At 48.0% G+C, this 60948-nt stretch overlaps 6 protein-coding genes, 5 non-coding genes and 2 pseudogenes across 11 annotated transcripts; 10 read left to right on the forward strand and 3 right to left on the reverse strand.

Annotated features, from left to right (window-relative positions):
- Nucleotides 1–7639: 7639 nt before the first annotated feature.
- Nucleotides 7640–9814, reverse strand: LOC149333929 (uncharacterized; annotated as a pseudogene).
- Nucleotides 9815–11183: 1369 nt separating this feature from the next.
- Nucleotides 11184–14575, forward strand: LOC149333930 (uncharacterized). Its single transcript, XM_089557819.1, has 5 exons — nt 11184–11336; nt 11555–11891; nt 11985–12142; nt 12528–12845; nt 14541–14575. The coding sequence occupies exons 1-5, from the start codon at nt 11306–11308 to the stop codon at nt 14573–14575; spliced, it is 879 nt and encodes a 292-aa protein (XP_089413945.1). The 5' UTR covers nt 11184–11305.
- On the reverse strand, nt 12473–13777 carry LOC149333931 (uncharacterized; the record flags this gene model as incomplete). Its single annotated transcript, XM_089555824.1, has 1 exon — nt 12473–13777. A coding segment is annotated over one exon (891 nt), but the record flags the coding sequence as incomplete, so codon positions are not given.
- A 626-nt stretch (nt 14576–15201) lies between the features above and the next one.
- On the reverse strand, nt 15202–18139 carry LOC149333932 (uncharacterized). Its single transcript, XM_089556142.1, has 4 exons — nt 18010–18139; nt 17631–17806; nt 17376–17535; nt 15202–16243 (listed from the first exon to the last, which is right to left on the reverse strand). The coding sequence occupies exons 1-4, from the start codon at nt 18042–18044 to the stop codon at nt 16171–16173; spliced, it is 444 nt and encodes a 147-aa protein (XP_089412268.1). The 5' UTR covers nt 18045–18139; the 3' UTR covers nt 15202–16170.
- Nucleotides 18140–30466: 12327 nt separating this feature from the next.
- Nucleotides 30467–30538, forward strand: TRNAD-GUC (transfer RNA aspartic acid (anticodon GUC)). The gene has a single exon. It is a non-coding gene; the product is annotated as a tRNA-Asp (tRNA).
- Nucleotides 30539–31128: 590 nt separating this feature from the next.
- LOC149333934 (uncharacterized) lies at nt 31129–32316 on the forward strand. The gene has a single exon (XM_089557820.1). It carries the CDS (start codon nt 31129–31131, stop codon nt 32314–32316), a length of 1188 nt encoding a protein of 395 aa, XP_089413946.1.
- A 194-nt stretch (nt 32317–32510) lies between these two features.
- Nucleotides 32511–35882, forward strand: LOC149333935 (uncharacterized; annotated as a pseudogene).
- Nucleotides 35883–45145: 9263 nt separating this feature from the next.
- Nucleotides 45146–45217, forward strand: TRNAD-GUC (transfer RNA aspartic acid (anticodon GUC)). Its single transcript has one exon. It is a non-coding gene; the product is annotated as a tRNA-Asp (tRNA).
- Nucleotides 45218–45757: 540 nt separating this feature from the next.
- TRNAD-GUC (transfer RNA aspartic acid (anticodon GUC)) lies at nt 45758–45829 on the forward strand. The gene has a single exon. It is a non-coding gene; the product is annotated as a tRNA-Asp (tRNA).
- Nucleotides 45830–46435: 606 nt separating this feature from the next.
- LOC149333938 (uncharacterized) lies at nt 46436–47614 on the forward strand. The gene has a single exon (XM_089557821.1). The coding sequence runs from the start codon at nt 46436–46438 to the stop codon at nt 47612–47614; it is 1179 nt and encodes a 392-aa protein (XP_089413947.1).
- Nucleotides 47615–51757: 4143 nt separating this feature from the next.
- Nucleotides 51758–56751, forward strand: LOC149333939 (uncharacterized). The gene is made up of 2 exons (XM_089557822.1): nt 51758–52836; nt 56740–56751. Exons 1-2 carry the CDS (start codon nt 51775–51777, stop codon nt 56749–56751), a joined length of 1074 nt encoding a protein of 357 aa, XP_089413948.1. The 5' UTR covers nt 51758–51774.
- Nucleotides 56752–56768: 17 nt separating this feature from the next.
- On the forward strand, nt 56769–56840 carry TRNAD-GUC (transfer RNA aspartic acid (anticodon GUC)). Its single transcript has one exon. It is a non-coding gene; the product is annotated as a tRNA-Asp (tRNA).
- Nucleotides 56841–56972: 132 nt separating this feature from the next.
- Nucleotides 56973–57044, forward strand: TRNAD-GUC (transfer RNA aspartic acid (anticodon GUC)). The gene has a single exon. It is a non-coding gene; the product is annotated as a tRNA-Asp (tRNA).
- The last annotated feature ends 3904 nt before the right edge of the window (nt 57045–60948 follow it).

Raw genomic sequence — 60948 nt, forward strand, 5'->3', positions numbered from 1 at the left:
GAATAGTACTGAACATGTCACCGCTTAAAGCTAATTGATTAGAAAAGCAGAAGAAAAAACAACCACTGCCGCCGGTGGGATCCGAACCCACGACCTCCGAATTACGCGTCCGGTGCTCTACCTCTGAGCTACGGCGACGGCTGTCAAATCTTCTGCTTTCGGGGGTATTTATGTTTACAAGTAACCTAACCTTGAGAGTGTTCATCAGCGCCACCCACGTTCATAAGCGGCGGACGTAGAACGTCCTGAGTAACCGCAGGTAGTGACGTAGAACGTCATCGAACGGAGAGGGTGGAAGCTGCGTGAGAACCCTCTTATGCTTCCTATGGAGTCAAGGCTGCCAGAACCGAGGCCCTCGCTAAGCAATTAAGCACACAAGAGAAGGGGAATGAGGGGCTCGTTACAAATATGAAAGAAGCCAACAGCCACAGAAACCAAGGGGCACAGGGGATTTTTTTTTTTAAATTAATTTATTTATTTTGTGGTGTTGATCAATTTAGAATAGTACTGAACATGTCATCGCTTAAAGCTAATTGATTAGAAAAGCAGAAGAAAAAACAACCACTGCCGCCGGTGGGATCCGAACCCACGACCTCCGAATTACGCGTCCGGTGCTCTACCTCTGACTTGGCTTCTTTCATATTTGTAACGAGCCCCTCATTCCCCTTCTCTTGTGTGCTTAATTGCTTAGCGAGGGCCTCGGTTCTGGCAGCCTTGACTCCATAGGAAGCATAAGAGGGTTCTCACGCAGCTTCCACCCTCTCCGTTCGATGACGTTCTACGTCACTACCTGCTGTTACTCAGGACGTTCTACGTCCGCCGCTTATGAACGTGGGTGGCGCTGATGAACACTCTCAAGGTTAGGTTACTTGTAAACATAAATACCCCCGAAAGCAGAAGATTTGACAGCCGTCGCCGTAGCTCAGAGGTAGAGCACCGGACGCGTAATTCGGAGGTCGTGGGTTCGGATCCCACCGGCGGCAGTGGTTGTTTTTTCTTCTGCTTTTCTAATCAATTAGCTTTAAGCGATGACATGTTCAGTACTATTCTAAATTGATCAACACCACAAAATCAATAAATTAATTAAAAAAAAAAATCCCCTGTGCCCCTTGGTTTCTGTGGCTGTTGGCTTCTTTCATATTTGTAACGAGCCCCTCATTCCCCTTCTCTTGTGTGCTTAATTGCTTAGCGAGGGCCTCGGTTCTGGCAGCCTTGACTCCATAGGAAGCATAAGAGGGTTCTCACGCAGCTTCCACCCTCTCCGTTCGATGACGTTCTACGTCACTACCTGCGGTTACTCAGGACGTTCTACGTCCGCCGCTTATGAACGTGGGTGGCGCTGATGAACACTCTCAAGGTTAGGTTACTTGTAAACATAAATACCCCCGAAAGCAGAAGATTTGACAGCCGTCGCCGTAGCTCAGAGGTAGAGCACCGGACGCGTAATTCGGAGGTCGTGGGTTCGGATCCCACCGGCGGCAGTGGTTGTTTTTTCTTCTGCTTTTCTAATCAATTAGCTTTAAGCGATGACATGTTCAGTACTATTCTAAATTGATCAACACCACAAAATCAATAAATTAATTTAAAAAAAAATCCCCTGTGCCCCTTGGTTTCTGTGGCTGTTGGCTTCTTTCATATTTGTAACGAGCCCCTCATTCCCCTTCTCTTGTGTGCTTAATTGCTTAGCGAGGGCCTCGGTTCTGGCAGCCTTGACTCCATAGGAAGCATAAGAGGGTTCTCACGCAGCTTCCACCCTCTCCGTTCGATGACGTTCTACGTCACTACCTGCGGTTACTCAGGACGTTCTACGTCCGCCGCTTATGAACGTGGGTGGCGCTGATGAACACTCTCAAGGTTAGGTTACTTGTAAACATAAATACCCCCGAAAGCAGAAGATTTGACAGCCGTCGCCGTAGCTCAGAGGTAGAGCACCGGACGCGTAATTCGGAGGTCGTGGGTTCGGATCCCACCGGCGGCAGTGGTTGTTTTTTCTTCTGCTTTTCTAATCAATTAGCTTTAAGCGATGACATGTTCAGTACTATTCTAAATTGATCAACACCACAAAATCAATAAATTAATTTAAAAAAAAAATCCCCTGTGCCCCTTGGTTTCTGTGGCTGTTGGCTTCTTTCATATTTGTAACGAGCCCCTCATTCCCCTTCTCTTGTGTGCTTAATTGCTTAGCGAGGGCCTCGGTTCTGGCAGCCTTGACTCCATAGGAAGCATAAGAGGGTTCTCACGCAGCTTCCACCCTCTCCGTTCGATGACGTTCTACGTCACTACCTGCGGTTACTCAGGACGTTCTACGTCCGCCGCTTATGAACGTGGGTGGCGCTGATGAACACTCTCAAGGTTAGGTTACTTGTAAACATAAATACCCCCGAAAGCAGAAGATTTGACAGCCGTCGCCGTAGCTCAGAGGTAGAGCACCGGACGCGTAATTCGGAGGTCGTGGGTTCGGATCCCACCGGCGGCAGTGGTTGTTTTTTCTTCTGCTTTTCTAATCAATTAGCTTTAAGCGATGACATGTTCAGTACTATTCTAAATTGATCAACACCACAAAATCAATAAATTAATTTAAAAAAAAATCCCCTGTGCCCCTTGGTTTCTGTGGCTGTTGGCTTCTTTCATATTTGTAACGAGCCCCTCATTCCCCTTCTCTTGTGTGCTTAATTGCTTAGCGAGGGCCTCGGTTCTGGCAGCCTTGACTCCATAGGAAGCATAAGAGGGTTCTCACGCAGCTTCCACCCTCTCCGTTCGATGACGTTCTACGTCACTACCTGCGGTTACTCAGGACGTTCTACGTCCGCCGCTTATGAACGTGGGTGGCGCTGATGAACACTCTCAAGGTTAGGTTACTTGTAAACATAAATACCCCCGAAAGCAGAAGATTTGACAGCCGTCGCCGTAGCTCAGAGGTAGAGCACCGGACGCGTAATTCGGAGGTCGTGGGTTCGGATCCCACCGGCGGCAGTGGTTGTTTTTTCTTCTGCTTTTCTAATCAATTAGCTTTAAGCGATGACATGTTCAGTACTATTCTAAATTGATCAACACCACAAAATCAATAAATTAATTTAAAAAAAAAATCCCCTGTGCCCCTTGGTTTCTGTGGCTGTTGGCTTCTTTCATATTTGTAACGAGCCCCTCATTCCCCTTCTCTTGTGTGCTTAATTGCTTAGCGAGGGCCTCGGTTCTGGCAGCCTTGACTCCATAGGAAGCATAAGAGGGTTCTCACGCAGCTTCCACCCTCTCCGTTCGATGACGTTCTACGTCACTACCTGCGGTTACTCAGGACGTTCTACGTCCGCCGCTTATGAACGTGGGTGGCGCTGATGAACACTCTCAAGGTTAGGTTACTTGTAAACATAAATACCCCCGAAAGCAGAAGATTTGACAGCCGTCGCCGTAGCTCAGAGGTAGAGCACCGGACGCGTAATTCGGAGGTCGTGGGTTCGGATCCCACCGGCGGCAGTGGTTGTTTTTTCTTCTGCTTTTCTAATCAATTAGCTTTAAGCGATGACATGTTCAGTACTATTCTAAATTGATCAACACCACAAAATCAATAAATTAATTTTTAAAAAAATCCCCTGTGCCCCTTGGTTTCTGTGGCTGTTGGCTTCTTTCATATTTGTAACGAGCCCCTCATTCCCCTTCTCTTGTGTGCTTAATTGCTTAGCGAGGGCCTCGGTTCTGGCAGCCTTGACTCCATAGGAAGCATAAGAGGGTTCTCACGCAGCTTCCACCCTCTCCGTTCGATGACGTTCTACGTCACTACCTGCGGTTACTCAGGACGTTCTACGTCCGCCGCTTATGAACGTGGGTGGCGCTGATGAACACTCTCAAGGTTAGGTTACTTGTAAACATAAATACCCCCGAAAGCAGAAGATTTGACAGCCGTCGCCGTAGCTCAGAGGTAGAGCACCGGACGCGTAATTCAGAGGTCGTGGGTTCGGATCCCACCGGCGGCAGTGGTTGTTTTTTCTTCTGCTTTTCTAATCAATTAGCTCTAAGCGATGACATGTTCAGTACTATTCTAAATTGATCAACACCACAAAATAAATAAATTAATTTAAAAAAAAATCCCCTGTGCCCCTTGGTTTCTGTGGCTGTTGGCTTCTTTCATATTTGTAACGAGCCCCTCATTCCCCTTCTCTGGAAATAGGTGGGTTAGCTAGGTCATGTAACCTTGTGTCACCACAACCTGCCCACTGGACTGTGCAAACTGCACACTGTGGCATTTAATGACAGGTCGAAAGAGGTTGCTTGGGAAGAGCAAATCGGTCGCACAAACCCCACTGGCAGCACCTGCCATCATAGGGCAGTGGCATACTGATTAACCACTGTATCACTGCACCGGAATGATATGGGGACTCCCAGGGATCTATGAATGCTAAGTCCAGAATAACCAATTCTGCATATATGGGCATTGACCATTAAATGTATTACGTCATACTTTTATGGCAGAGTTTAAATGTCCCCTCCAATTTTTTTTCCCCTTTACAAGAGGTATACAGCTGTGTGGAGAGTTTACACCATGCATTCTACCTTGAATCAGGCTTAAATTTTCAATAATAACCATAGCTGTCAGACCTGCATCAGTTTACTTAAAATATAAAAACACAAGGTTCAAACTTGAAATTTTGTTCTCTAATACGCTTTGAGACCGTCGCTCCCAACACTGCACCTTCTGTAATTACTCCAAAAGCCAGTGAACAAAAGAAGTATCTACTTGCAAGCATCTCTCTCCTGTGCACCAGATGGGTGAGCCAGGCCTTTCATGTTAATAGGCGGCCGTGGAGGTTCCGAAATAAATTCTGCATAGTCATTTTAACCTTCATCACTGCTTGTACCGCTATTTTCACTCATGTAGTCTCGCATGGGCCTTGGAGGCTGGCTTTCGAATTCTCTTGCTAGGCACTTCGCAGTCCGATGTGAGGTCAGACCACTCCTCTGCCCTTGCTGACCTTTTCCTGGCAACTTCATAACTGTCTGTAAGAGGTCAACACAAAACCAGCAATGATCAAAGTGTCTTGAAGCTGAACCTAGGCTATAACAGATGCTACCGGCTATAAGGAATCTTCAACCACAAAGAAATTTGTGACACGCACTATTGGGCAATAAACCTGGCACAGACTATGTTCATAACGTAAGCCACAGTTTGAGGGTCTGTAGTTTACTGGAACTTGTCAATAAAAAAAATTGCCAAGGGAACATCTAAACAAAGGTGTTGGTAGCCAGCACAGATTCAAGATTACCTTCATAATGAGGTAAGACCTCTTAATGCTTTTAGCCGCCGCTGAAATGTCGGCATACTGTGTCATTTCAGACAGTGATAATAACAGCTTTCATAAGCCACAAGTTTGCCTACAGCTTGCAGTCTCATGTCTCAAGATAACATAGCATTTTGTTGGCAGTTATAATGGTAATGATGCTGCTCTTAAAAATGGCTAAGATAATAGTGGAATCGTCGGAAGCTGCGCCTTTTCTTCTCTCAATGTTCCAACTTATTGCTCTTATTATAGAAATTTCGCTCTAGCGCAAGATCATTGCAGGGAAGGAATGCGTCGAAATACATACACATATAATAAATACTCAAAAATTCACAATTCATAAAACGTTTGCGGGCATTTTTCAGACAATAGGGAAGTATGGTAAACAATCTCATTGTAAAGGTTATTTCTTAATTTTTTTCAGAGAAAGCATTTAAAGGAGTATAGACACCCAACTTTTGGGAGCATGTTTTCTTGTTTTTAATGAAGCGTAAGGCATTATTATACACGGATTACCATGTGGAATTCTCCAATGACCGCTAAATTATTTATAATCTCATTTCTTTCTCATCCTGTTTCGGTTTCAATTTCAAGAGCCGAATGAGGACTGTGACATCAACGTGTACTTGCACGTCTACGTGAAGCATGAAAAAACTCCAATGTAATCGCTGCTTCCACGAGTGTGGAAGCAGGCAAAATTATGGAGTGCAATTGTGGAAAAAAAAAGAAATACATTTGATAGACACAACTGCACTCAGTCACTGGGGATAATCTACTGCATTTTAAGAGCTAACAGAAGTACAACCACAGGAGTTAAAAGAAAACATAACTGGCTTTTGCTGTATTTGCTCTAGTTTGTTTGTATTGGTTGCAGTCATAACTTTCCAAAACCAAGAACAAAGTTTCTTCCTTTTGTACCACTGCATATGTGCCATAACTGGACTCTGAGCGGAAAGTACTAACAGCATATACTATCCACCTACATGCTTAGTGCTACTGACAGCCACCAACCTGCACATGAACACAGTGCCACAAGGCCATCACCAGACAGGTGACGGCAGATAAGCATTAGCAGTGAAAAGTATATATATCCTGTACTATAACTTTACGCTATATTTTGATCGTGAAAGCTTCAACACCATTAACACAAGCATCAAAATTAATCCTCTATGTATTTATTTCACCAGATAAATGCCTCTGTGATAAAAACTAAGAGATTAGAATCAGAATTGTGAATTGCAACAGTGCCACATTCAGGACTGAGTTGTGATAATTAGCATTCCTCTTACCTGTGGTAGACAACACCCTGCCCATGAACTGCTCCCAGTCATCATTGGGTTCAATTCGGTTTTTGATGGCTGTAGTAACTTTAGCTGTGCTCTTGCATGGTGGCCAGTAGACTTTACCGTTTTGAAACCGTTGTGAGCGGACCACAGCTACTTCATCAGAGTGTAGAAAGTGCACCTCTGAAAACATCTAGAAAGTTAAAGTTGAAATAATTAGGAAAGATCTTACGTCTCCACATTTTTTTGTAGAAGGAAATGCATAAAAATTAAAGGTTTTTAAATACAAAAGGATAACAGTCAACACTCCAGAAATTTCCCTGATGACAAAAATTTGGAGAGGATTTACTTCATTATGAACACTGATTTTTTGGTAATCGAATATGTTAACCTCTCGTCGCTGCATTTGTTGATTTGACTTTATATATCTGTGTAATGAAAAACAGTGTGCAAGCACCTCCAAGGGAGCATAAATTTCTAGGCTAGCAGGTTAATAATGCACACTAGGTGGCCCCAAGATGCAGGACAAGAAATAGGAGGCACCACAGGTGTTGTACCTCCTATTTCATGTCCTGTGTCAGCTTTTGCTGGTTCCATCTTTGCACCTTCAAGAGAGCATGCTGCAGGCCAGTTTACGCAGTATAATGGGATGAATTCAGTGCGAAAATCAGACAAGGGGCACAAGACACATATTGCATTCACAAGCGCTCACTATATGTCTTCTTGTGTTCCTCATCTTGTTCTTGCGCTGAATTCATCCCATTGAAGCACCTTGCTTCCCCTAAAACTTCTCCCCATCGCCCCATCCCGAAACCCTGCTTTACGCCATCGCACTAGGAATTTCCTGGCACTCCCCTGGCAGTAATGCAGATTCAAAGTGATAAAAGAAGTAGCATCAGTAATAGCAGGTTCAACTGAAAAAGTTATTACACAACTTCATTTATCAAACAAAATTTTAATTTGACCTCATCAATACTAGCAGTGGAAATCTGAGAAGCCTTCAATTTCTGCAGGTGATGGTACCATATGATTGTGCAAGCCAGCTTTCCAATCACCAGTTTGATAAGAACATACTTAGGGCTTGAATTATCCCGTATGCAGAAGCGGTATTATTACAAACCCACTTCCACAAGGAAAGCGGCAGCATTTTGACCTAATTTGTTGGGCACTCCACACAGCATTCGCAGATGAAAATTCAGAAGCCTTGTAGATGCACAGTTCGGCCGTGTTTGCAACACCTGTATGGAAGTTTGCCAGCTGCTTGTAGAACTGGCCACAGATGTTTATGTCTCCATCATCTAACATAATGTTCGTAGCTATTATGACATTCCCATCATCCATCAGAAGACACGGATCGGGGATATTGATTTCCACAACCATGTTATGAAACACCATTTTAAGGAACTGCTCTCCCTGAAATTCTGGTGGCATCGGCCCTGAATCATGTGGTTTTTCTGGCAATGCTTGTGGATTACTTGCTGCCTTGGAAGACATGCCAGCCTGATCACGTCATTCAATCGTTTAACAACTTGCTGTAGTGGTCGGTTCAAAGATCGCAAAGCTCGTTTCAGCTGACCCAAGAAGCTCTCAAAGCGGAATGCAGAAAACGAATCAAGGTGCCCGAACTTGTGGACGTCAGCAGGAAGGTGGATCAGGGAGTGTACATTGTATACATACACACCTTCACCATATAGACGACCTGCATCAATGACAACTCTCTTAGCAGCTTTTCAGCGAATCGCAACTTTGTCTGGCAAAATCTTCGGCTTGAGAGAACAGACACTGCGATGCTTAGCTTCAGAAAATGCTTGTAGTAAGGTCTCTTCAGGTGACCTTTCAGAACCACGGGGCCAAAGTAGAAAAGGAAGTTGCGTAGCTCAGTTGCGTTCCATCTGTCAATTTCAGAAAGACTTCGAGGCTTCCGGACCATTTCTTGAGGGGTGTGCATCTGATGTGCCATGAGCATTTCTGAAACATCAGTCTGCATGCGTGAAGAAAGCTTAGATCTATGAGGCCGTCCCTGCACCCAGTAGTGTAAGAGCTTCCTAATAACTCCCAGGCACACTAAATGCATGTAGTCAAGGGGAAATCCACTGACCATGCCAAATTCAAAGTCTACCAAAGGAGACTGTCCACGATGGTGCTCTTCTTGGTCTTGGTTTCGAAATGCCTCGTCAGTTCGCAACTGACAGTCAACTTCTGGAAGAATAACTTTCCTGTAGCTTTCAGAGAAAGTTCCTTCTTGAACACATTTTTCACAGCTGAAGTATCCCCATGCCCCTTTATGCACTTCAAAAATGCCCTTGCTGGTGCGTCACAAATAAATGCACACAACTGAACAGTACATCTCTTGCCATTTTCCGTAACGCCATCTGCCAGCAAAGTATTAATCTCGGCAATGAAGTCTGCTAAATAAGCATGTAAGCTTTCTGGCTTTGTGTCACCAACAAATAGAGCTACAACGAAAGGCTCACGGCCACAACTTTCAGCAACAGATGCCAAAATGGACCAGAATTGCTTACTTGACCTTTTTGCTAATGGCAAGCCATCAATGTTGATTAAAAGTGAAATAGAATCCCCAGTGATGACTCCTGTGCTCATCATTTGTTTTAGTTTCGATTCAATAGCGAAATAATAGTAAGCACTAGAGGCCCCCATGCTTATCATGTTGCAATGTCTCGGTGTCATCATCAATGTTCTGGAGTCGCAAGGCAGCTCAGGGTGGTACTTCTTCAGTATTTTGAGCAGCATGCTGACATGTGACGCACATGCTTTGGTTTCACAGGCCCACCTAGCTAGCTCGCTTGACAGGGTGATTTCCTCTCCCCTTGAGCCTGCCCTCGAGTCAAAGTTGCTCGCAGAGTGTTCTCCGCTTTGACTGGCCTCTGACGCATCATGTACTCCTTTAATATTGCCTTTCAGTGGTCCCAAATGCTCCCTTGCTTCGCCACAATCATCGTATATTTCTCTATCCGACAGATTCACTTCAGCCGCCTCAGCACTAACGAAGAATTCTTCACCTGAGTCCGGCAACAAAATTTCCGTTACTTCGGAGTCAGAACTGCTGGCGGAGTGTTCTCCGCGATGACTGGCCTGTGACGTGCTGTGTCCTCTGTCACTGTTGCGTTGCGATGATTCTTCAATAGAACCATGAGGTGACTTCGCCAATATGTCTTCAAGACAGTCCCGAACAGTCTCGGCAATCCTTCTTCTCCTCTGTCGGTCTCCTACGTCGTGTGGCGGCCGTCTACTCAGCTTCATTTTTCGCGACCTTAGCCTATCCTTATTTCGGGCGAAGAGAAACGTATAGCTCCGTTTGTTTCGCTTATCACGGCATCACAATGAAAATGAAAGGAGTCACTCACCTCTCACGTTTGACCGTAACGTAGCAATGTCAAGGCAGCGCTCGCTTTGGCGTCTTTCGCATGCTTTCGTCGACGAAAACGCGGGGAACGCAAAAGTAAAACGCATTAAAAAAATGTGTCAGTGTTGCCAACTTTGGTGCATCTAGTGACTGCGTTGAGCCAGCGGTTGAGCCAAGCGAGCTTCTATAGGTGGTGTCCAACTTATGGCGGACATTGCGTCACGGCGAGGTTTCGTCACGTGATTTCTGACTTCCGGGTCTTCTCTGTCGCGGTGTTTGCATTGGTTTTGCCTGTGAACGTGAGCTTTCGAGCATATTTTTTTTATTTTAGACGTCCACAGCACCGAGAAAATGGTGTGTTGCGCTGCCCTAAACTGCAGCAACTCTGGCAAAGCAGGCTACAAGATGTTTAGAGTGCCATGGGACAGAGAGCGACGAAAACAGTGGGCCGTTGCTATCCGCCGGCAGACTGCTGACGGCAAACTGTGGATGCCCACCGACAACTCTCGGCTTTGCTCCGAGCATTTCGTCAGTGGTACATGTTTGAGACCCTTGCGTAAAAAATGCAGTCGGCTTGAGTGGGTTTTGCTCTTCTTTTTCCTTCAGGAGCACCAAGTGCTGACCCAGACGACATTGATTATGTGCCGCAGCTGTTTTCATATGACGACAACAGCAGCGCTCGGTCATTTCGCATCCTGAAAAGGTTCGTACGAATGCCTTCTTGTTCCTTCAGCGTTTAGAGATGTTATAGCATTGAAATATTTTTCTTTTTCCCTCAGTCATCAGCGGTACGCTCACGTAGCTGAGGTCCGATATCAGCGTGTGCCACCACTGCCGGCAGCTGTAGGAACGGCAACAGCAAGCGCTGCGGAGTCGGCTGCAGGCGGTGGCTCTGTGACACTGCCAGACGAGGCAGACGCATCAGGCGCCACGCTCGCGGACTTCGAGGCTGACTGTGATGCTGGAGGAAGGCTGGCCGATGCAGGCAAGCAGCCATGCACTTATTTGCAGCAACAAGTTAGTGTAATGGGTGCTAGTTAAAATTTTAAGTGAATCTCATTTTGTTGTCGAGATCTTAATTGAAAATGGTTGTTTCCTTTTTGTCATGTTGAAATCATCCGAGTTAGAGCACCCACATATGAACTATTCTTTTGACAGCTTTGAAAGCTTCTATGTTTCTCACACCTGTTGGATATTTTCTAGTTAGTGCTTTGATTTACATAATGATATTCTCTTCAATTTTAGGAACTCAGACAGAGGCTGCTGTCTGTATCAGCTGCAGCCAACTGGGCACTGAATGCGAGAAGCTGAGACGAAAAGTGTGTGACCTGAGCAAAGCGAACAGGCGGCTAAGGCAGCAAAAGGCCAGGGATGCAGATGTGGCTGCAATGACTGAAGCCAAAGTTGCATTTTACACTGGTATGTGTGTGGCTCCTTCCTCTAATATAACGCCTCTTTCTGCATTCCATTGTGACAACTTGGATTGGTGTAAAATGAGCCCCTATTCATTCAGCCATACGATATAGTGGTGCTCTTAGGCCAGAATATTATGTGGAAACACAACTCTCATTGCGGCTTCCAGCTGTTACCAGGATGTAGTACAGTTCACTGAAAGTCGTTTTCTTCTATCTTTCCAGGTCTGCCCAAAGCAATTTTTTTTACACTCCTGTCGTTTGTCGCAGCAGGCCTGCCTTCTAACCATACTGCATTGCCACAGGGAACGCAGTTGTTTTTGTTCCTGATGCATCTGAGGCAAGGTTTTTCTGTAAAGGACCTGGCGTACCGTTTTTTTGTGTCCCGTACCACAGTGACTGCCATTTTGAAGGTTTGGGTGGAGCCCATGAAGGCTTTGTGCAAGGAATTAATTAAATTCCCTGACCCAGCTGTTGCCCAGTCATGGCTGACTGCGAAGGACAGGAACTTTTTCCCGAAGCTGCGGTGCATCATCGACTGCACAGAAGTTGCAGTGTCAAGGTATGTCTGCATTATAAGCTCTGGTATATTTCTTCAGCACTGTATAGAAACGGATTTTCACGCCCAATACTGAAACTTTTTTTTTGCTTACAGACCATTCAACCTCAACACACAGCAGGAAGTGTGGACTAACTACAAGCAGGACTGCACACTAAAGTTCCTCGTATGTGTGAACCCACATGGTGCAGTTATGTTTGTGTCCCCTGTGTATGGAGGGAGAGTGACAGACAAGCAGATCACATTAGAAAGTGGTAAGTTTGTTTATTGCTTCTTTTCACTCTTCATGTTTTAATTTTAGCGTTATGAAAAGCCCCACTTTGAATAGTTGCAGTCGTTCACCTTTATTCATAAAGCACATAAACTTCAGATGAGGCGGATGAGATGAGCGGAAATTCAGATGAGGCGGAACAAAATCAATCCTCCAAAGTAGAGCCTTTGCATTCAAGATTGCTTACGAGCTGAGTATCGTAGTACAAATAAATTACAATTTACAATTATTTACAATTATTTACAATTAATACATTACAATTCTATTACAAATAAATACTTTCATCTAAAGCTGAAGTGTGATGAAGTGCATGCTTTTGAATTGGTGTAGTACTTAAATGAAGTTAGTTTCACATTTTCACTTTAAAGGTCTACTGGACATTCTTGGAGATGGTGACCAGGTGCTGGCTGACAGGGGTTTCCTCCTTCACGAAGAGTTTTTTGTTAGAGGAGTGCACCTCATCACACCCGCCTTCACGAAAGGAAAACAGCAGCTCCTGGAAATGGAGGTCGTTAAGTCCAGGCGTGTGTCCTCGTCAAGAATCATCGTTGAGAGGGCCATTGGCCACCTCAAGAAATGGAAGATGCTGCAGGGAACTGTAGCCTACAATCTCGTTCCAAAGTTCGAGGATTACCTCACTATTATTTGTGGGCTGACAAACATGGCCCCATCCCTGGCAGCAAAATGTAAGCGTTCATTTGCTTAGATTTGTACATTCATCTGGCTGCTAGAAACTGCGTAGCCTGGGTGGAATAATTTTGCCAAAAAAGCTTTCGAGAGCCTGGATGTGCGTATCCATGAAGCTCGCTTCTTTTTCCACCTTAATCAAAATGCCTCCCTTATCTATGTGCAGATAAAGGTAGCACAGACTACACTTTAAAAGATTGAAATGCAACTGTGCCTGAATCTGGCAATAGTATTTGTGAGTCACTTTCACAGTGCCTGCAGCATCCAAACAGAAGTCTACTTTAGCTTGCCCTTCTGTGATAAGGTCCTCTGGGTCCACATCTCTAAGACTGCACAAACATTTAACTTCAAGAAGTGATGGTGCGTGGCACTCACACTGAAAGACCCCATCTGGGCTACATCCAAGATATGGGTACTCAGGTGGTATCATGAGTCCACACTCTTCTAGCCTAGCATCTATATGCTGCATTTTATACGGATTGAGGGCTCGTTCCTTTGCCAGCAGCTCAAATTCAATGCCGTACTGGATAGCTGGGCTGAAAATCTCTGTTGGATGCAGTAATCTATTGATAAGTGAAGTGCACTTCACCTGTTTAGAGCGGCATACCTCTTTAAAAATGGAAGCAGTAATTCTTCCTTTGCGATGGAGGCACCACAAAGCGCTCTTTCTCTGTTCTTTCGTAGCCACTTCAATCTGTAAAGCTGTGGGCATGGTGATTTTAAGATTTCTGATAGCTGCTTGGTAATTTTTGTCTACCTCTGGGTTCAAAGGTTTGAACTCGCAGAGTGGTCTGTTAACTGTAATCTCAAACTCTGCATCTTGCTCTTCTACTTCACTCTGGTTGGCCTCGTTGCACCCATTTTCTTTCTCATCAACAAGAGTGAAGTACCTTGCTGTTGGAGCAACCTGCGAAGTGAAATGTTTGTAGAATGATTAACACAAATCCCGAACGTGGGTGAGCCACAAAAAAACTGAATGGTTCGGCGATGAGAGATGAGCGGCTGAGTGGTTTCGAAGACGCAGTCTGTAGGGGTAGAAAGCTGGTTAGTAGTGGTAATGCAACAGTACAGCTTGTTTTAAAGTGGCTATATAAAACCTGACACTTATATAAACATTCAAGGAATAGTTTAGCTTGTCAAGATTTTCTCAGGGAACACATGATATGGAAGAGAAGGATGGTAAACTGAAATCCATAGGAAATGCTGAAACAAGCTCAGACCAAGCTCTTGCATTTAGCAGAAAAAGTGCATCAAGATGTCTATGCCCTGTACTCTATAATAGGAATTCCCATTTCAACGTCTTGAACATTAGGCTGTCTTACCATATTCTCTCCAAAAATGCTGCAGAAGTACACAGACAGCTTGTGTGGAACACTACTTTCACGAGGGTTTCCCACAAGCAGATAAACTCGATTAACTTGCCTTTCGCAGTTCTGCAATAAAATTGCCTACGTCAACAGCAGAGTCTGCTTTTGCTTGCTCTTCTTCGTGCTTTGGGTTGGTACCTGGCTTTTCGTGCCTCTTGTGGTGCCTGTACCGAAGATGAGCAGCAAGCTTCGGCTCCACCTGTGTCATTTAACAGGCTTAGCATTAAGATAATAATGCCAAGTGCAGTGCTTTCGTCTAGGCACAAGCGATGCAAATGCTGCACATTTCTGAATATTTATACATGCATGTATTTTTACCTTTTTCAGCCGAGGCACCAACCACTGGCATCGGACATCCGTAGGTGCCCTGGTGGGCTGCTTGTTCTCCTTTGACCACGCCTCCAATACAAAGCACACAGCAGCACAGTGGCTGCAGGCCCGCCCCTGTCTTGAGTGGAAGCAAGATTCGCACCACACATTCTAGTTTAGTTTATGGTTTAACATCCCAAAGAGACTGAGTGTATGAGGGACGCCGTAGTAGACATCTCCGGAAATTTCGGCTAGCTGGAATGCTTTAATGTGCGCCAACATCGACGGTACACGTGCACCTTGCGTTTTGCCTCCATCAAAAAGCAGCTGGGGTTGAACCCGCATCCTTGGGTTCAGTAGTTGAGCGCCGTAACCACTGAGGCACCTTGGCAAGGCGCACCACACACTCTAAATGAATAGCTGTGAGCACCATGATGGCGCTGTTAGCACCATGAGCATTGTTGCAGATGGCGAACCTGAACTAAACATGCACTGTTCAGAAATCAAGTATGGCAGTTAACCTTCACATCTGTGGCAGTTGCACACCAGAGGCATATTACATCCTAGAGCTGTGCAGACTCTGATGCATGTTTCAGTGCATGATTATGCTTGGTAAGTTTCATGCATGTTGCAGTAACTGCCACAGGTAGTGCTTGCAAGTTGTTTACTTCCACTTCTATCCTGAGACTCGCGCACCTAATGTTCACTCCACAACATACTATCCCAATATGCTAAAGTTCAGAAAGCAGGTTTATCTGGAAACCATCCGAGGACATGACCTTCACTGAGAAGGCACTAAAAGAGTTGCAGTTAGTTCTGTAACGTGTCTGCTGCTTCTTGTTTGTCCACTGTGCCTCAGGTCAGTGACGTAGAAGAAGTTAATGAAATTCTTTAACCCATGAGGTTGCTTGCCGCTGAAGGTGACATGTTGTACAAGAAGAGTTTCGCCTGGAGTTGGTGGCATCATCTCCTCTTTATTCAGTGAATGCAGATTGGATGACATTAGCCTTCGGCGACTGCCTTACAAGAGGAATCTCGAGAGTTCCGTTTGATATCGCATGACTATGCAGTTGTCACAATGTGTGCACCACAGCTGCTTGCACATTTTTGTCGAGTAAGTTTCAATACTTGCCGCATGGTGTGCAGTTCCTTCTCCATACAACAGTTTGTGGGCACTTCATAAAACCTGGTCTCCAACCTAAAATGTTAGTGGTACATTGCAAATTATGACTGTTCTTTTGAAGCTTGCATATAGATATAATTCTTCATTTTTGTTTTAAGCAGTGTGTGACTTATGGATAATCTGTGCTTTTGACTTGTGTAAAGCTGAAGACAGAAGCGGTAGGAAAGTGCGGCTTGTTATAGCGTGCATGTTAAGTTCAGACTGTTATCAAGTGTGTGGCTTGGCCGGATTTCATTGTAGAATTTTTCCATGGAGAACATTAGGGACTCTGAGTGAGGTGTTTGCAAGTGAAATGGTGCCTGTTTATTGCAGTGGTAGCATAAATTCAGCACAAGCAAGGGCTATAAAAAGCAGTTGATGTGGTGTTGTAGTCGGTGGCACAAGGCTGCCAGTGGTCTTCACTGTCTCCCATTCAAGGCCAAAATGACGCATGGACACCACCAGCTACTGCTCTGGTCCAGTTGTTCATGGCAGACACACGTCGTCGGTGCGTCCAGGATGAAGTGTGTTGCTCCCACTTCGGTCACCGCAACAAGGGCTGCGAGCCATCAGCACATAGTTATCATCCATACCTGTGTGTTGTTTATGGCATTAGGGGCAACCTGCTATTGAGAGGAGTGTGTGTATGAGTTGTGGATTTCATAAAGTGCCCATAACGAGCCACCTAGCTCCAATTTGAATTCTTTGAGATGCTTGTATTGCTCATTCTTTGTCAATGCCAATCCACCCAAAATAGCTTCTAGTCAACATTTTCAAGTTTCATAGTCTTGGCGCAAAAACTACTCTGAATACTTCTGGAGCTACCACTTTGTTTTCCAAGTTGTAGGGCCGATCACACACCTGCCTAGAGTGCTCCAATGATGCCTTAAGAAGGACACTTGCGTAATTTTCAAGTGATCTAGGTATTGAAACCTGGCCTTACTGCGCAGCTAATCTCCATAGATGTTTAACTTGCATCTTAAAAAGCTACACCGAGACTGCCAGGCAGCCAGCAGCTGCCAAAAATACACAACAGAGTTCCCTTCAAGCGCTGCTTAGAGGGAACTGTTTGTATGCAAGGTATTTTTATTTTCTGTGTCCCTGTAAGTATAATGCCAGCAACATGATCTGGATTGATGTTCCTTCTAGGGGCTTAAGCAATGTGTTTGCTGCTAAAGGGAGATTCTGAAGCCTATAAAATCTCATGCTGCTCATCTCAGGCAGTCTAGAAACTCTTCAGCTACCTGTGAATTGTTCTTTATTTGTACCAGAGGAACTCTCCTTTGCGTGCCTGAAGAACATACAGCAAAATTTCTGAGTGGCTTCTGTGACAAAGACTGAAATACCAACAAATGTGTGTGTGCCTTTTCACCCTTATTCTGCCAACAAAGCTATTTCAGCAATGCCTTGATGCAAATTAATACAGCCTTTCATCACACTGGGTGCAGGTGCATGATTTCCGGGGCATAATTCATGCATGTTGTACAAAACAGAGTACAGCCATGCTAAAAACAGCATACTTGTCACTGTTCCTCTGCGCAGCAGCCAAACTAAAATTCAACCGCTATCAAGCTATATTTATTTTTGACAATTTAGATACTCTATAAAATAAATGAAATCAGATGGGCGGGCTAAACTGTACTGAAAAATAAAGATCATGCATCTTGTACACGCTGTGAAGTCGCACTTACCCTGCCATGCATGTGCAAAATGCATCTTCAATTTCTCCATTCGTTGTACATGCCACCCAGCACTGGTACGAAAACCCAGATCTTTGGGAGGGGCTCACTGCACCGTTCAGAATCACATGGCCCAGTTTCGGGACGGCCACTAAAATTGTGTGCACCTTGCCTGCAGATGATGAGACACGAGTTACTTAGGGCAAGAAATCCTCGCAATTAACATCCAACGAAAGCTAATTTGTTAGAAAGAAAAAGCGCACTTACCTGCTTGTACATAAAGATAGCCTTCCAGCGACTTGTACGCCTTCAGCTCCTCGCCGTCGCAGCCTTTCTTGTCCACGAAGTATGCGACAATATTGTCGTACGTAACGCGCGGCCACAGCTGACGGCAATCCCAGTACTTAAGTTCCTTGAAGCGCGATGCCTCCAGAAAAGGTGCGCTGTAATGCAGTTCACAGCTACATGTAACAGCCGCACAAAGAACAACATGAAAACGTTCTAGCGAGTGACAAAGCAACGTAAACTGCAACGAGAACAGACGACGTGCATGCTCTAACGCTCGCACTTCCACAGCTTTATCACTGTTTAGTCACGAATATGCTACAGTAAATTTGGACGTAATATTCTTAAGGCGCTTACTGACCTTTCTGGCGGTCCTGTAGGGGTTTTCTGAGCCATCAAGACACGAAATATCGCTTCGTTATGCTGCACTTTTAGTACTGCGCCGCACACGCTCGCTTTTCCATAAGACCCGGAAGTCGGACTACCCAGCATGCCTTACGGCTCGTTAAAGTTGGACACCACCTATTTTTACTTCGTGACTAAACCTTTACATTCTTCAAAATAAAGTTCACTCTCATAATATAATTATAAACTGTCAACTAAAAACTGGAGTTTGTTGCAGTGAAGCGTGAAATATCTTGGTAGTAATAAAATAAAATTTTTACCAAACTAGCCTTAGCCTAGCCAAGCACATCCGTGTTCAGCCTAGTGAACCTACGCTACGAACGCTTGTTAGGGCCCACCCTTGTGCTGATTCTACCCTAAATGTTTCATTGTTCTTGAGTGCTTATTTGGTTATATTTGCGTAGTGATGCGATCCTGTGCTTTAAAAGGCCATCAGACCTGCTCGCCAGCGTTCTTCAATATAGTGTTTTGCGTGTTTTAATGTCTCCTGTGTTGTCGCGGCGAAGTGAGGTTCACCACGAAGACGCTTAGAAAATGAGCCCGGAAAGAATATTTTGTGATGTTGATGTCATTTTCGCAGCCTAGATTGGTTGAAATTGACTTTCAGTGCTCGGTCTGATACGTTGTGGCTAATGGCATGCGTTTTGTGCTGTGAATCTACTCATTTTGTGGCGTTTACTTTATTTATTTATACAAACTGTAATAGCATGGATAATGCACGAATTGGGTAAGTAAAGAAAAAAAAGCTATGGCTTTCGTTCGTTTACGCTCACGTGAAACAGTGGCTCTTTCCAAAGCCCCCTAACGACAAACCTAAGCTGACAACGCAAACCCTTGCAGTAGCAAATATTGGTATGTGTTGTGATGCAGTGCAGTGGTTCATATGGACAGAATACTAAACACTCAAAGAAAAAGAAAAGCAGCTCTTGAAAATGTGTTCTGTCACTTAGTTCTGTTTCACTGTATCAAACTAACTGCTTGAGATATAGTGGAGTTGGAAAAGAAGACAGTCATACTCTGTCATGAGATAAAATGTACTACCATTTGCTCGTCTGATCGAGACCTGCAGCGTAATTTGGCACTAATGGGTGGTTACAAAAGAAGTAAGGAGGTCATGTATGCACGGAACTGTTGTTCCAGTTATGTTGTCACGTCACATCTTTTCAGAACCTTAGACACTCTGCAAAGAGGAGAAAAAGTATGTAGTGGTTGGAACAAAATCTGCTTGAATATGTCGATGCGGGCATAAAAGGTTGAAATATTCGCCCTGGTTTAGGGCCACCACACACCTAATCTGTTGCTCGCCACCTGTTGCGAAGCTATGATTCTAGGGGCCTGTGGTTAAGCACATTGTGGCGTCACGATAGTGGAGGATACGGTGTTATATCGCAGCTGCGTTCCTGTGCAGTGGCATTATTCCAGCTGCAATGTATTTCTGTTGTCTGCTCCGGGAGCCAACTCGAGAACAGCTTTTCGCTGTCAATATTGCTGCGGCCACAAACCATGTGCATAAAAAGAGCAAAAGTACTACCAATCTTAATGTTCTGAAAAATATTTCTGTTGTGACAACTTGTCGCCACAAAACCGCTATTTCTAATATGAAAGTTGTAAAATTTGTCTGAAACAATGATATCACACTTAAATATATTTTTAACGAAAATTCTGCAAACTCGTTTGCAGGGAATTTCACATTTGTAGTGGACAATGGTTCAATTACGATCATGGCGGCAGCATTTCGATGGATGCGATGTACAAGAGGCCCTATTGTGTGATGCTAGTGCACACTCAAGAACGCCAGGTGGTCAAAATTCAACTAAAAGCCTCCACTGTGATGTTTTTCATAATTTGGGACATTAAGCACCGCTAGCCACACTCGGAGATAGCTCAGGAGAGTATGACCACTGTGTTCAAAGCACCAGTGCATCATACATGAATGCAGATCCAGGGAAAAATGCACGAGCATAGGAACCTGGAAAAGGTGCTTCCCAGTGCTGGCCTTATTGCCTTCTACTGCAGCAGTGATGAACGCAGTGGTGCTCTAAAGAGTTTGCCTCGCCCCTTTTTATATACTGTTAAATTGCCTGTAGACAGCATCTAAAAGGGTTAAATTACCATCTCAAACTGCATACACTCCCATCACCAGTAGGTTCCCTTTTCTTAGGAATGCAAGCTCAAATACAAGCTCCTCATCCAAGCTCGTGATTTCCGAAAATGCCCTTATTGTGATGGCTATCCCATGCACCTCTTGTAAATATATCCTCCTTACTATGGCTCAGACTGGTGGAGCTGAGGTTTGCATTACTCAGTTTCATTACTGCTACATTACTAGATGATGTTAAAAGGGTAGCTGAATCTGAAGGAAAACATATTGTTACCTAGGCTGCCCAATTCATCTTCTCAAGGAAAGCCTAAACAGGCGGCTTAATTCACTTAAGTGAACTAACTTTCTTCTCTCACTTTTTTACAGTTTGCAGTTTTTCTCTTGGGGTTTAAAGATCCTCATACGTTTGACCAACTGCTCGTTTGTAGTACTGTTGCATAAATGCAAAGCAGCACCCAATCAATCGTGTTTACGGGCTAGTTGCCTGATACCGTTAAGAGGTAAACTGAATAGTGCGAACGAAAAACAGACATGCGCGACAGGGCAGTCCTGTGTGTTTATCAGTTGCCCTGTAAAATTTGCCCTTAAATTAAAACTGTAGATTTTACCTTTAAAAGTAAAGCTATATGTTCATTTGTACTTGGTGTCAGTGAAATACAGAAAAGGTGACGTCATTCATTCATGTGTGGCATCAGACATGATCCAAATTTCTTAAAGTACACCCTTTTCCATAGGCTGCAGAGGCCTCGCAGCAGTCAGATTCATTTTCGTGCAAGGAATCACTTGTGGTGCCTCTTGAGTAGCAAATCTAAGTAATGGAGAGTCCTTTTCATCAACAAGTCTTTTGGCCCTCAGGTGTGCCACGGGGGCTTCCACTATATGGTCGAGAAGCAAACCCCCGTTGCGGAGTTACTTTTGGCAAAGACTGTGCCCGCAGTTCATGCCTGTTTGGCGAAAGCTGTTCTAAATTATAAACGTATCCATAGACAGCATCGAGGCATTTCGAATGAAAGCAAGTCGCGCTGCACTTTTCTTACCTAGCACATTTTTTATCAAGCTGTTTGCACATCCTTTGCATATCAGAATTGCACATCTGGTATGCTTGCTTTTGTCACATGTTGAAACAGTTCAAGGAAATAATGGTTAATTAATTACTTGAATTTTTGTTGTATTAGGAAGTTAGCGATAAATACAGTTGAGGTGTACATTAAAGGGGTGGAGACACCAAATTTTGAAGCTATAAAAAGCCTGCTATGGGATTCCTATGTATGCAAGGGCAGTCACTGCCAGGCGTTGGACGCAACAAACGTTTAAAAAATATTTTAATTCGGTTCCAAAGATTACCTAAATGCTCACTCTCACGACCTAGACCCATTCGCTAGCGCCATCAACCATGACGTCACAAGGGGTGTAGAAAAATAAAGTTTTAGTGACGTCATACCAAAATACAGTGACGTACGATGAGCGGGGCACAGCCGCGCGAGCGCAGTCGACGCACCAGCGAGCCGCGTTTGCTGCTAACCGCCACTCGCTCGGTTTGCGGCGCGCCGTTGCGAACAGCGTCGCAACGTCCGATTGCAGCTCGTTGCCTGCGTCCGGCCTGCTAGATGTCAACGGCGGGCCGCTCGCGGCAACAACGACGGGAAGCGGCAGCCAATGCGAGCGCGGAGAGCGGCAGCGTCGTGATGACATAGGGCGCACTCCTTGGAGCCGGGCGGCCTGCGCCAGTCTTCGTGCCGAACGCCGGCATCTGAAGAACGCGATAGTATTGTTTGTTCACGTTCATAGCAAACCCTGGGATATATGAATATCAAAAATGCATCGTTTGTGACGATCGTTGGCAAATACCGAGTTCCTGGTAGAAGTGATGACTGCGATGCAAGCAAATTTCATCCCATAGCCGGTTTTGTGCTGCTGCTACCTGGTGCGGTTCGCCTGCCGTCTGCTAGCTCTGTTGCTGAAGAAGTCGTGGAAATCGAGCATATCTTTTATTATGGGACGAGTTCACAGTAAAGGGGTACCGAGCGGAGCACGTTTCTGAGCGCTGGCCAGTCCCGAAGCTCCCTCAGCTGCGGAGTCGATATCGAAAGCAGCTAGGCCTAGCGACGACTAGGGCAGTCTGGGACCAGCGCGCAGGTCGTCGGCCGGCGTTGCCGCAGGCAGTGTCGCTGCCGAAAGATCCACTTGTAGCACAGATGCATGCTGTCGTATCTCGAATCTAGAAAGCATCCTTTCTGGTGGCATGGCTGTTTGTATTTTCTTGTGTGGACGTGAAGTACGCCGAGTCTGCCGGCCGGTAGGTCAGCCTGGATACCGTCTGCCGACGTCATAAAAGCGAGCTAAAGAGTGTTCTTGACGTAAATAATAAACCATTGGACAAGAAATGTGAAAAAAGTGTCATTTTTGAGGATCGCTGACCAATACTGAGCTGCTAGTAGAGGTAACAACTGTGATATGAGCAAATTTCTCACAACCGCGCCTAGCAGCTGCCGCTGGCGCGACGTCGGGGTCCGGCTCGCCTGGCGCCCGCTAGCTCCGCTGCCGAAGGCGTCGAGGAGATTGACCATACTATTATTTTATTGTGAGATGATTCTGTTAACACTACAGCTATTTGTGAAAAGTAGGCCTTTTATTATAGCGCAGGCGACTTCCGAAGCGCCGGCCGCTTGCTAAACAGGCTATAGGCCTAGCGACGACCACGGCAGCCAGGCAGCAGCAGAGCTCGTCGCCCGGAGCGCCCGCGAGCGGTGCCGTTGCCGAAAGCTCCCAACATAAGCAGACATGCTTTGTCGCTGCTCGAGTATAGCTGGCAGTTCTGATAACAAGGCGATCTTGTCTTTTCTTGTGATATTTGTACACCATCCCAAGCAGCGCTCAGGTACTGCTGCACGGCAGCGAAGTGTGACACCGGTTGTGGGCGCAGCTTGGGTAGAGCGGCGCAGCGATGCTTACTGGCATTTTGCAAAGTGTTTCGCATCCTCACGCGAACCCGCGAAGGCGATATTAGCGTGCGAACGAAAAAAAGTCGATGTCCTCACTCGTTGGAATCAGATCTGTCAGAATCCGAGCTGCTGGGACTAGACGTGCAGTTGTTTGTTTTCATATGCGCTGGTCAGCACGTGTGTGGGAAAGCAGACGATGCAGCAGTAGGTGCGTCACAACTTTTGTGGGCCCACGTGACCAAGCGAAGCAGTTGATCTTCCCCCTCTGTGACGTCACTGTACAACTCGGCGTTCCGAAACCGAAACCGAAAATCGTTCACCTAAAAATGCTATAATAAATTATTCACTGTGAATATATGCATCTTTGAGTGTGTATCATGCTTCCTGGAGCCATAAGAAACGTTTGCAACTAAGAACGCGCGAACCATAAATTTGGTGTCTCCACCCCTTTAAAGGGTCAGTCTACTCACCAAGATGAGTGTATAAATAATGGCATATTCTCGTAGTTGGCACCCTATAACATCAATAACGAGGGGTCTGCTCCCGGTTTAGGCAGGAATTTATATTTTACTTCGGCGTTAAAGTCGCGTAAAAAAGCATGGTGGCGACCCCGAACGTTCATTTTGTTCAAGAAAGTGGTAGTCTTTTTTTGTAGAAGCATAAGTGAATATACTACGTACCATTTGTATGCCCCGATGTCAGAGAAACGCACGTTTTGTTCTAGTAAACTGTAGAAGGCGTACCGCTCGCTTTTTCTGTAAATCACATGAATATTTATAGTTACACGTACGCAAAATGCAGGCACATTCCCACTTTTAGTTCAGCGTATGCTAGCAGAGACGCAAAAATAAACTCAGCCTATAGTGGCGCCATCTGGTCGTCAGGACGGGAACCATTGCTGTAAACAAACCGACTCTCCACTTAAGCCTATGAGCGGTAGAATCGTCACTCTAATTATTAAAATAAAGCAGATTTATCTCTTATATGTTTTCTTATAGGCGAGATGAGACGAAGCGAAAGACAGGCGCCCCATTTATGGCCAGTGAACGCACTGAAAAAGGCAGCAACAACGAGAATTCAGTCCGAAGCGAGAGGTCCGGCTTCGACGGGCGCCGCCATGTTTGTCGCCGCGAGGCGGAAATCCAGATGGTTGCCAGATGAGACTACGATCTCATACAGATGTGTTCCCACATTAATAAATTCTATTTTAAAATGTTCTACCGCACTTCTTGGCACCACAGCTGGCTAAACGGTAATTTGAGTAAAGAGCTATCGGTTGCCGCAAAGATAATATGGTCGATAAAATTCAGTAGACTGACCCTTTAATGTAATTTTGAGAAACGTTATAATATAGCTGTGTAAATGCTATGCCTGGCAGTTATCCAGGTTATAATTCCCAACATTTCATAATATACATAACTCATTCACCTTTGGAAAGACAGCATGGTCTCAGGCTATGTGTACCACTTGTGAAACGTGCTTTACATATAGTAATAGCACGAATAGGTATCGTACAAAGCTGTGTAATATATTTTGGGCTGTGCATGCAGTCTATGGCAGGTATCATCACAAACGTTAGCCTGTGAGTTTCTGCTAGTTGGGTATGTCGGGTATGTTATTAAAGAGGGAGTAGCCATGGCTTATGATGCCTGCACCACCATGCTGATAGTAAACAAGTCCGTGGGGGAGATAATTGAAGTACAGCGCTCAGTACGCCAGGGCTGCCCCCTCTCCCCCCTCCTGTTTTGTTTGTCTTTAGAATCGTTTTGTCTGAGCATCATAAATCGCGAGCAAATACGAGGTTTCAAACTACAGCAAGCAGTAGTGAAAGTGCTTGCTTATGCAGATGATGTCGCGGTTTTTTGTACTGATTACAACAGCATCACACAAGTTGTAAAAACTGCAAGAAATTTTAGTGCTGCAAGCGGGAGCTCAGTTAACTGGGCAAAGTGCTTGGGTTTCTGGCATGGCGACTGGTCTGTGACCCCTGGTACTTTCGCCAGTATTAGCTTTGTGACGACCCCCGTCAGTTACCTCGGAGCTCCACTTGGATTCTATCGAGACAGTGACCCATACTGGAGAAGTCAACCGACTGAACTTGAGGAGAAAGTTGGGAAATGGAAAGGGTGGAACTGGTCAATATTTTCTAGAGCAACTACTTGCAACTTATTTTTAATCAGCAAACTTTTGTACGTACTGCAAGTACTACACTGCTGAGAGTCAATGCTCGGAAGTTGCACCGTGTGTTCGCTGTTTATGTGTGGAGGTCCTCCTGGGAGAGGACAAGTAGGACAAACCTTTTTCGGCGAGTCAGCTAGGACTCAGGAGGCCTTGGACTTGCTCACATTTTTCTGCGCCAAATCGTCCATCGTTTTATGTTTCTCAGAGAAACAAAGGACCCGTTTCTCCGTACCGTCGGTAAGTTGCGCTTGGGACGAGCTCTACCGAATTTCGTTGTCTCGACTGACTACATACCAGGAGGCATTTATGGCTTCCTAAAGGAAGTGGTTTTGGCTTGCAGATTTTTGAATGTCCGTTTTTCGTTAGAATATTTGTGTGGTGTCAGTCGTAAAAAGTTGTACAAAGATTTGTGTGATGTTGTGCGTCCTGAGCCATTGTATAGGACTACGTTTTCTTTCCAAAAAGGGAAAAATGTTTTGAAAAGAGTGAAGAGGATGCCGGTGCCGGCTGGGGCTAAGACGTTCTTTTTTTAAGCTCCACACCAATACGCTAACGGTCAAGAAGCGGATGGACCAGAAAGGACTTTTTGTACCTTGGCGGGTGCACTGCATTATATACCGGAAGGACGAAACCATCGAGCATGTGTTTCTGGAGTGCTGGCACGACATTTTTCTTTGGGATGTTCTCCAGCGGACACTCAAAAAAGAACTCCCCCTGAACCGACACGGCATCCGGTTCCCCCCTGTAGAGAGTGATGATGGCACACCTTTCGATCTTATCATGTTATTTGCCTTGCATAGCATATGGAAAAGCAGAATGTCTGTTGAGAATGGTGACATTGATGCTCGTTCAGCACAACAGTTCTTTAGGGAAAGTATTAGAAGCTATGTCAATAAGCAAAAAGTGCAGAAATGCGTAGCTGAATGGCTGGAACCAGTGGAAGTGCTGGTAAATCTCAGAGACTTTTAGTCGCACAAATTCAGCCGAATGAGAGCTGATTAATATTATGACTGTGATGAGAGTTTGTCCTTCCTTTCAGTGATCTTGGATTGTGTTTGGATGAACTATTCAGGCAATAAAGAAGAAAAAATCCTCGTTAGTGTCTCCGCGGTGTGTCTCTGAGTTCTGCCTCCTCTGAGGAGGACAGTGTCCCCGCCAAGCACAAGTCCCGCCGTCGAAAGTCAAAGAATAAGAAACCTCCTCGGCGCTCCAGATCAAGGAGAAAGGGCGTCAACTCTAGGGAGGTCTCACCTTCCGGAGTGATGCCCCCAGACACCGTGGATGCCTGATTGAAGCTCAAGTTAGCCACCATGGCGTCTAACCAGCAGTTGACTGTCTCAACACTCAACATATGTGGACTCCGTTCAAGGCAGAAACAGGTACAGTTACGCCGATTGCTTTGGGGCAATCGGCTAGACATTGTCGCTATTCAAGAAACTAAGATAGAAAGTGAAGTGGATACAGAGATAGCCCTGCGACCTTTCCTAACAGATTACAACCTCTGTGTGTCGCACTCAGTGGGTCTTTCGGCAGGTTGCTTTCTTTTCTTAAAGAAGAGTCTACCTATTTCTGACTTTAAGTACCAGGTTGACCTAGAAGGGCGTCTGATATGTTGTGACTTTCGACTCCATGGCGAGTCGTGGAGGGTTATCAGTGTGTAAGCTTCAAATAATCCGGTGCAACGAGCAGTTTTTTTTTCATGCCATTGCAACACTCCTAGGATGTGATCGTTATGTCGTTTTCATGGGTGACTTCAACTGTGTGTGCGACCCACGCGATCGCACAGGTCCTAACCAAAACGCCGATAAGAGCTCTGGTATATTATTGTCTATTACCGAAAACGCAGGTTTAATTGATGCCGGATTGCCATCCGCCTTCACATACATCAGAGGAGCCTCACATTCACGCCTTGATCGCATTTACGTTTCCGTAGATCTCCTTAAACGGCACATTTCATGTGATGTCAAGCCTGTTTCTTTCTCAGATCATGCTATGGTCATTGCGCGGATTGGAGAATGCGCCCGTCCCAAATTTCAGCCGCAGTGGGAATTCCGAGCTTCTAAATGATGAGCATTTTCAGCAGCGAGTGATGACAGCTTTAGATTCTTGCTTGGTCATGGATGTCCCATTATTTTCAGCTTGGGAGATGTTTAAGCTAGAAGTTCGTAGCATAGCTATTGAGATCGGCTTCGTGAAGTCTTATCTTAAGCATAGTGAGGAGAAACGGTTACTTCAGAGTCTTTATAATCTGCATGCGCTTGAATGTGAGGCTCCTGGATTGTACACAGAGGAAATTGGTGCTGTTAAGTGCAACCTTCAGAAGTTTGATGCAGAACGCTATCGTGCGGCCCGTGTGCGATCCCGCAGCAACCGTGCTCTGCACTCTGAGGAGCCTACTAGACAGGCCTTGCTAGATGAGCGTCGTCACGTGGCTGCCAAGCGATTTTCTGAGCTCTACTGTGGCGGTGCCCTGGTTACAAGTACAGATGTCATAGTTACCGAGTTTGAAAACCACTATAGTTCTCTGTTTGCTGCCACGTCTAGCACTGCTGATGATGATCATGTAGCGCGATTGGTGTCCATGATTAACCCACTCAATGAGGATGAGTGCAAGGTTATAAGTGGCTCTTTAAGCTTGGGTGAATTGCAAGATGCAATTGATGAATTGCCGCTTTCGAAAACTCCGGGGCCTGATGACCTCTCAGGAGAATTTTACAAGGCATTTAAATCAGTTATAGCCCCTGTCCTGCTCCAAATTTTTGAGACAAGTATTGATGTTGAATTTCTGCCTCAGTCATTTACGAAAAGTCATATTGTCTTTATACCAAAAACCAAGGATAAGCAAAAAATTCGATTTGTAGATGGCTACAGACCAATCACGCTTTCTAATGTAGATTATAAGATTTTTGCTAAAGTACTGTCAAATCGGCTGCAGCTTGCAATGTCTACTTTGATTGGGCCTCATCAAACAAGTGGCTTGCGGGGACGATCAATACAATCTAACCTACATGTAGCGCGCACGGTGTTGCAGTATTGCAGTGACGCTCACGAACAATTAGCAATGCTGCAAATTGACCTGGCAAAGGCATTTGATCGAGTGTGCCATTCATTTCTTTTTGCACTTTTAAATCACGTCAATCTCGGTTCAATACTTTCTACTGGCATACGCCTTTGTTACAAATCCTGTACCACGCGCTTGATTGTTAATGGCTGTCTCTTGCAACCATTCCAAATTCAGTCTTCGGTGAAACAAGGGTGCCCACTGTCTCCGCTCCTGTTCGCATTATACTTGGAGCCACTTTGCATAAGGGTTATAAACAGTAGAGCTGTCAATGGTTTCCGAATAATGGGCCACGAACTGAACGTATTGGCTGATGCAGATGACCTTGCGTTTTTTTGTACTGATAAGCCAAGCATCGATGAGGTTATTCGTTTAACGGAGGACTTTGGTTCGGTGTCAGGAAGTCGGATTAATCGCTCTAAGAGTTGCGGTCTTTGGTTTGGTAGCTGGGGTTCGACACCTGCTGAATAAGCTGGAATAACATGGAAATGCAGGCCACCAAAGTACCTTGGCGTCCGTTTGAGTGCCTATAAGCATAGCGCACATTATTGGAAAGACCGCGTGTCAACTCTTCAGCGCTATGCTCAAACGTTTGTCCCCCATGGCCTCTCAATTTTTGGCAGGGCGACCGGCTGTAATCTTTTTCTCGCCACTAAAATATATTATGTACTGAAAATTATTCATTGCGCAAGACTTCCTATCTAGCGCTTTCACAGGGTTCTCGCTACTTTTGTGTGGGATTCGTCTATTGAATCCATGAGGCGTGATAACCTTTTTCGGCCTGTAAGCGCTGGCGGCCTTGGTCTAGTTCACCTGTATGTCCGACAGATAGTGTCACGTTTCATGTTTTTCCGTGACGCTACACATCCAATAGTACGTTCATTCCTGCAAACAAATTTAGTTCATGTTTTACCCAACCTCAGTGTGTCTTCCAATGTTTGTGACCGTCCGTGTTTGTGGGGCATAATGCAAGAGGTGTATTTGGCTGTCGGTTTCCTACTTGTTCGTTTTTCTCCTGCATTCCTTTTTTTAGTGTCGAGGAAAAAGTTGTATAAGGATTTGATTAGTATGCTCTTCCCTCCGCCCACGTACCGCTCTCTGTATTTTGGTTTACCGGGGCATGACGTACTCCTAAGAGTACGTAAGATGCCAGTCTCGCCGTGTACAAAGACCTTTTTCTTACACACACCGGTACGTTGCCCGTTAAAACATGGTTAGACAAAAAGGGCATTTTTGTGTCTACCGTTAATTGCCGCCTTTCTAATGAACCAGAAACAATTGAGCATTGTTTCATCAGTTGCAAAGACGCAGTACTCTTCTGGGATATCCTGCAACGCACATTTGAAAAAAGAATTCATCTGACTCCACATTCTGTTCGCTATCTCACTGTGCTACCATTTGTTGATGAACCCCTGGACATGTTCTTTCTGATTGGACTGCACAGCCTCTGGAAAACCCCCATGATGGACAGACACTGTGAACCTTTTGTGTCTACAAAGGATCACTTCAGTCGAATGGTTGTTCATCTAAGAGACCTGTATGCCGAGACTAAGTACGAACCGGAGTGGCACTCACTCTTAGTCATGTGCTCTGCATTGCCCCTTTTCTAGTGCATGGTCTTTTTAATATGTATATTGTTCACCGCTTTTTTCATAATGGCTTGTATATACTTCATGTACATATAACATTACATCCCTGTAATAAATACCATGTTGAAGAAAAAAAAAGCATCGTGGCCAGCATCCCCGCCTGTCACGCGGGAGATCGGGGTTCGATTCCCCGACGGGGAGCTTATTTTCTTTTTCCTTCCTTCTCCGCCTCCCTCTCCCTTGTACTTTGTGTACACTGAACGCCCATCGACGGCATTTTGCACAGCATGTTTCTCTGTCATAAGGAAGCCCTGTGAGGCCACCTCAGCAACCCTCCTCGTTAGTATAGTGGCCAGTATCCCCGCCTGTCACGCGGGAGACCTGGGTTCGATTCCCCGACGGGGAGCTTATTTTCTTTTTCCTTCCTTCTCCGCCTCCCTCTCCCTTGTACTCTGTGTACACTGAACGCCCATCGACGGCATTTTGCACAGCATGTTTCTCTGTCATAAGGAAGCCCTGTGAGGCCACCTCAGCAACCCTCCTCGTTAGTATAGTGGCCAGTATCCCCGCCTGTCACGCGGGAGACCTGGGTTCGATTCCCAGACGGGGAGCTTATTTTCTTTTTTCCTTCCTTCTCCGCCTCCCTCTCCCTTGTACTCTGTGTACACTGCACGCCCATCGACGGCATTTTGCACAGCATGTTTCTCTGTCATAAGGAAGCCCTGTGAGGCCACCTCAGCAACCCCCCTCGTTAGTATAGTGGCCAGCATCCCCGCCTGTCTGGCGGGAGACCGGAGTTCGAATCCCCGACGGGGAGCTTTTTTTTTCCATCCTTCTCCACCTCCCTCTCCCTTGTACTCTGTGTACACTGCACGCCCATCGACGGCATTTTGCACAGCATGTTTCTCTGTCATAAGGCAGCCCTGTGAGGCCACCTCAGCAACTCTCCTCGTTAGTATAGTGGCCAGCATCCCCGCCTGTCACGCGGGAGACCGGAGTTCGAATCCCCGACGGGGAGCTTTTTTTTTTCATCCTTCTCCACCTCCCTCTCCCTTGTACTCTGTGTACACTGCACGCCCATCGACGGCATTTTGCACAGCATGTTTCTCTGTCATAAGGAAGCCCTGTGAGGCCACCTCAGCAACCCTCCTCGTTAGTATGGATTCCATTTCCGGCCATCGAGCGTGACGGACGTGCTGTCATGAGTGCCGTTGGAGCGGTGTCAGCGGCCCAGCAGGGCCGCGGAAACAGGTTTTTTGCCCAAGATTCCCAGGATTATCAAGTTGTACTGCCGCAATTGCCAACAGGTGCGTCCGTTTTGAAGACCGTCTTTCTTCACGGTGATTTGAAAGCCAGGCCTTTTCGTGTTGAAGACTTTCGCGACACGTTGGTTCGCCTCGGAATGCTCCCCGAAGTGCTAGCTCTGGGGGCGTTTCAGATGAACCACGTGTGGGCGGTCACCTTCAGTAGCCCAGAAGCGACGAAGAAAATTCTGGAAGCTGGCGAAGTGAAAGTGAAGGAAAAACGATGCCTTGTCATTGACCCCACCAACCAGGATGTGCGGCTGAAGCTGCATTGGGTGCTGCAGAACGCCCCGCACGAAGATATTCGTGATGCGCTGGCCCCATACGGGAAAGTAACCGACCTGTCTCGGGAGTGCTGGCGCGTTCAGGGCATTGCTGACAAGGGCTCTTCTACCCGCACGGTCGGCCTTAAACTGAAACCCGAACTGACTCTCGAGGACTTGCCTCATCAAGTACGTATTGCTGGAAGCAATGCCCTACTAGTTGTACCAGGTAGGCCGCCGTTATGCCTAAGGTGTAACAGTCGAGGCCACATCAGGCGAGAGTGCCGAGTGCCGCGCTGCACCTTGTGCAAGCGCTACGGCCATGATGAGAGCAAGTGTACTCGAACGTACGCCAACGTAACAGGACTGGGCGCAAGCAACGAAGTCCAAGCTGAGCACCTCATGGACCAGGCCGACGCAGAAGAGGCGGCTGGTGGTCCGACTGTACCGCCTGCTCAAGACGCCACTAGACCGCTTCCTCCCGCGGAAGAAGAGGCACAGAGTGCACCAGCAAAGGACGCTAAGCCGGGAAGCGCTGCAACGTCCACCAGCGACTGCCCCGAAAAGATGAGTAGCGCCTCGCCTACTGCAACCGTCACGCAACAGGGGACTGAAGACGTTGTGATGTCGAGCGTCGGTGCCATGGCAGCGAAGCGACTTTACGACGACCGCGGCAACGAGGCGTACGACACCAGCAAAGAAGTCGGCGGGGAGCCGCCTCTGAAAACGACGCCCACCCGAAGGTCAACATTGAAACCGGCACCCAAAATTCCGCCCGAGCCTCGGCTCGAGCGGATGCCGTCGACGCTGCCGCCGACGTGACCTGCGGCCAAGTGAGTGTGTCGGGCCTGCCGGCGAGCGACAATGGCTAGTGTAGGGACGCTTTCTTGCGGCGACTTAATAAGCGCCGCCTCAATGAGCCGAAGGGCGCAAGCCACTGTGCAGGTTGTTGGAAATGCGAATAGTGCCAATAGTGAAGGGGCTACTGTGTGGTTCGAATGCTTCTTTAAGGAAAGATGGCAGTCAACCTAGAAACAAGTTTACACGTCGGCACGCTCAACGTGCGCGGCTTGTCTAATCGTAGGAAACAGTACCAACTTAGCCGACTTTTTATGGAGTGCGACTTGGACATAATTGCTGTTCAAGAGACGAAAGTTGAAAGCGAAGAGGCAACGAACCGCATGGTGCAACCTTTCAGAGCGAGATATAATGTGTGCATTTCTCACGCTATTGGTACAGCGGGTGGGTGTGCGTTATTTGTTAAAAATTCTATTGAAGTGATTATAGAAAGTGTTTATGCTTGTGACAGTGGCCGCCTCATTGTGTGTGACTTTATGCTGCATGCCAATAAGTTCCGAGTTATTTGTTTATATGCTCCGAATAGTTCAAGTGAACGGAAAATGTTTTTTGAGTGTCGATCGGCACCTAAACAGTGATGAAAGGATCATTATCATGTTGGGAGATTTTAACTGTGTGTGCAGATCAGAAGATCGAGCGAGACAGGCAGCGGTTCGAGATGCGAGTTCAGTGGTTCTGAGCGAGTGTGTAGAGGACCGAGCACTGGCAGATGTGGGTTACTTTATGTCGAATCCAACAATACAGTACTTTACCCATCAGCAACGAGGCAGCCTCGCCAGATTAGTCCGAATTTATGTTTCGGCAATGCTGGTGCCTGTGTGTACCAACTATGATGTCAAAAACTTTTCTTTTAGTGATCACAGTTTGGTCACTGTGACGTTGGATCCAAAAAAGTCACCGAAATTCAGCTGGGATCTGTGGAAGTTCAATGTAAAGATTCTTGATGATGATTATTTTGTACAGAAAATGCACGACAAAATGAACGACGTGCTTACATGCAGGACGCAAAGCTACACTGAGGCGTGGGAACTATTCAAATAAGAAGCGAAAATAACTGCCATTGAAAGAGCCAGCGTACTGCGCAAGAATAAGAGTAAAAAAGAAAATGAACTGAAAAAAAAGTTGGACTGCTATCTGAGCGAAGAAGCTTCGTCGCCGGGTCGGTTTGTTAAAGAAATAAAAGAAGTGAAGAGCGAACTTGAGATAATCGACGTGGACAGATACCGAGGCGCGGTAATACGTGCGCGTTCTGAAAGATTGTACATGGAGGAAGCACCGACTCGACGGTCCATGTCAGACGAAAGGAGCTCCGCTGCACGCAATGAAATAAGAGCGATAACGTTCAGTGACACAGCTGTGCGAGACATTGAATCGATAAAGTGCGCTTTCGTAGATTATTACTGTGAACTGATTGGCAGGGAACCAGAACTCGTAGAAGGATTTGAAACAGAATTCTTAAAGCTCATGCCAAAGCTAGGAGAAGAAGTGAAAGAAAGCTTAGAGGCACCAATTACCATTACAGAAATAGAAAGTGGTATTGATGAATTAAGCACTGGAAAAGCACCAGGGCCGGACGGGTTCGGTTCGGAATTTTACAAAGCTTTTAAAGACAAGGTTGCAATGGCACTACACTGTGTGATAGAAGAAGCATACAACAGAAAAGAATTGCCCCCGTCGTTTAGACATAGCCACGTGGTACTGATTCCCAAATCTGATGACCCTACTGCGCTGTTGTCTGTGCGCGCGTACCGACCGATAACGCTGGCCAACACAGATTATAAGATTTTCGCGAAAGTATTAGGTAAAAGACTTCAACGGGTAATACAACAGCTAGTGGGACCACACCAAACATGCGGCATTAGAGGACGTTCTATCCAAACAAACATACACGTGACCAGAACTGTTCTAGAGTGCTGTGATGCGCATTGCGGGAAAGTGGCAATGGTTCAGTTGGATTTAGAGAAAGCTTTCGATAAAGTCGCCCACAAAGTCGTTTTCAGTGTCTTGAAACACGTGAACGTCGGCAAGGTACTTCTAGAGGGGATAGAGCTATGTTACGCAAATAATTTTACCAGAATTATAATAAATAAGACATTAACCACTCCAATCCAAGTGAAATCATCTGTTAGGCAAGGGTGTCCCTTGTCACCTCTATTATTTTCATCGTTTCTTGAGCCCTTTTGTTTAAGCATTATAATGAACAAGGATGTTACCGGTTATAGTTTTTGTTCAAGCGAAGTTAAGCTTTTGTCATACGCGGACGACATTTTGGTTTTCTGCGCCGACACACCCAGTGTCAGCAACGCAGTCAGAATGACAGTGTCAACTGGAGCAAATCAGTTGGTATTTGGCACGGTGAATGGGGCGTCACGCCGGCTGTGTTTGAAAATATGCAATGGTCGCCCTCACCAACAAAGTATCTCGGAGTGCCTCCGCAGCACTATAAAGACACCGAGGAATACTAGAAGCACGAAGCGGAACGCATTAAGGAAAAAACAGCAAAGTTCGGAGGGCGTGACCTCTCTATATTTGCGAGGTCAACCGTGTGCAATCTGTTTCTTGTAGCAAAGATTTGGTATGTCTGCAGGTCATGTGTGCATCAAGAGCGAGCATACAAAAACTGCACAGAGTACTTGCTGTGTACATATGGCGTTCAACATGGGAGCGCACGAGTCGCACCAATCTGTTTCGCGCAGTGAAGAATGGAGGGCTCGGTTTAGCCCACCTGTTTTTGAAGCAAGTCGTTTCCAGGTTTCTGTTTGTGCGAGACCAAAGCGATGGATTTCTGCGGACAGTCATTCAAACGAGACTGCGTGATCATTTGCCGTTTTTTGTTGTCATCTACTCTGGCCAACGCGCCAAGTGTGCGCGGTTTTTTACGGGAGGTTGTTTTGTCTTTCCGCTTTCTTCAGGCACGTTTTTCAGTAGAGTACCTGAGCAACGTCACCCGGAAGAAACTGTACAGAGATATGGTTGATGTGTGTATGCCAGTTCCATTGTATCGTTCAGTATATCCACATGGAGGGGGTAAAGATGTTTTGAAGAGGGTAAAGCGGATGCCGGTTAGGCCATCTGTAAAAAGCTTCTTTTTTCAAGTACACACTGCGACGCTCCCGGTCAAGCCGTGGCTCGAGCAAAAAGGCATCTTCGTCCCGTGGACTGTAAACTGTTTGCACTGTAGAAGACCGGGGACCATCGACCACATTTTTCTTGAGTGTTCGGATGCGGTTTTTCTATGGGACATTCTGCAACGAACCATAAAAAAGGACTTGCCAGTCACGCCGTACGGCATCCGCTTTCTCCCTACCGCTAATGAGGGAGGGGTGCCATATGATATGATTATGGCCCTGTGCCACCATAGCATATGGCGCACTAGGATGGCTGTGCATCACACCGACCTGAACCCAAGGCCGGCCAGAGAGTACTTTATTGAAAGTGTTGCTTTCATACGTGAAGTGTGTAAAGCAAGCAGTGACCAACCAGACTGGCTGCCGCTGTTCGACGCTCTTGTCAATTTGAAGCGCTTTTAACCACCGGCGCATGCCAAAGAAAGGCAAGCGCCTTTTAAATTGTTCCATTTGGGTATGCATTGTTGCTGGCCGCAGAACAGGCAATAAAGAAAAAAAAACTGTGAGGCCACCTCAACCCTCCTCGTCAGTATAGTGGCCAGTATCCCCGCCTGTCACGCGGGAGACCGGGGTTCGATTCCCCGACGGGGAGCTTTTTTCTTTTTTTCCTTCTTTCTCCGCCTCCCTCTCTCTTGTACTCGGTGCACACTGCACGCCCATTGAAGGCATTTGCACAGCGTGTTTCCCTGTGATAAGCACGCCCTGTGAGGCCACCTCCTCAACCCTCATCGTTAGTATGATTCTACTTCCGGCCACCGAGCGTGACGGACGTGTGTATCATGGGCTCCCAAGGAGCGGATTTAGCGGCCCAGCCGGGCCGCGGTATCAGGAGTACGATCAAACCGAACGAGGACTACCAGCTGATTTTACCGCATTTGCCAACAGGTTCGAGCGTTTTGCATACTGTTTTTTTGCATGGCGACGTCCAAGCCAGGCCATACCGTGTTGAAAACTTTCGTGACGCTCTTGAGCGTCTGTCATTGCTGCCGGAAGTGGTTGCCCTCGGGGCATATCAGATGAATCATGTTTGGGCCGTGACATTCTGCAATGAAGAAGGAAAAAACAAAATGCTACAGGCGGAGGCGTTCAACGTCAAGGACCACCGCTGTGTGGTCATTGACCCAAGCAACCAGGGCGTCAGGCTGAAGCTGTTCTGGCTGCTACACGGCGTGAAAGATGACGACGTGAAGGCAGCTCTGGCGGCTTTTGGAAAAGTGACCGACATAACTCGGGACAAGTGGAGAGTCAAAGGCTGCGTCGACAAGTCGTCTACTACGCGCTCAGTGACATTGAAGCTGAAGGTGGGCGTTACCATCGAGGACTTACCGCACCAGCTGCGTGTTGGAGAGGACGTCGCACTCGTCCACGTTCCTGGCAGAGCTCCGCTCTGCCTCCGGTGCCGCGGCACCGGACACATACGTCGGGAGTGCCGTGTGCCACATTGCGGGCTCTGTCGTCGCTTCGGCCACGACGACGCCCAGTGCGTGCGAACATATGCTACCGTAGCTGGTCCTGGTCGTAGGGATACTACTGAGGAGCATATTATGGACGAAGTCGACGCAGTAGAGGCGACCCGTGAGAGTCAGGAAGACGCAGTACCGAAAAGCATAGCCTCAGAAAAAGCAACGCTTCCCACGGAACATGAGGCTGCCAACTCAGAAGAACCGCCTGTGCCTGACACCAGAACTGAGGCGGTCGCGGGAAAAGCAGATGATGCTGCGGTAGGTGCAGCTGAGACGGTTTTGGAATCGACCGACGAGAAGGACGTTGACACGGAGATGCCCGCGGCGTCAACTTTGCCAGCGAAGAGGACGCACGACGAAGCTGATGACAAGGCGACGAGCTACGACGGGACGGACCATGAGGAACCTCTTCCCAAAGCGCCTCCTATTCGACGTGCGGCCTACAAGCCCAAGCCGAACATCCCTCCTGATCGTAGGACTTCGTCGGGTGTCCCTCCGCCTTAGCGGAGGTGCCTTGCAGGGTCTTCGTGTTGGTAACCCGGTCTTCGATCGGGTTCAGTCCTGACACCGCCGTACTTTGCAAGCTGGAAGGATTTTTGATGAGGTGAGCTGCAAACCGTTGTCACTTTGAGAGCGGCGAATCCCAACCATTTAGATGGCGCCTCAACTAACATCTAGCTTGCGTATTGCCACACTGAACGTGAGGTCTTTCTGCGCGAAGAAGGCAAAATCAGCTTAAACGTCTCTTGTTCGAAAACGAAATCGTTCTGTTGGCTGTTCAAGAGACAAAAATTGAAAGCGAAGAGTTGACAGATGCGATGGCAGAAATTTACCGTGCACAGTTCAGTGTTTGCGTGTGCCATGCAAAAGGAAAGTCGGGAGGGTGTCTGATTTTAACTCGAAACGGCAAAGTCGCTGTGGAAACTGTATTTTCCTGTGAAAGTGGCCGGATTGTAGCATGCGATTTTTACTTTTCTGGTGTAGAGTGGAGAGCTGTGTGTGTATATGCACCTAATAGAATTCCCGAACGAGATGCCTTTTTTCGCCGTGTTCAACCTTTCCTGCTGACAGAAAAGCGTGTACTATTGCTTGGAGATTTCAACTGCGTGTGTAGACCTGAAGATAGAACAAGCAACAAAACCCTGCAGGACACGAGTGCCGAGCTACTGTCTGAGATGATTAATGAAGCAGAATTGGAAGACATTGGCATTATAATGCAAGGTTCAGAACAAGCACAGTACACGCATTTCCAAGGCGTTAGTCACGCAAGGCTGGACAGAATTTGTTTCTTCTGAGGTTGTGCCCTTGTGTTCGCAGTACCAGACTGTGCACGTCAGCTTCAGTGATCATTCTTTAGTCGTGATCACACTTGGGGAGAGGAAAAGGACTGTCAAGTTTAGTTGGGAATTATGGAAATTTAATGACTCATTGTTGAAGGATGACGAGTTTATCAAGAAACTAAAAGACTCAGTCAAAAGCTTGTTAGAAAAAGAGACAGACTTTATACAAACATGGGAACAATATAAATGCGACGTGAAAGTGGCCGCTATAGAAAGAGCATGTGTTTTAAAGCGTAAAGAAAAACAGCAAGAAAAGGAACTTCATACCGAGCTTGATTTCATGCTCAGCATGGAAGGCGTCAAGCCGGGGTTGTACAGACAAGAAATAAAAGAGACCAAAACTAAGCTTGAACTAATAGATGAAACGAAATATCGAGGTGCTGTGATAAGGGCACGCAGCGAAAGATTTTGGCTTGGGGAGACGCCCACAAAAAGGGCGCTCAGCGACGAAAAACAGTATGCAGTTTCGAAAGAGATAAAGGAAATTTGTTATCGCAATGACGTAACTTCCGAATCTGAGGTGATTGAAAGGGCGTTTCTGGAATATTACCAAAACTTGTTCAGCCTTAAAACGCCTGATGTTGAACATTACAAAACTGCATTCCTGTCGCTAATGCCAAGAGTCGAGGAGGACCTGGCGCAGGTACTTGAGGAGCCATAACGGCAGCAGAAATCGAAGCTGCAATACAGCAGCTGAGCTTGAACAAGTCGCCTGGGCCGGACGGCCTCGGTGCCGCACTTTACAAGGCTTTGAAAACAGAAATGGCAATAGCATTACAGCGCGTAATAAGCGAGTGTTACGAAAGAAAGTTAACTCCGCCGTCTTTTCGAACTTCCCACGTGGTGTTGATCCCAAAATCGGACGACCCGAGTAGGTTGCAGTCAGTTGAGTGTTACCGCCCAATAAGCTTAACTAACGTAGACTACAAAATTTATATGAATGTGCTAGCCGGACGACTCCAAACAGTAATTAAAACCCTTGTTGGCCCACACCAGACCTGCGGCATAAAAGAAAGATCCATTTTTACTAACATACACGTAGCTAGAAGTGTCCTTGAATGTTGTGATGCAACGGAGGGTCGTGTCGCCATGATGCAACTGGACCTGCATAAGGCGTTTGATAAAGTTGTGCATGAAATTTTGTTCGTGCTTTTGGAACATGTGAATGTAGGATGTATCATCACTGATGGCGTGAAAATGGTTTATGATGGCTGTACATCAAGGTTCATAATTAATAACCGCCTGAGTAATAGTATTCCTGTCTTGTCGTCAGTGAGGCAGGGTTGCCCTCTTTCTCCACTGCTTTTTGCCCTTTACCTGGAGCCCTTTTGTTTAAAGCTGTTAACTACGCAAAACATTCGAGGTTACGCCTTTTGTCATAATGAAGTGAAGGTATTGGCATATGCAGATGATATAGCAGTGTTCTGCAGAGACCAGGAAAGCGTGCAAGAAGTGGTGAGAGAAGCCGTAAATGTTTGTGATGCAAGTGGCTGCGCGATAAGCTGGCAGAAATGTTTTGGTTTTTGGCATGGAATGTGGCAGGCCACGCCAGAAGTATTCTGTCGAATGAAGTGGGTAGACACGCCAGGAAAGTACCTCGGCGTGCCGCTAACCAACTACAGAGAAAGCAAAGAATATTGGGCCCATGAAACCGAACGAGTCAAAGCTCAGACAAGCAAATGGGGCGGTCACAACTTTTCCATGTTCGCAAGAGCTACGGTGTGCAACATGTTTTTAGTAGCGAGGATTTTTTACGTTCTGCAAGCGTTAACTTTGCCAAGGACTTCAGTGCAAAGGTTGCACAGAGTGTTTGCAACATTTATTTGGGCGTCAACATGGGAACGTACCAGCCGATGCAATCTGTTCCACAAGGTGCGGAACGGGGGGCTAGGGTTGTCAAATTTATTTCTGAGACAGATAGTCACTAGATTCTTTTTCTTGCGTCAAGATAATGATTTTCTGCGAACTGTTATACAAGTGCGATTGTCAGAATCACTGCCTGATTATGTTGTGTCATCTATGTCTGCAGGGCGGAGTGGGTTAAGTGCTTTTTTGCAAGAAGTTGTTGCAGCAGTCCGTATTCTTCGGTCAAAATTTTCCGATGAGTATCTAACCATTGTAACAAGGAAAAAGATGTACAAGGACCTGCTTGATGTGTTTCTGCCAGTGCCTTTTTATCGCAGTGCTTATCTTCTGGGTCCCGAAAGAGATGTGCTAAAAAGAGTCAAAAGAATGCCGGTGAAGCCTTCAGTGCGTTCTTTCTTTTTTCAATTGCATACTGGAACCCTCTCAGTGAAGCCATGGTTGCAAAGCAAAGGCCTTTTTGTACCTTGGTCAGTAGAGTGTCTTATTTGCAAGAAAGTGGAAACTATAGAACATATCTTTATCGACTGTCATGACGCTGTTTTTCTTTGTGATGTGTTGAAGCGCACACTGAAAAAAGATTTCCCCCTGACTCCTTTTGGAATACGCTTCCTACCATGTGCAGAGCCAGGTGAAGTGCCTTGCGACCTGCTAATGTTGCTCTGCATGCACAGCCTATGGCGTACGCGAATGGATGTCAGGCATGAACATGTTGTTGTGAATCCGGCTCATCAGTATTTCATTCAGAGCATCATGTATACTCAGGAAGTTTTCGGACAGCAAGCTCCTCAGCCTGAGTGGCTGCCTGTCCTCGACCAACTAAAATCATTTAACCCATTTTATCATCGTGCACTAGCTAGAAACTGACCTGTGCTTTTATTGTCATGTCATTGTATTTTTGTTTTGTTTGCCCGGCCAAGTCGGTAATAAAGAAAAAAAAACTCATCGTTAGTATAGTGGCCAGTATCCCCGCCTGTCACGCGGGAGACCGGGGTTCGATTCCCCGACGGGGAGCTTTTTTTCTTTCTTCCTTCTTTCTCCGCCTCCCTCTCTCTTGTACTCGGTGCACACTGCACGCCCATTGAAGGCATTTCACAGCGTGTTTCTCTGTGATAAGGACGCCCTGTGGGGATTCCACTTCCGGGCGCCGAAGCGAACGGACGTGTGATGACGGGCTCCGTTGGAGCGGCTACAGCGGCCATGTCTGGCCGCGGAAACAGGTTTATGTCAACTGATAGTGAGTACCAGGTTGTTCTGCCCAGTTTGCCTACAGGTCCGTTCGTTGTAAATACAGTTTTTAGAGCGCAGCTCTTTGGCTTCCGTTCCTGGGTTTCGCGTCGTCGTCGGCGTCGGCGTTGTCGTCGGCCTCGTAACCAGCTCCGCCCCCCTTTCATCCCCCCAGCGCTATCGGCGTCAGCGGCATCAGTCAGTCGCTGCTATCTCTTCCCTCCTCCCTTTATCGTGTTGTCCGCTTGCTGCGCGCGCTTCTGCCCCCATCGTTTGCCGCTGGGTGTACACGCCGCCCCCCTCCCCCCTCTTCCTGCGAGTCTCCGGTTGTCAAAGCGCCGGCTCGAACTTAATTCCTTTCTTCGCTCCTCCTCCAATGCAACCCCTGTGCGGTGGCAATCAGAGAGCCAGATCGGTGGCGGCGGATCTGTATATGTGCACCGCCCGAGCCGAAATTGCGAATACGTATGAAAAAAAAAAATTATGTGATAGCGCATACATGTGTTGCTCGATTTCTTTGCCTCAATCTATCGAAAAGGTGAAACAGCTTATTTGCTGCGCTCAAATTTCGCATTAGGAAGTAACGTAATCGTCGGTAATTTTTTTTCGCACGCGTACGTAAGTGCTCGCCCGTACCGGGTAGAAGATTTCCGCGACGCCCTCGCTCAACAGTCGGTGCTCACCGAGGTTATCGCCTTGGGGGCGTACCGCATGAGCCATGTTTGGGCTTTCACGTTCAAGGACGCTGAAACGGCGAAGAAGCTAGCCAGCATTGGTGAATTGCAAGTGAAGAAGCAGCGCTGCCTCGTCATCGACCCGGCCAACAGGGACGTCCGCATGAAGGTGGACTGGCTTCTCCACAGTGTACCGGATGAGGACGTACGCCTCGCCGTCGCCCCGTTCGGCAAAGTCACTGAAGTCGCCCGCGAGCGTTGGCGAGTCCAAGGAGTGACCGACAAGGGCTCTACCACCAGGCTCGTGACACTGAAGCTGAATGCTGGAGTGCAAATCGACGATGTGCCCCATCAGCTAAGTGTTGCAGGTGAGCTAGCCCTCGTGGTTGTGCCGGGCAGGGCTCCGCTCTGCCTTCGCTGTCGCGGCACGGGTCATATTCGCCGCGAGTGCCGCATCCCACGGTGTGGTGCCTGCCGGCGCTTTGGACACGAAGACAGCCAGTGCGAGCGGACATATGCCAGCGTCACCGGACTGGGGAGCAAGGAGGATACGTCCGACTTGCTAATGGATGAGACGGACGTCGAGGAGTTATCGTCGGCGGGAGGCAGACAAGCAGCGCATTTGCCAACGGCAACTCAGCCTCAACTGCAAACTACGCAGAAACCTGTCGTTGCGGCAAGCGCCGCGGAACAGCAACAACCGCCTGCCCAGTACGTCGTGGCTACGCCGAAAGGCGTGGGAAAAAAGCAGCCTGAACCGCACGTGAGCGACGAGCACACCGCGGCAGAGAACATGGACACGTCCCGTGAATCAGCGAGTCCCGCAGCCGGGAAGCGGACGCATGAAGACACCACCAGCATGCTGCAGCAGCGGGACGAAAGCGGCGGGGACGAGCCGCCGCAGAAAACGCCAGGTAGGCGGGCGTCGTTCAAGCCGCGACCGAACATTCCGGTCGACTCTCGGCAGGCGGGTAAACCTCCTCCGTAACTTTGTGTTGCCTTCGTCATAATGGGAACGGAAGGATTTCTAAGCTTAATGGCTGTGTCGATGTGCCGTTTTCTTTTCGTGTCGAGGCAAGGTGCTGTTGGCACCAAGGTTCTTCCTGCATGCCCCAGTGTATATTTTGTTGGCAGACTTGCGGTGTGTATATGGACACACAGACCTGGAGAGCGAGAATTCTTTCCGGGGATGGGCACCATTCCATTGTGTTACCACGGCTCTTAATTTCGGGGAAATGCTACCCGTAGCAACGTTAAATGTCCGGTTGCTAGGTGCAAGAAGGCGTCAGTGTCAGCTAAGCCGCCTTCTTCTTGATAAAGAATTACACTTAGTTGCCGTACAAGAGAGGAAAATCGAAAGCCAAGAACTGACCGACCGAATGGTGTCCAATTTCCGTACGCATTTCGATGTATGCGTTTGTCATGCGAATGGTGGATCAGGTGGTTGCGCCCTTTTCATCCGTAATAACTTGGGGATCTGTGTACAGTCAGTGTTGTCAAGCCAAAGTGGTCACCTTTTAGTTGTTGATTTTGCAGTTTATGATTTATCTTTCCGTGTCATTTGTGTCTATGCACCCAACGTTGAGACCGAGCGTCGATCTTTCTTTGAACGTGTTGAAGCCTACCTTAACTGTCACAAAGTGTTGATATTGTTGGGCGACTTTAATTGCGTATGCACAATGGATGATCGCGCTAAACGCACACGAGTTCGGGACAAGAGCGCAGAAGTATTAAGTGCCCTGGTGCATGATTATGATTTAGAAGACATTGGTAGCGTATTGACGAATGGTATACGTCCTCAGTACGCCCATTTTCAGCGTGACAGCCACGCGAGATTAGACAGATTATACGCATCACCCGAACCGGTTTCTTCATGTGCAGCATACGAAGTGCAACCAGTCCAGTTCAGTGACCACTGCTTGGTAACTGCAACGTTTCGAAGAAGGCAAAACAAAAGTCGCTTCAACTGGAACCTCTGGAAGTTTAACGTGAAGCTTTTGGAAGATGATGCATTTGTTAGCGCAGTAAGGGAAGAATTAGAGAAGTTGCTCACACTGGAGCCAAACCAGTTCGGAGTTGAATGGGAAGAGTTTAAACAGAGAGTTAAAATAATAGCCATCGAAAGAAGCAGCATTATTAAGTTCAACCAGAAACAAAACGAAACAAAACTTCGCCAGGAACTAGAATTCTTGATAAGCATGGAAAACATTCAGCCCGGTAATTGTGCTGAACAAATAAGGCGGGTGAAAACACAGCTCGAAACTATAGACACAGAAAGATACAAAGCAGCAATTGTACGAGCAAGATACGAGAAGCTGTGGGCGGGAGAAACGCCAACAAAGCGCGCTATCCGACGAAAAAAGATACGCATGTCGAAAGAAATCCGGCAGCTTGCCAACGGAAATGAGATCACGACTGACCAAAAGGTTATCAAGACAGTGATGGCCGAGCATTTTTGGAACTTGATAGGTCACCCACGTGATACGAAAAACAGCTTCCAGAAAGAATTTCTTTCCTTTATGCCACAGCCGGACGAAGAAGTACAGACGCAACTGGAAGAACCGATAACCGTCAGTGAAATAGAACGCGCAATAGATGACCTGTCCCTTGGTAAAGCACCCGGGCCTGACGGCCTAGGAGCTGCCTTTAATAAAGCTTTCAACTGTTCTGTTGCTCAGATTTTGCACAATGTCATCACTGAGGCGCTTCCTGAGCGCTCCCTGATCCACCAGAATGGATTGCTTGTCTGGATGCATTGGTGTCTCTGAAAAAATTTTAGTGTGATGTTAGCCCAAGTGCGGCTGATATGTTTTACGCCTTGTACCCTTTCATTTTGACTATAATCCTGGCAATAAAAAAAAAGGACGCCCTGTGAGGCCGCCTCCTCAACCCTACTCGTTAGTATAGTGGCCAGTATCCCCGCCTGTCACGCGGGAGACCGGGGTTCGATTCCCCGACGGGGGGCTTTTTTTTCTTTTTTCCTTCTTTCTCCGCCTCCCTCTCTCTTGGACTCGGTGCACACTGCACGCCCACTGAAGGCATTTGCACAGCGTGTTTCCCTGTGCTAAGGACGCCCTGTGAGGCCACCTCCTCAACCCTCCTCGTTAGTATAGTGGCCAGTATCCCCGCCTGTCACGCGGGAGACCGGGGTTCGATTCCCCGACGGGGAGCTTTTTTCTTTTTTCCTTCTTTCTCCGCCTCCCTCTCTCTTGTACTCGGTGCACACAGCACGCCCACTGAAGGCATTTGCACAGCGTGTTTCCCTGTGCTAAGGACGCCCTGTGAGGCCACCTCCTCAACCCTCCTCGTTAGTATAGTGGCCTGTATCCCCGCCTGTCACGCGGGAGACCGGCGTTCGATTCCCCGACGGGGAGCTTTTTTCTTTTTTCCTTCTTTCTCCGCCTCCCTCTCTCTTGCATTCGGTGCACACTGCACGCCCACTGAAGGCATTTGCACAGCGTGTTTCCCTGTGCTAAGGACGCCCTGTGAGGCCACCTCCTCAACCCTCCTCGTTAGTATAGTGGCCAGTATCCCCGCCTGTCACGCGGGAGACCGGGGTTCGATTCCCTGACGGGGAGCTTTTTTCTTTTTTCCTTCTTTCTCCGCTTACCTCTCTCTTGTACTCGGTGCACACTGCACGCCCACTGAAGGCATTTGCACAGCGTGTTTCCCTGTGCTAAGGACGCCCTGTGAGGCCACCTCCTCAACCCTCCTCGTTAGTATAGTGGCCAGTATCCCCGCCTGTCACGCGGGAGACCGGGGTTCGATTCCCCGACGGGGAGCTTTTTTCTTTTTTCCTTCTTTCTCCGCCTCCCTCTCTCTTGTACTCGGTGCACACAGCACGCCCACTGAAGGCATTTGCACAGCGTGTTTCCCTGTGCTAAGGACGCCCTGTGAGGCCACCTCCTCAACCCTCCTCGTTAGTATAGTGGCCTGTATCCCCGCCTGTCACGCGGGAGACCGGGGTGCGATTCCCCGACGGGGAGCTTTTTTCTTTTTTCCTTCTTTCTCCGCCTCCCTCTCTCTTGCATTCGGTGCACACTGCACGCCCACTGAAGGCATTTGCACAGCGTGTTTCCCTGTGCTAAGGACGCCCTGTGAGGCCACCTCCTCAACCCTCCTCGTTAGTATAGTGGCCAGTATCCCCGCTTGTCACGCGGGAGACCGGGGTTCGATTCCCCGACGGGGAGCTTTTTTCTTTTTTTCCTTCTTTCTCCGCTTCCCTCTCTCTTGTACTCGGTGCACACAGCACGCCCACTGAAGGCATTTGCACAGCGTGTTTCCCTGTGATAAGGACGCCCTGTGAGGCCACCTCCTCAACCCTCCTCGTTAGTATAGTGGCCTGTATGATTCTACTTCCGGCCGCCGTGGCGAACGGACGTGCGATCATGTGCTCCGCCGGAGCGGTATCAGCGGCCCAGCTTGGCCGTGGAAACAGGTCTGATGTATCAAGTCAACAGGATTACGAAGTTATTTTGCCCCGCCTGCCAACAGGTCGTATCGTCATGAATACGCTTTTTATGCATGCCGACGTTAGAGCCAGGCCCTACAAGATAGAGGATTTTCGCGACGCACTTGTTCGTTTGGCACTGCTCCCCGAGGTCGTTGCCTTGGGGGCGTATCAAATGAACCACGTGTGGGCGGTCACGTTCAAGAGTGCAGAAGGAATGAAAAGCCTGCTTGCCGCCCGTGATGTGACAGTGAAAGATCGGCAGTGCATAATTGTCGACCCCGGGAACCAGGCAGTGAGAATGAAAATTCACTGGTTGCTTTACAACGTTCAGGATGAAGATGTGCGGGAGGCCTTAGCGCCGTACGGCACAGTGACCGACGTCAGCCGGGAATTATGGCGTGTGCAAGGCGTCACGGACAAAGGTTCGTCAACGAGATCAGTGTCTTTGAAGTTGAAGCCTGGAATCACAATTGATGACCTACCACACCAACTGCGAATCGCCGGGGAGCAGGCACTGGTCGTGGTCTCTGGCAGAGCCCCGCTCTGTCTAAAGTGCCGTACTGTGGGTCATGTGCGACGTGACTGTCGAGTCCCGCGGTGCACGCACTGTCGTCGCTTTGGGCATGACGAGTCCCAATGTGTCAGGACTTACGCAAATGTCACAGGGCCCATGAGAAGAGAGGACGAGTCCGAACTACTCATGGACGAGGCTGAAGCTGAAGAAGCAGCTGGAGGAGCAAGTGCGAAAGCGGACCATCTAGCCACTGCAACTAACAGTGTAGAGGAGAAGCGCAGCGAGGATGCAACGAAGGAACTGGAAGCAGTGGTCGCCGCAGAAACTACCATTGATGACAGCGGCAAAGCAGACAAGGTCAATGCAGCGAAGGCGCCAACAGCAGGCGGAGACGTCGAAAAAATGGAGCTTACTCAGACAGACACAAGCAGCGCAGCGGGAAAGAGGACGCATGAAGAGAGCGTTAGCGATGGAACGCCAGCCCCTTCAAGTGCGGGAGAGCCGCCAGCTAAAACGACGGGACAACGTCGGGCGTCCTTTCGCCCGAAGCCCAACCTCCCGCCGGATAAAAGGCCGGCACCGGTTACACCAACGCAGTGACGATGGCTACAGCTCGGCTGTGGCAAGGGGGGAGAAAGACGACCGGGGAAGCCAGCGAGCATCGCGACAACGTGCAACGTCGTCGCCATGCCCATGGATTTTACGCAGTAAGACTGAAGGTCACTGGATTGGTCGTTATTCTGGCTGAGCATCAAGGTGAGCACCATGCGGTTTGTCTGGGTTTATCGCGTACATGATGGCCAGCTCAGCTACGGCACTTCGTTTTGCAACTATTAACGTAAGGGGTCTAGCTGCGAGGCGACGGCAGTACCAACTGTGTCGCCTCCTTCTGGAAAATGACCTTGATGTTGTGGCAATTCAAGAAACTAAGGTGGAAAGCGAAGAACAAACGAACCGCATGGTCGAACCCTTCAGGAGCCGATACAACGTGTGTGTTTGCCACTCTGTTGGCACTTCGGGTGGATGTGTGCTTTTAATTAGAAACTCGATAGGCGCTACAGAAGAATCGGTAATTGTTTGTAATACCGGTCGTTTTGTTCTGTGCGACTTTTCTTTCTGTAATTTACAGTGGCGTGTAATCTGTGTGTACGCACCAAACAAGGACAATGAACGCAGTGCCTTTTTTAACATGGTGGAACCGTATCTCAGCACTCAGCGATACACAGTCCTGATGGGAGACTTTAACTGTGTGTGTTCCCCAGAAGATCGAGTATCTAATACGCCCATCCGTGATCAAAGCGCAGGGCGCCTGACGGCTATTGCCCAAGAAAACAATCTTGAGGATATAGGCAGCATTTTGTCCGATGGTAGGAGACCACAATATACGCATTTTCAAGGAGCAAGTCACGCTAGACTTGATAGAACATACGTTTCCACAAGCCTTGTGTCATTGAGCAATAATTATCAAGTTAAGAGTGTCACTTTCAGTGACCATAGGTTAGTGATGTTTACCGTTGGAACGAAACGAAAGCAATCTCGGTTTAATTGGGACCTGTGGAAATTCAACATAAAGCTTCTAGAGGATGAAACTTTTCAGAAGGTAATTACGAACAAAATGGATAGTTTACTTTCAGTGGCGAAAGGCAACGTCATAAGAGAATGGGAACTGTTTAAAATAGAAATCAAAATGAGCGCCATAGGACGAGCTAGCGAGCTTCACCATGAACAAAATGAAGAGGAAAAAGTGTTGCAACATCGTCTTGATGTGGTCATGGCACTGGAAAGTGCAGAGCCAGGAAAGTTCACGAAAGATGCTCGGGAAATCAAAAGCAAGCTATAGGTAATCGATAAAGAAAGATACAAGGGGGCGGCCATACGGGCACGCGCAGAAAGACTGTGGTTGGGGGAAGCGCCGACAAAGCGAGCAATCAGTGATGAAAAGAGGCACGCTACAAAAAACGAGATAAAAGAAATTGAGTACGGGAATGAAATCGTGCGCGATAGTAAGGCTATTCAACGCGCTTTCGAAGAATATTATCACGAATTACTGGGACACGAGACAAGCGTGGAAGACGGCTTTGCAAGCGAGTTCCTGCCACTGATGCCGGTATTAGACGATGATGAAAAACAGAGACTCGAGGCACCGATAAGCGTAGCTGAAGTAGAGCGAGCTATTGACGAGTTAAGCCCTGGAAAATCGCCTGGACCGGATGGTCTTGGTGCAGGGTTTTATAAAGCGTACAAGATCATCTTAGCTCATATTTTACGCCAGGTAATGGCTGAAGCTTACGAAAGCGGTATGCTGCCTCCATCTTTTCGTAAAACTCACATTGTTTTGATACCGAAAAGTGACGATCCAATGAAGCGTGTGTCAGTGAAAAGTTACCGTCCTATAAGTCTCACAAATGTGGACTATAAGATTTTTATGAAGGTCCTGGCGAGTAGGATGCAGAATGTGATAAAATTGATTGTAGGTCCGCATCAAACATGTGGAATTAAGGGCCGCCCCATACAGACTAACATACACGTAGCAAGAAGCGTTCTAGAGTGTTGTGATGCATATGATGGGCGGGTGGCCATGCTACAACTTGACCTCGAAAAGGCATTTGACCGTGTGGCGCACACTGTTCTCTTTTCGATACTAAAGCATGTGAAAGTGGGCCGGGTGCTCCTTCGAGGTGTGGAAATGGCGTATGCGGGCTGCAACGCGGCCATCATTGTCAATAAGGAACTGACTGAGAGTTTCACTGTTCGATCGTCAGTAAGACAAGGTTGTCCTTTGTCCCCCTTATTATTTGCTCTGTACCTAGAACCCTTTTGTCTCAAGCTAATGTGCAATGAAAGGGTAAAGGGATTTCAGTTCTTATCAAATGAAGTTAAGGTGCTGGCTTACGCTGATGATATCGCTGTTTTTTGCAGCGATAAGGAAAGTGTGTCAGAGGCGGTGAAAGATGCGAAACGGTTTTGTAAGTTGTCAGGAAGCCTGATTAACTGGAACAAGTGTTTCGGTTACTGGCATGGTAACTGGGACAGAGCGCCTGCGAGCTTTGAAAATTTTGAGTGGACAACATCACCATCAAAGTATTTAGGGGTGCCGCTAGAGCACTATCGCAAACCTGAAGACTACTGGCGGGAAGAAACCCAGCGTTCTCGTACAAATACGGACAAGTGGGGCGGCCGAGACTTTTCTATTTTCGGCCGTGCCACTGTATGCAACCTGTTTGTTGTGGCGAAAGTATGGTACGTCCTTCAGGTACTATGAATGGCACGGACGAGCGTCCAGAGAATGCATAGAGTCTTTGCGGTGTTTATTTGGGGGTCGGGATGGGAGCGAACAAGTCGCACAAACCTGTTTCGTCCTGTGGGAAGTGGCGGGCTGGGACTGGCACATTTGTTCTTAAGGCAAGTAATTTCGAGGTTTGTCTTTCTTAGGGACCAAACGGATGGGTTTTTGCGATCTGTTATGCAAGTGAGGCTGAAGGATGCTTTGCCAGAATTTATTGTGTCTTCCAGCAATGTTAAAAGTGCTAGAGTGCGAGGTTTTCTCTGGGAAGTCGTCCGTGCTTTTCAAATGCTTAAAGTTCGGTTTTCAATGGAATATCTCGCCGCGGTTCCACGGAAAAAATTATATAAAGATCTTGTCGATGTTTGGTTACCTGTACCTATCTACCGCTCCATATACTGTGTAGGCTCAGAAGGAAATGTCCTTAAAAGGGTAAAGAAGATGCCGGTTAGGCCGGCACTGAAAACCTTTTTCTTCCAATTACACACAGGGACACTGCCAGTGAAGCCATGGCTCCAGGAGAAAGGGATATTTGTCCCGTGGTCAGTAAATTGCATAATATGTAGGAAACCGGAGACAATCGAGCATATGTTTCTTGACTGTACTGATGCAGTTTTCCACTGGGACATTCTTCAGCGGACGCTCAGCAAGCGGCTACCTGTTACCCTCTATGGCATTCGTTTCCTTCCCGTAGAAAATGAGGTCCCATACGACATGTTCATGGCTCTGAGCCTGCACAGTATATGGAAAAACCGCATGGCTTTCAGACATGCTGATGAAATTGTGAAATCTGTCAGAGAGTACTTCATAGAGAGTATATTGCATTTAAGAGAAGTATTGAAGACCCAGAAGGAGCAGCCAGAGTGGATGCCAGTGCTGGATCATCTTGCAGCACTTAAGCGCTTTTAATTGAATACCGTCAGCTGAATAGAGCATCACTGGCGGATTTTATCTGTTTTGGAATGTGAATGTTGTGTTGAAATTTTGTTATGTGCTAAGCAGGCAATAAAGAAAAAAAAAGTATAGTGGCCTGTATCCCCGCCTGTCACGCGGGAGACCGGGGTTCGATTCCCCGACGGGGAGCTTTTTTCTTTTTTCCTTCTTCCTCCGCCTCCCTCTCTCTTGTACTCGGTGCACACAGCACGCCCACTGAAGGCATTTGCACAGCGTGTTTCCCTGTGATAAGGACGCCCTGTGAGGCCACCTCCTCAACCCTCCTCGTTAGTATAGTGGCCAGTATCCCCGCTTGTCACGCGGGAGACCGGGGTTCGATTCCCCGACGGGGAGCTTTTTTCTTTTTTCCTTCTTTCTCCGCCTCCCTCTCTCTTGCATTCGGTGCACACTGCACGCCCACTGAAGGCATTTGCACAGCGTGTTTCCCTGTGCTAAGGACGCCCTGTGAGGCCACCTCCTCAACCCTCCTCGTTAAAGTATAGTCATTCTACTTCCGGCCACCGAGCGTGACGGACGCAGGATCATGAGCTCCAGCGGAGCGGCGATAGCGGCCCTTTCCAGCCGCGGAAACAGGCTCGAGGACAACGAAGATAGCGACTATCAGATTATTCTGCCAACTTTGCCCACCGGACGCGTTGTTTTTAACACGCTTTTTTTGCACGGAGATGTGCGGGTTAGGCCATACAGGGTCGAGGATTTCCGCGACGCCCTTGCCAACGTTGGTGCGCTCCCCGACGTTTTGGCGTTGGGGGCGTATCAGATCAACCATGTGTGGGCTGTCACATTAACCAGCACAGAAGCAACAAAGAAGCTGGCGGCGTTCAAGGAACTGGAAGTTAAAGGTCGCCGCTGCCTCATCATCGATCCCGAAGACCAACAAGTGAAGCTGCGACTCCACTGGATGTTGCACGGCGTTGCAGATGATGACATCCGGACGGCCTTTGCGGCTTTTGGGAACGTGACCGAAGTTACCCGGGAGAGGTGGCGAGTTCAAGGCGTCAAGGAGAAGGGGTCCACCACGAGGACGGTGCTCCTGAAATTGAAGCCGGGCATCAAGGTAGATGACTTACCGCACCAGCTGCGAGTCGCCGGGGAATTAGCCCTTGTCGTTGTGCCTGGGCGGGCGATGCAGTGCTTACGCTGTCGAGGCACGGGACACGTCCGCCGCGAATGTAAGGTGCCCCGGTGTTCAAAATGTAGGCGCTACGGACATGAGGAGGCTGACTGTGTGCTCACGTACGCTTCGGCCGCGGGACCTGGAACGAGGGAGCGGTCGGCGGAGCTCACTATGGACGTTGTCGAGGCAGAGGAGGCGGCAAAGGGAACCGGAGAAGAGCGTACGCAGGTACGGGAGACAGACTCGTCGGGAGACTCCGCTCGAGACATCAAAGCTGCCAGCGATGCGGGGAGGAGTGACGCTGCACCCGACCTCCCTAGGTCAGACGAAGAGACGTCACCTCAGCCGGCAGACGACATGGAGCAGGATAACGGTGAGGAGCACCCGGACACCAGCGGTACTCGTTCGCCAAGCGTCACAGCCCCAGCCAAGCGACCCCACACACAGACCGATCTCGAAGGTGACAAGGCAACAGACCCCGGTGTCGCCGAGCCGCCAGCAAAAACAGTCCAACCCCGGCGGTCCACACTACGTCCGCGGCCAAACCTTTCTTCGGAGAGGCGTGCAGCGGACAAAGCGCCCCCGCTGCCGGTTCAGCCGCTCGCACCAGACGGAGGCGGTTCCAACGACGGCGTCTAGCCGCGCGCTAGACGAGGAAGGTAAGCACCACGCTTTAGGTCTATTCACCCTTTATGGAAATGGCGTCTGAAACCCCTTTGAGTGTAGCCACGTTAAATGTCAGGGGACTGGCAGCCAAAAAGAAGCAGAGCCAAGTACACCGCCTGCTAAGTGACCATGATATCGACGTGCTTGCCATACAAGAAACAAAGGTTGATGGGGAGGAAGAGACCGGAAGCATGGTGCAACGTTTCACGGCTAGATTTTACGCCATTGTGAGCCACGCGGTAGGGACATCGGCTGGGTGTGTATTGTTTGTCAAAAAGCTGCCCGGACTGATTGTACAGGCTCACTACTCATGTCTGTCAGGACGGTGTGTTGTAGCCGATTTTGCATATTCCAATGCTGAGTGGCGCATTATTTGTGTGTATGCCCCTAACATTGTTGAGGAAAGAGCAGTGTTTTTTGAGAATGTTATGCAGCAGTTAAGTACGGAGAGGCAGGTAGTAATGCTGGGCGATTTCAACTGTGTACTGAATGCTCGGGACAAAACCAGCACACGCGGCTTCAGAGACAAGAGTACTGAAGTGTTGTGCCAGTTAACAAGCGAGTGGAATATGGAAGATGTGGCTGAGTACCTGGGGGGAGCGCGTGCCGTGCAGTACACGCACTTCCAAGGTTCGAGCCACGCGCGCCTTGACAGAATTTACGTGTCGCTGGATTTGATTCCCGTATGTAATGAATACCAAGTTGTGCCCATGACATTCACGGATCACTGCTTAGTGAAATGCGTATTCGGCACCAGAAAACGAAGGAATGCATTTAGATGGGAGTTATGGAAAATTAACAACAAATTGCTCAGCGATGAAGCCTTTAGACGGGTTGTACTGAATGAACTCATTAAAGTAAGGCCGGGCACATTGTACGAAATCTGGAAGCAATGGGAGATGTGCAAAGAACAGATTAAAATAAAGGCCATTGATAGGTCCAGTTGCCTGCGGTATCAGGAGAAAATTAAAGAAACCCAGCTAAAGGCTTTGCTGGAAAAACTACATGAGCAAGAATGTAAGGCACCCGGCAAATGGATAGAAGATATTAGGAAAATAAAAGAACAGCTTGCGTTGATGGAAGAAGACAGATACCAAGGAGCGTTAGTAAGGGCAAGGGCGGAAAGCTGGAACATGGGCGAGACGCCCTCGAAAAGAGCACTGGCATTGGAAAAGGCTCATGCAGAGAAAAATCATATTGATAAGATTGCATGGGGCGGCATGCTATCGTCAGATGACGATCATATCAGACAAGGCTTCTTTCAATATTATCAGCAGCTTTTTAACAAACAGGAGGTCGACATAAACTTGTTCAAAGAAAAGTTTCTTATGGCTATGCCACGACTAGACGAGGACACGAAGAAAAGATTAGAGATGCCAATCACAGAACTCGAGGTCGAAAAAGCAATCGATAGTTTAAATATGGGAAAGTCGCCTGGGCCAGACGGCTTAAGTGCAGCTTTCTATAAGGGGTTTAAGAACGAAATAGCGCCAATATTGACTGCGTTGTTCCAAGAAGCCTACGAAATAAACAGATTGCCGCTGTCATACGGGTTATCTCACACTATTCTAATTCCCAAGACAAATAACGAGGAAAAGCTCCAGCAGGTCACAGCTTACAGGCCAATTTCCTTGACTAATGTCGATTATAAAATATTAATGAAAGTGCTAGCAAGGAGGCTGCAGTCAGTAATTCAGGATATTGTCGGCCCTCATCAAACGTGCGGGATAAAGGGGAGAGCAATTATGACTAACATACACACGGCAAGATCGGTTCTGGAGTGTTGTGATCTGACTAATGAATGTGTGGCCATCCTCCAACTAGACCTCGAAAAAGCATTTGACTGTGTCGCCCACGAAATTTTGCTCAGTATTCTGGACCACGCGAATGTAGGTTCCGTAATTCGAGAGGGTGTGGCCATGGCGTACCGCGGCTGCACTACGAGATTAATTATAAACAAGAGTCTGGGGGCCCCCATTCGGGTGCAACGTTCGGTACGCCAGGGCTGCCCCCTCAGTCCCCTTTTGTTTGCCATTTACATAGAGACACTATGTTTGAGCATTATTAAGAACGAGGCTGTTCAAGGTTTTAGGTTGCAGGCAGCTGAAGTCAAGTTGCTAGCGTACGCGGATGACCTAGCGGTGTTTGCTGTGAATCAGCAGAGCATACGGGAGGCTGTTGTGTCAGTTGACAGTTTCAGGAAGGCAACCGGAAGTAAAGTGAACTGGGCAAAGTGCCAGGGACTTTGGCATGGGGGTTGGCCATCAACCCCAGATCTTTTTGCAAATGTGACTTGGGTAACTATCCCCCCAAAATACCTAGGAGTGCCACTAAACTGCTACCGGGACAGTGATGCATATTGGAAAGAACAAGTGAACGAACTACGGGAAAAATCAGATAGATGGAAGGGGGCACATTTGTCAATCTTTGCGAGAGCGACGGTGTGTAATTTGTTCTTTTTAAGCAAACTGTGGTACGTCATGCAAGTGTTGCACTGTTCCCGGGCAAATGTACAGAAGATACATCGCCTTTTAGCTGTTTTTGTTTGGTCATCGACCTGGGAACGGTGCCGACGGACGAATTTGTTTAGACGTGTGAAAGATGGTGGCCTTGGGCTAGGACATCTGTTCCTGCGCCAGCTTGTAAACAGGTTTTTCTTTTTTCGAGATGTGCGTGACCCTTTTTTGAGAACTATGTGTCAACTAAGGTTGACCGGTGTTTTGCCTGATTTTGTTGTGGGAACAAATTATTTTTCCGCAAGAACTTTCGGTTACTTCAGAGAAGTTGCTGATAGCGTCAAATTTCTTGTTGTGCGTTTTTCGAGAGAATATTTAAGTGACGTGAAGCGGAAAAAGCTATACGCAGATCTGTGTGATGTTGTTTTTCCAGTGCCAATGTACAGAGCTTTGTACGATGGAGGCCACGGAGGGGATGTTCTGAAAAGAGTAAAAAGAATGCAAGTACAGCCAGGAACCAAAACTTTCTTCTTCAAGCTACATACAGAAACACTATCAGTTAAAAGGTTTTTAGAGGGAAGGGGTTTATTCCTACCGTGGGGTTCGCATTGCCTAATCTGCAAGTGTCCCGAAACAATAGACCATGTGTTTCTTCACTGTTGGGAGGGGGTGTTTTTTTGGGACGTTTTGCAACGAACAATTAAAAAAGAGCTCCCGCTTCATCCCTACGGTATCAGATATTTGGCAATTGAAAACCAGGACGGGTTCCCGTTTGATCAGGTAATGCTCGGGGGCCTCCATAGTATATGGCGCTCCAGAATGGCGGGGTATTACTGCGATTCTGACGCGAGACCAGCCCGCATGTATTTTCGGGAAAATGTACGTAGATTTGTTGAAGTGATGAAACTGCAAGCTTGTGTACCCGATTGGCTACCCAGGATGGAAAATTTGACTCTGTTGAGAGAATTTTAAACTTGACATGGCCTGCCAGGAAGATCTGGCAGGTTGCTGGTTTTTCAAAGTTTGGTTTATGTAATTTTTGTGTTGTTTTCTCGAAGGCAATAAAGAAAAAAAAAAGTTAAAGTATAGTGGCCAGTATCACCGCCTGTCACGCGGGAGACCGGGGTTCGATTCCCCGACGGGGAGCTTTTTTCTTTTTTCCTTCTTTCTCCGCTTCCCTCTCTCTTGTACTCGGTGCACACTGCACGCCCACTGAAGGCATTTGCACAGCGTGTTTCCCTGTGCTAAGGACGCCCTGTGAGGCCACCTCCTCAACCCTCCTCGTTAGTATAGTGGCCAGTATCCCCGCCTGTCACGCGGGAGACCGGGGTTCGATTCCCCGACGGGGAGCTTTTTTCTTTTTTCCTTCTTTCTCCGCCTCCCTCTCTCTTGCATTCGGTGCACACTGCACGCCCACTGAAGGCATTTGCACAGCGTGTTTCCCTGTGCTAAGGACGCCCTGTGAGGCCACCTCCTCAACCCTCCTCGTTAGTATAGTGGCCAGTATCCCCGCCTGTCACGCGGGAGACCGGGGTTCGATTCCCCGACGGGGAGCTTTTTTCTTTTTTCCTTCTTTCTCCGCTTCCCTCTCTCTTGTACTCGGTGCACACTGCACGCCCACTGAAGGCATTTGCACAGCGTGTTTCCCTGTGCTAAGGACGCCCTGCGAGGCCACCTCCTCAACCCTCCTCGTTAGTATAGTGGCCAGTATCCCCGCTTGTCACGCGGGAGACCGGGGTTCGATTCCCCGACGGGGAGCTTTTTTCTTTTTTCCTTCTTTCTCCGCTTCCCTCTCTCTTGTACTCGGTGCACACAGCACGCCCACTGAAGGCATTTGCACAGCGTGTTTCCCTGTGATAAGGACGCCCTGTGAGGCCACCTCCTCAACCCTCCTCGTTGGTATAGTGGCCAACAATAAAGAAAAAAAAAATAGTGGCCAGTATCCCCGCCTGTCACGCGGGAGACCGGGGTTCGATTCCCCGACGGGGAGCTTTTTCCTTCTTTCTCCGCCTCCCTCTCTCTTGTACTCTTTTTTTTATTGCCTGCTTAGACACATACATCACAAGAAAACAAGAGAAGTATACACACACTTAATGGTACATGGCGTCGGTTTGGGCTAAAACCATCAACCACACCTTGGCTGACGTAAGGCGCTAAAAGCGTTTCGTATGTACAAGAGGCTCAATTCTCGGTACCCATTCAGGCACTTGTTTCAAAGTTTTGTATGTTTCCAAGAATCTGCCTACAGACTCGCGAAAGTACTCCTGCGCCGGCCTTGCATCGATGTCAGCATGTCGGGCCGCCATGCAGGCCTTCCAAATACAGTGCAATCCCATGAGCATTACTGCGTCGAACGGTACACCTTCTTCATTTTCCACTGCTAGGAAACGAATCCCACGGGGGTCAAGGGGCAGATCTTTTTTCAATGTTCTTTGAAGAATGTCCCAAAAGAACACTCCTCCCCAGCAGTCCAAAAAAACATGCTCGATAGTTTCTGGCTTTCTACATATAAAGCAATGATCACCCCATGGAACATACAATCCTTTCTCTGCCATCCAAGTTTTTACCTCCAACGTTCCGGTGTGCAGCCTCAAGAAAAAGGACTTGGCTCCCGGAGCTACATACATTCGCTTCACACGCTTTAAAATATCGCTGCCTGGATGGGTGCTGTACATTGTTCGATACAGTGGCAAAGGAAAAACCAGGTCTGTAAGGTCCTTGTATAGCTGTATGCGTTTTACTTTTGCAAGATATTGGTAGGAAAATCGTGCGCTGAGGAAGTTACAGGAAACCGCAACCTCCTTCAGGAATCCAAAAACACCTCCTGGTATACACTCGGTAGATACCACAAAATCCGGTAAAAGTCTGCTCAATCTGATCTGTACTACAGTACGCAAAAACGGGTCCTTCACATCTCGAAGGAAACAAAAACGGTTGACCACTTGCCTCAGGAATAAATGCGACAAGCCCAGGCCTCCTTGACTAACTCTCCGGAAGAGGTTGGTACGGCTTGTCCTCTCCCATACCGACCCCCACACAAAGATGGCCAATACACGGTGCAACTTTTGTACATTGGCGCGTGAGCAGTGCAAAACACTTAGCACATACCACAGCTTGATAACAAAAAACACATTGCACACAGTGCTGCGCGCAAACATAGACAAGTCCCCTCCTTTAACCTTCTCCGTTCTTTCACGCACTTCTGCAACTTAGCTCCGCCAGTAGGGCTCACTGTCGCGGTAAAACTCTAAAGGAGCACCTAGGTACCTCGCTGGTGTATCAGCCCATTGCATGTTGGCGAAAGTGCCTGGTTTCGTCGCCCAAGAACCGTGCCAGAATCTCTCTTGTACTCGGTGCACACAGCACGCCCACTGAAGGTATTTGCACAGCGTGTTTCCCTGTGATAAGGACGCCCTGTGAGGCCACCTCCTCAACCCTCCTCGTTGGTATAGTGGCCAGTATCCCCGCCTGTCACGCGGGAGACCGGTGTTCGATTCCCCGACGGGGAGCTTTTTTTCTTTTTTCCTTCTTTCTCCGCCTCCCTCTCTCTTGTACTCGGTGCACACAGCACGCCCACTGAAGGCATTTGCACAGCGTGTTTCCCTGTGATAAGGACGCCCTGTGAGGCCACCTCCTCAACCCTCCTCGTTAGTATAGTGGCCTGTATCCCCGCCTGTCACGCGGGAGACCGGTGTTCGATTCCCCGACGGGGAGCTTTTTTTCTTTTTTCCTTCTTTCTCCGCCTCCCTCTCTCTTGTACTCGGTGCACACAGCACGCCCACTGAAGGCATTTGCACAGCGTGTTTCCCTGTGATAAGGACGCCCTGTGAGGCCACCTCCTCAACCCTCCTCGTTGGTATAGTGGCCAGTATCCCCGCCTGTCACGCGGGAGACCGGTGTTCGATTCCCCGACGGGGAGCTTTTTTTCTTTTTTCCTTCTTTCTCCGCCTCCCTCTCTCTTGTACTCGGTGCACACAGCACGCCCACTGAAGGCATTTGCACAGCGTGTTTCCCTGTGATAAGGACGCCCTGTGAGGCCACCTCCTCAACCCTCCTCGTTAGTATAGTGGCGATTCTGCTTCCGGCCACGCCAGTGAACGGACGCAGGATGCAGGGCTCCGATGGAGCGGCTTCAGCGGCCGTGTCAGGCCGCGGTGACAGGGCCAGTCAACAGGAAAATACTTACCAGGTTGTTTTGCCAGCACTGCCTACAGGTCGGTTCGTTTTGAATACGGTTTTTTTGCACGCCGATATCAGGGCCCGCCCGTACCGGGTGGAAGATTTCCGCGACGCTTTAGCAGAGCAGTCGCTGCTCCCCGATGTTATCGCAATGGGGGCGTATCGGATGAGCCACGTCTGGGCCGTCACTCTCAAGGATGCTGAAGCGGTGACCAAGATTATTAGTGTCGGTGAGCTGGTAGTGAAAAAAGGCCGCTGCTTGGTGATTGACCCGGCCAACCAAGACGTGCGACTGAAACTTCACTGGCTGCTACACAACGTGCCAGACGAGGATGTTCGGGCTGCCTTTGCGCCGTACGGAAAAGTGACGGAAGTTGCCCGCGAGCGCTGGCGCGTGAGTGGTATGTCAGAAAAAGGCTCGACTACTAGACTCGTCACGTTGAAGTTGAGAGCTGGCGTGAAGCTGGACGACCTGCCGCACCAGCTGAATGTTAGCGGTGAGCTGGCGCTCGTTGCTGTGCCGGGCAGACCACCGTTGTGCCTACGCTGTCGGAGTACGGGGCACATTCGTAAGGAATGCCGAGTCCCGCGTTGCGGAACCTGCCGACGGTTCGGCCATGAAGACGGTCAGTGTGCCCGCACTTACGCGAGCATTACCGGCCCCGGTACAGGAGTAGACAAGTCTGAGTTGCTGATGGACGAGGCTGATGCGGAAGATGCAGCCCGTGCAGACGGGCAACCAGCAGCGAGAGAAGGGCCGTCGCTTACGGTTTTGACGAAGCAGAAGGCGACGTCAAGTGAGGTACCGGCGAGTGTAGTACAAGTTCAGAGTGCCTTTCAACAGGGTGGCGATGGCGCGCCCTTCGGCGCGCCAGAAGCCGCGGCCGAAGCTCTGGACAGCGCTGAACCTGCCAACACCGAAGGCATGGACTTCACTGAGGAGGCTGGCACCCTAACGGCTGCAAAACGCTCCCGCGAGGAAAGCGCCGGCGAAAAGACGCATCTTGATGGTGGCAGCGACGAACCGCCGTCGAAGGCAACGGGAATCCGGCGTCCGATGTTCAAGCCGCGGCCGAACTTCATGGCCGAGACAAGGCAGGCGGGGAAACCGCCTCCGTAGTTCTGCAATGTGCATTTGTGCTGTTTTTTTTCTTGCTTTTCTTTTTTTTCCTTGTTGTCTTTTTTTTTTTTTTGGTGGGGAGTGGTACCCATCAGACTGTGTGCACGGATCTGGATCTGCTGGCGAAGGAATTACCCATGGGTTCCCGACGCCTGCACG

Source organism: Amblyomma mixtum, chromosome 8, assembly GCF_055824585.1.
Source record: "Amblyomma mixtum isolate Tamu chromosome 8, ASM5582458v1, whole genome shotgun sequence".
Taxonomy (NCBI): Eukaryota; Metazoa; Arthropoda; class Arachnida; order Ixodida; family Ixodidae; genus Amblyomma; species Amblyomma mixtum.

What these genes read in the sequence shown, in the direction of transcription:
- LOC149333932 (XM_089556142.1), bottom strand. Translation starts at nt 18,044, where the DNA reads ATGGCTCAGAAAACCCCTACAGGACCGCCAGAAAG. An exon ending in CTATCTTTATGTACAAGCAG is followed by an intron (nt 17,536 to 17,630) that starts GTAAGTGCGCTT and finishes CATCATCTGCAG; the next exon opens with GCAAGGTGCACACAATTTTA. An exon ending in TTTTGCACATGCATGGCAGG is followed by an intron (nt 16,244 to 17,375) that starts GTAAGTGCGACT and finishes GATGGCTCGCAG; the next exon opens with CCCTTGTTGCGGTGACCGAA.
- LOC149333939 (XM_089557822.1), top strand. Translation starts at nt 51,775, where the DNA reads ATGAGCTCCAGCGGAGCGGCGATAGCGGCCCTTTCCAGCCGCGGAAAC.
- LOC149333934 (XM_089557820.1), top strand. Translation starts at nt 31,129, where the DNA reads ATGAGTGCCGTTGGAGCGGTGTCAGCGGCCCAGCAGGGCCGCGGAAAC.
- LOC149333938 (XM_089557821.1), top strand. Translation starts at nt 46,436, where the DNA reads ATGTGCTCCGCCGGAGCGGTATCAGCGGCCCAGCTTGGCCGTGGAAAC.
- LOC149333930 (XM_089557819.1), top strand. Translation starts at nt 11,306, where the DNA reads ATGACTGAAGCCAAAGTTGCATTTTACACTG. An exon ending in CAAAGTTGCATTTTACACTG is followed by an intron (nt 11,337 to 11,554) that starts GTATGTGTGTGG and finishes CTATCTTTCCAG; the next exon opens with GTCTGCCCAAAGCAATTTTT. An exon ending in ACAGAAGTTGCAGTGTCAAG is followed by an intron (nt 11,892 to 11,984) that starts GTATGTCTGCAT and finishes TTTTGCTTACAG; the next exon opens with ACCATTCAACCTCAACACAC.